The sequence below is a fragment of the Ostrinia nubilalis genome, chromosome 2 (genome assembly GCF_963855985.1).
Source record: "Ostrinia nubilalis chromosome 2, ilOstNubi1.1, whole genome shotgun sequence".
NCBI lineage: Eukaryota > Metazoa > Arthropoda > Insecta > Lepidoptera > Crambidae > Ostrinia > Ostrinia nubilalis.
The window spans coordinates 14,041,888-14,110,909 of record NC_087089.1 but is presented as its reverse complement, the minus strand read 5'-3'; the positions used below and the strand labels follow the sequence as shown (position 1 = coordinate 14,110,909).

Sequence of the window (69,022 nt, the reverse complement as noted above, 5' to 3'; positions counted from 1 at the left end):
CGAGAAAGCTATGACTGCTATGCCTCCAGGATCGAGGACCAACACATTCACAGAATCGCAGATAACCTACGTTGACCCGACGCGGTTGGAACACAAAAATATGTCTCGACCAGTACACTTAACTGACAGCTGTCACAGTATGATGCCCGGTGTAGTTTCAGTACACGTCGAGAGAGACGGGGCATGCAATGGTATGCTATGTTGGTATGTGATCAAAGTAATGGATGGTGCTGCAGAAATATCCACCAAACGAAAGTCCAGTTTCGTGCATAGTTCTGTTTTCTATAAGGATCAACCACTGGAGGTTAACAGAGGTGACTATGTCACTGCTGTCATGTGCGTTGAAGATGATGGAGGTTTTAAGATAGAACTATTTTCAGAAGTGATGTAATTATTTTATGTTTAAGATTATGTATGTAACTGTAAATGTAACTTTTTGAAACGATTTATTCCCTGTGTTGTTTAAGTAATATTTGTCAATACACGTCATGATGTAAAAACATTTATTAGCTAAATTGTCTTCTTTTTATTTAGTTTTAAGCTAAACTGTATGTGCTAGTTACTGACAGAAGTCAATAAAGCAAGATTTGATCGTAATTGTTTTAATATAACAAACTTGTACTTTATAGTTCACATTAACATAATTATCTAGTATATTTTGTGTATTAATCAAATAACCATGTCTGTGTAATATCATTAAATTTTAATAAAATAATTATAGGACTACTACACTTAGGTATCATTATGTCATCATCATCATCATTTCAGCCACAGGACGTCCACTGCTGAACATAGGCCTCCCCCAATGCTTTCCATGTTGATCGATTGGTAGCGGCCTGCGTCCAGCGCTTCCCTGCTACCTTTACGATGTCGTCGGTCCACCTTGTAGGTGGACGTCCCACGCTGCGTTTTCCTTTTATCATTATGTGCTACTACTATAATATGAAAATGTTTTTACCGATATTTTTGAATAATGTGTAATAAAACATGATTTTAACTTTAATTTTGTTTTATTGTTGAATAACCCATTTTATACACTACTACATTTTTATCACCGAAAAAATCTAAACAGGTTATGTAGAAATGTGTAAAAAAATGTTTTTTCATAAAGTAAATTTTTTTATTAAATTTTCTTTAGTCCGCGCTATTATACGCGTCACAGCCGGGGCACTCCGCTGCTCGCTAGAGTAATCGTACGCGCTCGCACATTGCCCCGATCTGTCTGTCTAGCTCACGCCTCGACCACGCTTCCAGTGTTATTATTACTTACTTAGCTAACTTAGACCATTTTAATGCAACATTTCAAGTAATTTTGAGTTCTAATAAGTGTTAGACGAATAACGACTAATGACGCGTGTGTCCATAAATTACCAATTTTGGGATGAAATTTTGAGTAACTTTATTTAACTTTTTTTGCTTAAATAGGATCAGTATCAGTAACTCGCGGTCGCGGTAAGGTCGCGGGAAGTACCTGGATGCAAGCGGCGCAGGACCGGTCTTTGTGGAAATCCTTGGGGGAGGCCTTTGTCCAGCAGTGGACGTCTTTCGGCTGAAACGAACGAACGAACGATCAGTAACTCATTATCCAGATTTTTTTTTTCGGTCATAAAAATGTAGTGGTGTATAAAAATAGTACAATAAAATTTATATCAGACTTGAGTACCATTCTAAAAAAACACGATAATTAGTTAGACAGCTGCTGAGAAAATTCCATAAGCGATGCATAAAAAGTACCACGGCGCGATGTCATAACACGAAGTTTGTATGAAGCGTTTGTGGGAAACTTTGTCAAAGAAACATATTTTGGGGAGTTTTCATGCTATCGAAGTAATTATTTATCTAATTTCTATTATGGAAGGGGCTATTTTGAAAAGCCAAACAAAATTTGGAAATGCCATAAACTAAGTACCTACTCGTAGAATGAAAGGTTACAAAATACCATTTCTGACAGAAGTTATGGTATTTACACTGCCTTTTACTGTTATTTCAGATGAAAACACCAAAACAGCAGAGTTCAATGCGAAACGTGGCGAAACTAGACGTAGAAGCATACCACATAGTCGCACAATACGCTACCAGTGACAAAGTGACGGTAGGTAGTTCCATATAATCGAGTGAGATACTCGTTGAATGTAACTAGAGTAAGTAATAAAAAGTTTAAAAAAATTGGAACACAACCACGGAAAGAAATTTTGGACCTTGGAACCCGATTTTCCTTGAAATATTTTTTTAAGGAAATTAACATACTGACAGTAGCTTCACAGTTCATTTATGAAAACCTTTTATAATTATGTCCGCAAAAATATAGAGAAATTCACGAAAAAGAGCGATTTGCATAACTTTAATACAAGAAACAAAAATAAACTTGCCGTTCCAAATTTCAGATTGCATAAGATTGGTAATTCATATGGGAAAATGTATTAAATTCTTTAATAAATTACCACAAACTGGTACTACTAATTCATAAATTCAAAGCACATATTAAAAGTACCATATATGAAAAAGGGCTACTAATTAAAGTCGATGATTATTTAAAAGATAAAAATGTTTGGGATACGTTACTGCCTAGCTCGCATAAATATTTATAACTTTGTACATTTTAAAGCATGTAAACCTTTGAAAAAGAGGCTGACAATAGTGACTGAGTTTCTTGCGCTGCTTCTTCTCAGCACTGGCCCATTTATTGTCCTGAAGCAGTTAATACTGGGACGTGTAAAAGTGCTTTTTTAAAGCCTACTTACAGAAATAAATGAGTTTTACTGCCTAAAGCCTACTTACAGAAATAAATGAGTCATGTTTCCTAGATTACCATGGTGGGGTGTGGTGTGGATCGCTTAGGGCATCAAGCAGTTTTAGTCCGGCACTGGCGCGAACACGTTAAATGATTTATTTATAAGAAACAAATGATAGTTCACAACAAACCGTTGGATCTAGTCACCAATTTTCAACCGACTTCAAAAAAGGAGGAGGTTCTCAATTCGACCCGTATGTTTTTTTTTTTTTTTTTTTTCTATGTTTGTTACGCGATAACTCCGCCAATTATGAACCGATTTGAACAAATCTTTTTTCGGCGTATAGGTAATACCTCAAGGGTGGTCCCATTTAAATTTAATAATAGAAAAAACAACCCCCAAGGGTGGAAAATTGGGGATGAACTTTTTTATACGCAATATCTCCGCCGATTATAAATCAATTTGAACGAATATTTTTTTGTTGAATAGGTATTATCAAAAGGGTGGTTTCATGCGAATTTGAAGAAAATATTTCACCCCCAAGGGTGGAAAATTGGGGATGAACTTTTTTATACGCAATATTTTTAATTTTTAGTATTTTTTTGTGTTCACGCATTTGAAGTCGGTTTTATTTTTTTTAAAAGTTAATTATTTTCGTTTACTTTGCTTAATGTCAATGCGAACAGCACGCGCCATTAATCAATGAATTCTTTGACCGTGCCCAATTTCTTTCTTGTGGTAACTTGTCTTACATCCGCATCCGCATAAAAATCTGCATTTGATCATTGCGAATGCGGATGCCCAAATCCATGCGGATGCTCCGCATTTGCGGATGCGGATATTCGCAACATCCCTGGTCTCTAGTACCCATGGTGTACCTCTGTGCGGCAGAGGAAATACACCAGGTTTTTAGTGGGTTCAAGCCCCACATAACCTGCCGCCCCCCGGCGGTACGGATTGGCCATTTTATTGAGTCACAAAAAAATGAATTTTAGCCACACACACACACACGCTACTATCGGCGATTTAGCCGCTTTTAAGAAGCTGAATGCCGCGACCACACATTCCACACCGCACACTTAAAAACGCCAAACTGGCGGTTGAGTTGCTTTTCGTAAAACGCGCGGTTCCGATACTGCGTCCGAAATGCGAACGCAATGAAGTCACGAAATCGCGATGCTGCTGCATCGATACAGTCGCCAAATCGACGATAGCTGATGCTAAAAGTAGCATGTCCAAAATGTGATTCAGCATCGATACCAACATTTTTTGTTAAATGTTTATATTACAGGAATGGCGCGTAAAACAACTAGGCAGGATAAACACAAAGATAATGCAGGAACAAAACAAATTCGAGCAAGTGTCTCTATACCAAAGAGCACTCTCTGGCGACTACTAGATCCGTCCGTTATGAGCATGGCCCTAGATAACAGCATAATTGAGGACATAAGATTTACTGATAACGGAATTATTTTATGTGGTAAGTCCTACTAATATTATAAATGCGAAAGTTTATAATTAAGGATGTTTGTTACTTTTTATGCAAAAACTACTGAACAGACTGATGCAACTTACGCCGCGGACAAAAGCTTAGTACATAATAATATTATAAAGTGAGGTCGTCGGTCCACTTTGATGTTTGTTGTTGAAATAGATACCTAACAGGGTGACAAAAATCACGATAAACTTAAAATAATTAAAACGCCTGCGATAAAGCAATAGCAAACAATTACATGTACTAGAAATTACGATTTAGATAAGAAAAGAAGGTAATGAATTATTTCGTTATAATTAATGCAATTAAATGATAGAAAGCTTGATGTACTCTGGTCCGTGAGTACGTAGAATTTTGTCCAATGACCCCTAGCTACCCATCCTTATCGCTCACGCGACACGTATTACATATTGATGTCACGACTGTGCGACTGGCACCCGCAGTGAGTGTGCGAGCGCGATAGCAACATAATAACGCGCGAGCGATAAGGATGGGTAGCTAGGGGTCATTGGAAAAAATTCTACGTGCTCACGGACCGGGCTTTAGACGGATTGAGCCGCAACATCTTCCCGCCTCGTTGAAAGGAACATTCAACGTGTAGAATCCTCGGCTGGTAGTGGACATAGACGAGTGAGCGGTCTTCTTACGCATCCTTACCCGGTGTTGACATCTGCTACCCGGGAGATCCCATCAGTCCCAGGAAATAGTCTGGCGACCCTGCCTAGTCTCCAGTTCAGAGGTGGTACGTGTTCCTCGTGTATCAGTACCATGTCGCCAATTTTGAGTTTTGTGATATTGTCCTTCCATTTGGCCCTCTTGTAGTTCTTCAATATATTCCTTCTGCCAGCTATTCCAAAAGTGCTGTCACAGCTTCTCAAGACGTTCGTATCGACAGGTTTCTTTAGAATTGTGTAGATCTGGCGCTGGCAACGATGTCATCGGTCTGCCGATGATGAAATATCCTGGGGAGAGAGGAAGGAAGTCATTTCGTGAGGAACATAAGTAAGGTGGGTATTTCCCATTACACGTTTATTAAGATGTTTAGTTGATTTTATTCCAGACTAGCGGCCGCCCGCGACTTCGTACGCGTGGATCCCGTTTTACCCCCTATCTATCTATCTTACGCGGTTTAGATTTTTTCATACAAATGTTTTTTCCCGCTAACTCCCGTTCCTAAGCTACGTCCCTTCCAAATTTCAAGTGCTTACGTTTAGCCGTTTAGGTTGTACGTTGATATGTCAGTCAGTCAGTCAGTCAGTTTCTCCTTTTATATATTTAGATGGACATAATTATGCTGTTGCGGGATATTTTTTAGACAATTTTATGTAGAATATATTTCCGTCATACATGATTTTTATGTAACTTTAACCATTATGGCTGCACACGCGACGGAAGCTTACAAAATGGAGTAACTTCTCCCGTTTTCCCAAAATTTCCCTTCACTACTCTGCTCCTAAGTATACTATAACCTGCCCAGGAGTATGAAGAATAATTTTACCAAGTTTCGTTAAAATTAGTCGAGTAGTTTTTGTTTCTATAAGGAACATACAGACAGACAGACAATAATTTTACTAATTGCATTTTTGGCATAAGTATCGATCACTAATCACCCCCTGATAGTTATTTTGAAAATAATTATATTTCATGTACAGAATAATTGACCTCTCTACAGATTTATTATAATAAGTATAGATTTAAAAATACCTCCGAAGTAAGGAGCGTACGCTGGAGAGCAAAAATACTTGATACCCTCGCGATTTGCAAAATCACAAAGAGTAGATTCATTTTCCTTTAAAAGCTGACCAATTTCTTTGTAGGAAGCCACCAAATTACGACCATTGTCGGAAAATACTTTCACTGGTTTTCCTCTGCGAGCAATAAATCTTCGTAATGTCATTAGAAAACCGCCCTTGGGCAGGTCACTGACCGCTTCTAAGTGTATGCATTTGTATCGCATACAAATAAACAAACATAAATAGCAAAAATGACACGACTGCCTCGTCCTTTTCGATTTAAAATATAAATTGGTCCTGCATAGTCCAAACCCACAGACATAAATGGATAACAAGGTGTTATTCTTTGGGGTGGAAGGTTGGAACCATCTTTGGGCATAACGTTTTACCTATTACGCGCCTACAACGCACGCAGTTATTTACAACTGGCAAGACGCCTGCCGTTCACTGGCCATACGGTTTCACGGAAGTAGCTAACAGTAATGAGTCTAATGAGGGACCTGCATGTATATTTCGTATGTGTTCACGCTCAAAATATAATTTTGTTAAACGATGGGAGGCACGAAGTAATATAGGGTGTTTTTAGGGTTCCGTAGCCAAATGGCAAAAAACGGAACCCTTATAGATTCGTCATGTCTGTCTGTCTGTCCGTCCGGCCGTCCGTCTGTCCGTCCGTATGTCACAGCCATTTTTTTCCGAAACTATAAGATCTATACTGTTGAAACTTGGTAAGTAGATGTATTCTGTGAACAGCATTAAGATTTTGATGAAAAATAAAAAAATAATAATAAATATTGGGGGCTCCCCATACTTAGAACTGAAACTCAAACATTTTTTTTTCGTCAAACATACGTGTGGGGTATCTATGGATAGGTCTTCAAAAATGATATCGAGGTTTCTAAAACATTTTTTTTCTAAACCGAATAGTTTGCGTGACAGACGCTTCCAAAGTGGAAAAAGTTGCCCTCCCCCCCCAACTTCTAAAATAAGAAAATGAAAAATCTAAAAAAAACATATGATGTACATTACTATAAAAACTACCAACGAAAATTGTTTTGAACGAGATCTAGTAAGTAGTTTTTTTTAATACCTCGTAAATCGTAAACCGCTTATTACCGCGTAATCTTTCATACAAATAACTTAAATTAAAAAAAAAAATTCATAAATCAATGGTATGGAACCCTTTGTGCGTTAGTCCGACACGCACTTGGCCGGTTTTTTTCTCATAAGTGTATGCCGAGGCATCAATCCTCCCGCCCACCAATATGAGCTGCTTACCTGTGTAAAAAAATGGCGATAATTAAAGTATTTTAGATTTTGACTTCAATCATTTGTTATTTATTAAATTATCATTATTCTACGGGAAACGATTGACGTTGTGCCATGGAACATAAACAATGAAATGCATTATTTAGTTCTTCAGTGGTTAAATAATTTAATTGTTTGTTTTTTGGATTTTTTGTTATTGAATTGTTGAATGGATGAATGGATTTTTTATGTTATTGAATTTGTTGAAATTGGAATAATTATCAAAATTAATTAGAGACTCGAAAATGGTAACTGCATTAGATTTAATTTCTGTTGATTATTTTGTTTTTAAATCGGCCAATCTGATGAATCATTGGTTAAAAATTCTGGGCCTTGCCACCATAAATTCATAGATAGATTTATTGATTCGTGTTTACACCACGAGTGATTAGTATACTCCTGGGCAGGTTATAGTATACTTAGGAATTTCCACGGGGACGGGAATTAGCGAAAAAATCCTTTTGTATGAAAAATCTAAACCGCTTAAGATAGACGCTTGGGCATGCAGGTACCTTAGTAAGCTTAGTTAGAACAGGATATTGCAAAATTCCCACGGGAACGAGAGATAGCGGAAAAAACATTTTTATGAAAAAATCTAAACCGCGTAAGATAGATGAAGGGGGTGAAACGGGATTCACGCGTACAAAGTCGCGGGCGGCCGCTACTTAATTATAAAATCATTCTCGATGCTCTCCCTTTCGTCTATTTCCCTGTCTAGATTATCTGAATTTAACACCTCAATGTGATTTTGCAATTTGTCAAACCTCAATGATAAAGACTCAAATTTTTCAAGTTTGAGCGTAAGTTCAGTCAAATCAACACTAGTTAATTCTTCTTTTTAGGGTTCCGTAGCCAAATGGCAAAAAACGGAACCCTTATAGATTCGTCATGTCTGTCTGTCCGTCCGTCCGTCTGTCCGTCCGTATGTCACAGCCATTTTTTTCCGAAACTATAAGAGCTATACTGTTAAAACTTGGTAAGTAGATGTATTCTGTGAACCGCATTAAGATACCTCTGGGCTCAAATGTCGTAAAGGACAAAGTACGACTTTTCAGGAGAAGCAAAAAACGTTTTTTTATTTTTTTATTCGACGATAACTTTTTGGTTTTTTGAGCTATTAAATTATGACTTATGAAGAAAGTGCTTAGAATTCACAACATTTTCCGAAGAGGTATTGAAAAACTGGACTAGACCTGTATTTACTGAGATAGATATCCTTTACGCCCTCAAAATTACAATAAAAAGACCTTTACGCCCCTCAAATATTCGTCCTAGGCAAGTTACTCAGGACGTAAGTCTATTTTTATTTCACAAAACTAAGGTAATAAATGACAATTTACATAGTTTTGTAGGTTTTCATATGTCGTAACGGGACACCCAGGTAAGGTATTATGAAAGGGTAAATTGATGATTTAGCTTAAATATTTAATATTTTATGGTATTTCATATGTCATATACCATTTCTTCACATATTTTAATGAATTATGGTCTTTTAAATGAAATAAAATGATTTTCCGTAGCTTCATAATTTAATGCACACAATTTATGAAACTATTTAAGTAGAAGTTTTGATATCTTCGAACTAGAAGAAACTATTTCCGATATAAAAACGAAATTAGAAAATAAATATTATGACGCTTTTAAATAAAACTTCATAAATGCCTACTTTATAGGAAAAACCGAAACCAATTTAATTTTATTTATTTATTTAATCATTATTATTGTTTCGAAAAACTACAAATAGTGGACTTAATTCCATAGGGCAGTCTGTCCACCAGTTGACAAACGAAAAACTATAATTATTTTAAATTCTAAATAGATTAAACATTATTAATTCATAGTAGTTTAAAATTATGTCATTGTACTTGGTATAAAAGTAGAAAAGTTAGGTAAGTAAGATTACAAGTAGGCAGGTTTTCATTCCATTAAAGTACATCCACTTACTTTACTCCCACATAATACCGTTTTCAAAAGCCAATTATTTTAAATAAAAAACTGCATTCACGCTTTTCAGTAGATTAAGTCTCAACATAATAATATATTTTCCCATGTTGTGTAAATATTTTTCCTACTAGTTATACTTTATTAGCTGATCCAAATAACTTTAGAAACTATACTAATTTATTATAATTGTAACAGTCAAAACTCAAAAGTGGTTTTGACCAAGGGCGTTAGTCAAAATTACTAGGAAATCTAATCGAATATATTGGGGGCTCCCCATACTTAGAACTGAAACTCAAAAATTTTTTTTCATCAAACACGTGTGGGGTATCTATACAGGGTGTTAGGTAAATGGGTATATGAGCCGACACTAGCCCATGTTAACATGGTCATATAAATGGTATGGTGAAGTCAGAAAATTGATATCTTCATTTTAATTATTTTAATTTTCAAACAAATCGGATTTTATAAAATTTATTTTGTATGAAAATTAAAAAAATAAAATGATGATATCAAAATTCTGACTTCACCACACCATTTATATGCCCATGTTAACATGGGCTAGTGTCGGCTCATATACCCATTTACCTAACACCCTGTAGATAGGTCTTCAAAAATGATATCGAGGTTTTTAAAATATTTTTTTTCTAAACCGAATAGTTTGCGTGACAGACGCTTCCAAAGTGGAAAAAAAGTTGGTCCCCCCCCTCTAACTTCTAAAATAAGAAAATGAAAAATCTAAAAAAAACGTATGATGTACATTACTATAAAACCTCGTAAATCGTAAACCGCTTATTACCGCGTACAAATCTTTCATACAAATAAATTATTTTTTTTTTTTTTTAATTTCATAAATCAATGGTACGGAACCCTTTGTGCGTGAGTCCAACACGCACTTGGCCGGTTTTTTTTGTATATATACTAATATTATAAATGGGAAAGTAACTCTGTCTGTCGGTCTCTCTTTCACTCTTTCGGTGCTGTGAAAGGGTGTCAAATACATCAGAAAAACTAAAAAAAAAAGTACTACAATTCGACGCGTATTTTGCTTGAATTTGGCTTTCAAAAATTAAATACGGGAATGATACCAGTAACAAGAAAAATTATTTCCCAATTGTTCGCTGTACAAATACCTACACTTCCTTTTTTATGAAATCGGGACTTTTAAGTCGATTTATCTTATTGTAATTAGGTAGGTACTTTGAATTCAATAAATAAGTAAGTACATGATGCGTTTTGTTTTTGTTAATTATAAAATAATTAAAAACGTATTAAAAATTTCCCTACTTTCGGGAAAATCGCCTTCACTGTCTACACTCCCCAACAAAATTGACACTAATGACATAAGATTTTTGCCTCACTCTTGACGAAGCGTTTGTATGAAGACTATCCATCTAGGCTTTATTAATCTAAGGGTATCAACAGCTTATGTAAAGAAAAAAACTCACGCTTCTCCCTCGGTGGTAGTCTTGATAGCTGGAACTACGCACTCGTTGGTGATGCAGCGTAAGGTTGAGTGTAGGCCGGAGCCGGAACAGCTGGAATATTCGGCAAACATTTTAGCCGACACGAAATAATTGGCACGGTGAACTCCGTTGAAGTGCAAGTAAATTGATCAGATGGGCCACCAACTTGGCGTTAATTAATTACGTATGAATTTGTGCAAAAGTAACTTAATTACCAAGTAAATTATTGTATTGAATGAATTGAAGATGATTTTAAATTGAAACTGTGAAAATATACAAATTTTATTTTTATAATTGATTTGAAGGTAGAAAAATATAACGGTCTGATGCAAACTAAAACCTTGTATTTGGTAATTACGAATAAAATTGAGGATTTCACTATTTGCAGCAAGCTTTAATCTATAAATAGAATTGGATAATGGACGTTTAATGGAATGCGATAGGTTGTAAAAATGATAGAAGGAAAGGATTTTGGAAAGGACACTTACCTATCTCATGAACTGCAGCCGGTGTGAAGCTTTAGATCGACTCCTGTACCAGTATCAGCAGCTCAATCGATATTCCCTTGTCCTCGATGATGGATTTCGTCTTCCTGAAGTATTGGTCAGCACGATGACGCGGCGAACTTTTGCAGGATATCGGCGAATTCTTCTTGGTTTCGTGGCTAGATTCCCCTCATGGGCCCCCAATTTATGTCTTCGCTAACATTCGGAGCCAATAAAACTCAGGTTTGATGAATATTTCGTATTATTCGAAAATGTATTACAAAAGTGCGTATCGCGCGGCGACTGGAAGGTAAGTGATTTTGACAGTACAAAATAGTATGAAGTTTTAAAACGCCTGCAATAAAGCAATAGCAAACAATTACATGTACCTACTAGAAATTACGATTTAGATAAGAAAGGAAGTTAATTAATTATTTAGTTATTATAATTTATGCAATTAAATACTAGAAAGCTTGATAGACGGATTGAGCCGCAACACAGGGTGACAAAAAACACGATAAACCAAACTATTTTTTTTTCAGGCGAGATGAGAGGAATCAACACCACCTAACTTCAATTTTGATTTTTGATTTTGATGATTCGAAAAACGTTAAAAATTAATTCAACTGGTAAAGATAGTATACTGATCTTACTAAATAAAAGGCTATGGTACACATTGGAAATAAATAGGTACCCAAGTAACCAACATACACGTTAATAATTTCGATAGCCCAATTGTGTCGGATTGACCGAGGAACACGGGTTCGAACTCCGCCGTAAAAATAAATAAAATTATTATTATTTTAAATTACGAATAATACATAATGACAATGAATGAAACCTAATTTCGCTTACTTCTTTTTCCCGAAGATTAACTGGCACAAAAAGCCATATTAATAAGGCATTATACTCGTCCAATATTTTATGAATTTTATTATGTACTCTTTTTATATACACTTTCAAACGTATGCATCCCCACTTCCCACCAATATTGGCACCATTTAAAAGCGTAGTTCTAAACTTCATTTCATTAAGGAAAGGTTTTTACCCCAAAAATGTGTGAATTTTGTCGTAGTTACCGTAGCCGAAAGCAGCTGAGGGAAAGTACTCTTAATACTGCAGATATAAAATTTTACTGAAAGAAAACATTCCTTTATTTTTGAAAAGAAAGAGAACTGCATTCATAGATTTTCGATTTTTTTTTCGAAAATTCACTATCATAGTTACCATACAATTTTCTGTACGTAATTAAAATAATTTAAGATTTTATGGATTTCATTTCATTTGATTTATCAAGTTTGTTAGAGAGATTTCATCCTTATACTTGACCCTAACGATTGATGCAATAAAAATACAGGCTGTAATTTTTAATAGATTTTAGTTGGTTCGATTCCCGGGTGTGGCAAGAAAATTTATGGAAATCTTTGAATGTAGTTCTATTTCTTTTCAAAAACAAAGGAATGTTTTCCTTGAGAATTTTTTTCTATCTACAATATTAAGGGTACTTTCCCTCCAGGTGGCATTACAAAATTCCACCCTGTAATATGTCGCAGTAAGATAGTTATAGCCGTAATATAGTTATATCCCTAGAGATATAATTATATACCGTAACATAGTTATACGAAAGCGATTCATTACTATCTCACTAGGAATATAGTTATAAAACGGCCCAAGTTTAGTGATATACCTATATTACTAGATTAAGTTCAGTGTTATAAATAAAGCTGTTGTTTCATCGTCATCGTCCACGGCTGAACATAGGTCTCCCCCAATGCTTTCCATGTTGCCCGGTTGGTAGTGACCTGCGTCCAGCGCCTTCCTGCTACCTTTACGATGTCGTTGGTCCACCTTGTGGATAGACGTTCTGTTGTTTCATGATACGATAAAATAGAGTTGGTCGCTTTTGTCTATTTCTGGGTTCAATTAGCCTCACAAGAGCGCACATAGCTATAGCTTTTTTAAAAGAATCCCTAAACTGAAACCCAATAACACCCCACCCCCCCTTATCTTTCACGTTTAGTGATATACCGGGGTAGTTGAAACTTGATTTGATCCATCCGCCCCGTTAAACGATATACCGGGGTGGTTGACACTTGATGTGTTCCATCCACCCCGTTGAACGCTAAGACTATGACTACCGGGGTCGTTGAAACACTTTTTCCCATCCGCCCCGTTGACGGGGCAGATCCACCGGGGCCGTTGGGACTAACCAGAATTATGCTTGTTTGTTACGTAACCTTTCATTCTACGAGTAGGTATTTAGTTTAAGGCATGTTTCCAAATTTTATTTTGGCTTTTTAAAATAGCCTCTTCCATCATAGAAATTATGAATAAATTAATTACTTCAATAGCATGAAAACTTCCCAAAATATATTTCTTTGACAATAACATTTATGTACTTTCCCACAAACTTCGTGTTATGACATCATTCCGTGGTACTTTTTATGCATCACTATTGGATTTTTTAGCAGCTATCTATCTTATTATCGTGTTTTTCAAAATGGTTCCCAAGGCTGATATAAATTTTATTTTACTATTTTTATATAAATTGGGTTATTCAAAAATAAAACAAAATAATAGTTAAATCATCATGTTTTATTACAAATTATTCAAAACTATCAGTAAATCATTTTCATATTATAGTAGTAGCATAGCACATAATAAAAAGTGTAGTAGTCCTATAAATAATTTATTAATATTAAATAATATGACACAAAAACATTATTTGATCAATACACAAAATATACTAGGTATGTTAATATGAACTTAAGTACAAGTTTGTTATATTTCTAAAACAATTATTATCAAATCTTGCTTTATTGACTTCTGTCAGTAATTAGCACTTAATACAGTTAAACTTTTATAAACTAAATAAAAAGAAGCCAGTTTAGCTGATAAATGTTTTCAAATCATTACATTTGACAAAATACATAAACAACACAGGGAATAATTCGTTTCACAAAAGTTACATTGGGTATACCTATTCTTAAACATAAACTACATCACTTCTGAAAATAGTTCTATCTTAAAACCTCCATCATCTTCAACGCACATGACAGCGGTGACATTGTCACCTCTGTTAACCTCCAGTGGTTAGTCCTTATAGAAAACAGAACTATGCACGAAACTGGACTTTCGTTTGGTGGATATTTCTGCAGCACCATCCATTACTTTGATCACATACCAACATAGCATACCATTGCATGCCCCGTCTCTCTCGACGTGTACTGAAACTACACCGGGTAACATACTGTGACAGCTGTCAATTAAGTGTACTGGTCGAGACGGCATGTTTTTGTGTTCCAACCGCGTCGGGTCAACGTAGGTTATCTGCGATTCTGTGAATGTGTTGGTCCTCGATCCTGGAGGCATAGCAGTCATAGCTTTCTCGGTTAATTTATTGTGTTTATCGAACAATTCACTGCTGATGAGTTGGACCGTCATAGACACATTTGGCATAAATAATCCCCCTTCTTGTAATCGCACATGCTTCAGTAGTTTAGCCAGGCTACAAAGTGATCTGTCGATGTTGCCACTCATATCTAATACGTCACAATAAATTGCGTGGAATCTTTTGTCGTCAAACGGCTCAAGGGACAAGTTTTCGTAAAGCAATATTTCCACTCTGGACAGGCAAATATTGTGCCTACGGAAAACCTTTTTAAAAAACTTTTTATCTTGACGATCACGGGCCATACAAATGAGAGATTGCGCTCCTCGCTTCATCATCATCATCCCGAAGACAGGAAACGGACACAAATCTACAACGTCGACTTCTTCTATCTCCACCATTTGTGTTAAATGAACTGTTAGTATTTGTGCATTTTTAATAATCTCATTAATATAGACGTCATCGTTCAGGAACGTTGTTAGTTGCTTTGACACTCTCGTTATTAGTTTTCTACAATCTGGCAGAAATCTTAGTCTCCCGCCAAATGTTGAGAACTGAGCAATGAAAGATTCACCTTCTGTGTATTGCATTGGTATAAAATCATGAAACACAGCTTGTTTCCACGCATCTGATCTCTCTTCTGATCTAGGATCGGTTGTCATAACGATGTCCTCGGTTATAAAAAGTTTGAAAAATCCTACCAGTGCATTGACTTCACCGCTACTTGTAACCGTCAATTTTGCATTGTCTGGAAAAACTCTGGCTATTTTTTTGTTAATATCGGCATACGAATTAAAGTTTATTTCAAAGACTAACTCTTCTTGTGTCACGAACTCTAAGTCTTTGTATGTGAAGATGTCTTCACCAAAGTATGGATCACGGTCATGTGTTTCTGTGTGTAAAAACAAATCTTAAACACCAAGGAGTGTTTTAGCATCCGCAGAAATTTGGTATTTTTTTGGAATCTGCTCACAGCGGACGCCAATAACATAAAATTCAGCCCGGCCAGGAATAACCCGCGCTGAAGGTGTAAGAATCCTCTTCCAAGCCGATAGAATAGTAAATAATAGCTCACTACCTAAAAGGCCGGCGTCAAATCTATTTGTTATCACAAGCAGGTTACTTCTTTAGGTGCCAACTTCAATGTCTTCAATATCTTCTATCTTGGTTCCTTTTTCGATTAAAAAGAAGTCTTGTTTCGGGTCTTCGAATGAATGTTGTATCGATTGTTCTGCTGATTCTTTACATTCATTTTCTTCTTCTTTCCTCAGGATAGAGGTTTGAATTATACCTCGTAAATATTTACCAAGTCTTTGATCGTCATTCAGCAATCTGTATTCGTCCCGGGAGTACAGCAACCTCTTTGTTAAATTCAGGTATTTTTGTGCTTTTACTAGGTTTTTGTCGATTAGAACCGCCTTTTCAAAATGAAGGTGGGCAATATAAATCTCTTGCTGGCGTAGAAAATATTCACCAGCACTATATAGGAAATGAATGTTACCCGGAAATTCTTCTAGGCGACCTTATAATTCCTAATTATTTGTGCGTTGTCGTTTTGTTCTGCCAACACGTCGTTGTATTGGTCCAAGGTCGCCCGAAATTGCCATTCCATATCCTTTTTTAGGTGAAGAGGGTAGTCTCGGATGGATGTCAAATAGAGCTCAAACGCTTCTCGGTGAAAATCTAATTCCGCCGAAAGCTGCGCTTCTCCAGGGCTGTAGATTGGGTCTGGTACTGGGTCGTCCATTCCGTTTTATCTTCTTGTCTCACTAAGTTCACTTGCCGAATGCTTGAATTAACACCCACTTATCACTTGAAGTGTTCACAAAGTTCGCTTGTATGATTTGTAGATAGCACTTCACTTTCTTTAGAGATGGCTTGAATTTACACCCACTTGTCACTTGAAGTTTACTAATTGTTCACAAAGTTCGCTTGTATGAGTTGTCTAAATCACAGCACTATTATCACAATTTTAGAGATGACTTGAATTAACACCCACTTGTCACTTGAAGTATAGGTACTTTGAAGTTAACTTGAATCTTTTGAGATTCACACAAGCCTGGTCGGTCATCAGTTCTTGAACTGACGACCGACCAGGCTTGTGTCCAAAGGCAGACTGACTTCATACCCAGCTAGCTCCTACCTCGTTTGGGCACTCATAATGCAAAACGGTAGGTATATTACGAATCAAACAATATATTTTAATGAGTCAGGTAGTTTTACGGACAAAGGGTTTGTGATAAGTAAAATGTACTCTAATGGCAATTAAAGCGTAACTATTGTGATCTAGTATTGAATGGCAGGTTTTTACCTTATCATGAAAACGTTGTCTGTAAGATGGGCATGGCGTGGTATTTTGTAAACAATGAAAGCTCTATTGTTTAAGTTCAAACATTTCCGTTTAATACAGAAAATAGCAAAAGGTTAACCTACGTTCTGTGTGGTATTTTCAACTTTAACTTTTGCACACTTTGTGAACTAGTTTTTAATTTAAAATGCGTTTTCATGTAAGTATGCTGTTACAAAGAATTTAGAGTGACATTTAAATTAAATCTCGAATGAATGATCAGCAGTACCATCCTTTTCTCGAAGCAATTCAGCCCATAATGGGATATCATTTCTTTTTTTATTTTGTAAACAGTTCTACTTTTTTTCTTTTCGGTACCTTCTACTTGTTGTATTTATTTATGTATATCTACCAGCAACGAATTTTCTTAGTCCTCTCTCTGACTTATGAAATTTTCTTTTTTTTGTAGGTAGCTTTCCGTTTTCTCTTTTCCGGTACTACTTCTTGAGCTGAAAACTGGACCGAAATTGAAAAATTTTACTCGACTTGGCGGGGACACTACCGTGCGCCTTTATATTTATATGGTATTACAAAGTTATTTAAGTAAGTAGTTAAATATTTATAAAACTGGACCGAAATTGAAAAATTTTGCTAGACTTAGCGGTTGCACTACCGTGCCCCCAAATATTTTAGTATTTCCTTGATTCATACACCAAACACTACTTATATTCCAAATGGCAATGCCAGATTTTGTATGGAAGGTGGCGTCTTTGTTTTATTTAACAAAATATTGCGCTATTTTTTTATTACGCTGATTCTGCTCCATACTGATGTCTGGAGCCTTTAATGGATGGTATTGTTTGTTTACACATACAATGTCACTATTTTGTTGCAATTTCTTACAAAACTTGCGCGCAAAAAGCAAATCTAGTATGTAAAATCATCAAACTTCTAATGCTCGTAACTCAATTCAGACTGAGTTTAGAGGTATACATGTCATAGTAAGTTTGGTTTATTACACGATTTTGTAATCAAAAAACAAGGTTTGGTCGATGGCCGCGCGGAAAAAAAAGACGACAATTTCCGGCATTGTCTTTTGAAGCTTCTAGGTCTGCTAGAAGTGCCTTAGAATTTTGATGATCGGTGAGTCAGTGAGTGACAAAATTAGGAAACTTTGACCCGTTATAATTGTTAAACTACTGGTTCAAATTGAATTAAATTTGAAATGTACCGTGTCTTTACAATGCCTACATGGTAATTGAAAATTCAGTCTTCTAGTTTTATCCACAACGTAGTTACAGGGGGTCGAAAATGGCCTGAATTGCTTCGAGAAAAGGATGGTACGGCCGTGCCGCTTTTTTGCTCGACATGGTGGGGGCACTACCGTGCCCCCAGATCATTCATTCGAGATTTAATTTAAATGTCACTCTAAATTCTTTGTAACAGCATACTTACATGGAAACGCATTTTAAATTAAAAACTAGTTCACAAAGTGTGCAAAAGTTAAAGTTGAAAATACCACACAGAACGTAGGTTAACCTTTTGCTATTTTCTGTATTAAACGGAAATGTTTGAACTTAAACAATAGAGCTTTCATTGTTTACAAAATACCACGCCATGCCCATCTTACAGACAACGTTTTCATGATAAGGTAAAAACCTGCCATTCAATACTAGATCACAATAGTTACGCTTTAATTGCCATTAGAGTACATTTTACTTATCACAAACCCTTTGTCCGTAAAACTACCTGACTCATTAAAATATATTGTTTGATTCGTAATATACCTACCGTTTTGCATTATGAGTGCCCAAACGAGGTAGGAGCTAGCTGGGTATGAAGTCAGTCTGCCTTTGGACACAAGCCTGGTCGGTCGTCAGTTCAAGAACTGATGACCGACCAGGCTTGTGTGAATCTCAAAAGATTCAAGTTAACTTCAAAGTACCTATACTTCAAGTGACAAGTGGGTGTTAATTCAAGTCATCTCTAAAATTGTGATAATAGTGCTGTGATTTAGACAACTCATACAAGCGAACTTTGTGAACAATTAGTAAACTTCAAGTGACAAGTGGGTGTAAATTCAAGCCATCTCTAAAGAAAGTGAAGTGCTATCTACAAATCATACAAGCGAACTTTGTGAACACTTCAAGTGATAAGTGGGTGTTAATTCAAGCATTCGGCAAGTGAACTTAGTGAGACAAGAAGATAAAACGGAATGGACGACCCAGTACCAGACCCAATCTACAGCCCTGGAGAAGCGCAGCTTTCGGCGGAATTAGATTTTCACCGAGAAGCGTTTGAGCTCTATTTGACATCCATCCGAGACTACCCTCTTCACCTAAAAAAGGATATGGAATGGCAATTTCGGGCGACCTTGGACCAATACAACGACGTGTTGGCAGAACAAAACGACAACGCACAAATAATTAGGAATTATAAGGTCGCCTAGAAGAATTTCCGGGTAACATTCATTTCCTATATAGTGCTGGTGAATATTTTCTACGCCAGCAAGAGATTTATATTGCCCACCTTCATTTTGAAAAGGCGGTTCTAATCGACAAAAACCTAGTAAAAGCACAAAAATACCTGAATTTAACAAAGAGGTTGCTGTACTCCCGGGACGAATACAGATTGCTGAATGACGATCAAAGACTTGGTAAATATTTACGAGGTATAATTCAAACCTCTATCCTGAGGAAAGAAGAAGAAAATGAAAGTAAAGAATCAGCAGAACAATCGATACAACATTCATTCGAAGACCCGAAACAAGACTTCTTTTTAATCGAAAAAGGAACCAAGATAGAAGATATTGAAGACATTGAAGTTGGCACCTAAAGAAGTAACCTGCTTGTGATAACAAATAGATTTGACGCCGGCCTTTTAGGTAGTGAGCTATTATTTACTATTCTATCGGCTTGGAAGAGGATTCTTACACCTTCAGCGCGGGTTATTCCTGGCCGGGCTGAATTTTATGTTATTGGCGTGGGTGCGCCAAAGTTCACCTAAATTTTCAACTCCGAAAATTGGAAGTCCGAAAATGTTCTTCCTAAAATTTTTCATCCTAACAATCACAATTCCTAACTACTCTGTCTCTAATGTTCATAATTCCGAATCATTCAACTTCATAATGTCATTAGCAATAAACATCTATTATACTTTTATTTGTTCTCCTAGATTTTCTCAATATAACCATATTTTACACTATTATTCAAAGTCCTATCTTTTTTGTTTAGATTTCTTTCTTTGACGATATATTAAAGTTACAGAAACGAATCGGTCCTATTCATAATTATTGGTTTAGGTTAGGTTAAAACTGTGACCACAACGCACGAGCCGAGCGAGCGAAGCCAGACTCCCGCTCCAGTCATTCAGTCAAGTTCCAGAAACGAATCGGTCCTATTCATAATTATTGGTTTAGGTTAGGTTAGAACTGAGACCACAACGCACGAGCCGAGCGAGCGAAGACAGAGTCCCGCTCCAGTCATTCAGTCAAGTTCCAGAATCGAATCGGTCCTATTCATAATTATTGGTTTAGGTTAGGTTAGAACTGTGACCACAACGCACGAGCCGAGCGAGCGAAGCCAGAGTCCCGCTCCAGTCATTCAGTCAAGTTCCAGAATCGAATCGGTCCTATTCATAATTATTATTGGTTTAGGTTAGGTTAGAACTGTGACCACAACCCACGAGCCGAGAGCGAGCGAAGCCAGAGTCCCGCTCCAGTCATTCAGTCAAGTTCCAGAAACGAATCGGTCCTATTCATAATTATTGGTTTAGGTTAGGTTAGAACTGTGACCACAACGCACGAGTCGAGCGAGCGAAGCCAGAGTCCCGCTCCAGTCATTCAGTCAAGTTCCAGAAACGAATCGGTCCTATTCATTATTATTGGTTTAGGTTAGGTTAGAACTGTGGCCTTACGTTTGATTCGCGAAGAACGTACTTCTGCACGTAGTATTTATTAATATTCTATGGTATGAGTGAAAATATTATGGTAATGTTTAGGGATAAAAGTGTTATGATAAAAAACAGTAGGAGTTTAAATATATTTACATAAATGATATTATTAATTACAATTTTCGGAAACATGAGTGTTATGAACATCGCCGATCATAGCAAATGTTGTGATAGGGATAGAGACTTGCGATTTTTGGTTTTACAAAGATAATACGGTAGAGAACAATAAAAAATAATAAAAACCACCGGTTATAGGGGCATTTTTTGGAGAAATTTATCAAATAACCAAAAAAACACGAATTTTTAAGCAGTTTTTTTTCAAAAAGTATCATTTTTTATTATTTTTTGGCCTTTTTTGTGTATTTTATGTATTTTTTTAGTATCGCCTGTTATTTAGCATTATTACTGTTTTTATTTTATCAAGATCTACCGCTTAGTTTAAAAGTTATTACGTTTTCTTTACAATAAGTAATTGGAAGAAAAAAAATTCTATAAAAAATTAAAAAAAAATCTCAAAAAATTTTTGACCTCTTTTTTGTCGATAAAAACAGGTCTAGTTTCATCTATTTTCATATGTACACTTTAACGTGACTCACACTGTATTGTATGCCCATGCGGCGGAACACAGCTGATCTATTACAAACATTTTATGACCTGACTTATGTATTTACCTGTGGTTTCACAATAAAAACAATTTGAATTTGAATATAGAAAAAATGCATTCAAAATCACTAATAATTAATAACAGCATGGAAATAAAAAATATAGATAATCTTACTAATTGGTATTCAAAATATTTAGGTATCACACTTAATAATTATAAACATACATTTATATTTTAGTTTATTTCATTTTTTTAAATTTCAATAGTATGGCTCAATTTGCAATATGGTCTCCTCTCTAGGCGCAGTTTGCTTTTTAATATTATTTACAACGTCTGTATTTAAAAAATTGTCGTGATAATGTGGACGCAAATTGGCTATCACAAGGGTAAGCTACATTTGGAGCGTGTATTAGCGTCGAGGAAAAGGCCTGAGTACTGAAAAAAATCTTTGTGTTCGATAAGTCATGTAAATAACGTTTTAAATAATATACAACATGCATTGTTTTGTATATTTTAATATCTTAGACCCAGTTAGACCAGACCGCGATCACTTCTGACGCAAAGTGGAAATTTCATTGTAGTAAATTCGCATCCACCTTATTTTAAGTGTCATTTAATAAAGTACAATCACCGATATCATTATCCGTATTGTATGGTTCATGGTTAAGGCTTAGAGACTGCGGTAAATCCCAAACTAGACCTAAATATATTAAAAACTTACCTTGAAACGCGCACCTGCTCACGTGGGATTTATTTTTGGCAAAAACGGTAGCATGCTATAAGATTTTTTTAATGTGGGTTTACCTGTCATACATTCAGGGAATCATAGCAATAGCTTACGTTCTAGAGTGATCCATCATTTGGACGTGAACTGGACGGTGGACGCGAAAGGGCGTGTCGACCTTACGCAAAAATATATCCAGTTAATTTTAATTATTTTAAGCCTAATGGTAAGCCTAAAATAATTAAAATGAATTGTGCTTGTTATGAAGCATGGCTTTTGTTCTTTTATTTGTCTTTTTTTTAATTTTAAGTAAACGTACAATTATCTGATCAAAAGCAATCATAATCTGCGATTATATTTGATTTTTCTAATAAATTTGTTACTATTTCATTGCAAAAGTGATAAAAATATGTTCTATTTTTATGTTTTGTTTTTTTACTTAAACTTAATTCAAAATAATTAACTTAAATCCAATTTTTACACCTTAAATGTTTGTTTTTCTTTGGTGAATAACTTGACAAGTCGTCGGTACACAACTTGACAAGTCTTTTTTTTAATAGATTAAGAAGATAATTTAATCAAATGCTTACGCCAATCGAAAGATACGCATCAAATTAGCTTATTTCAATCATAAAAATATCAATTATCATTAATTCCGATTTACCAGAGAACTCTAAACTTTAAAATCGCTCCCCTGAAAAGTACGCAAAAATGACATGTCAAGTTATTCCCGCGCGGTACGGAAATAATGTTTTTGTGTCATATTATTTAATATTAATAAATTATTTATAGGACTACTACACTTTTTATTATGTGCTATGCTACTACTATAATATGAAAATGATTTACTGATAGTTTTGAATAATTTGTAATAAAACATGATGATTTAACTATAATTTTGTTTTATTTTTGAATAACCCAATTTATTTAAAAATAGTACAATAAAATTTATATCAGCCTTGGGAACCATTTTGAAAAACACGATAATAAGATAGATAGCTGCTAAAAAAAATCCAATAGTGATGCATAAAAAGTACCACGGAATGATGTCATAACACGAAGTTTGTGGGAAAGTACATAAATGTTATTGTCAAAGAAATATATTTTGGGGAGTTTTCATGCTATCGAAGTAATTAATTTATTCATAATTTATATGATGGAAGGGGCTATTTTAAAAAGCCAAAATAAAATTTGGAATCATGCCTTAAACTAAGTACCTACTCGTAGAATGAAAGGTTACGTAACAAACAAGCATAATTCGGTTTAGGGTTTTTTTTAATCTATAGCTATGTGCGCTCTTGTGAGGCTAATTAATTGAACCAAGAAAAAGACAAAAGCGACCAACTGTATTTTATCGTATCATGAAACAAAAGAACGTCTACCCACAAGGTGGACCAACGACATCTTAAAGATAGCAGGAAGGCGCTAGACGCAGGCCGCTACCAACCGGGCAACATGGAAAGCATTGGGGGAGACCTATTTACCTATATTGTAGTGTGTACCTATATTGTATGTCATAATGATTTTTTTTCCTTTAAATTTTTGTCTTTCCATACCATGTAATATTGTCCTGAGGGTACTATTTTATCCTACTTTTGGTACTTTCTGTTTGTAATGTGTGTTTCTGTTATGCAAATAAACGTTTTATCTTCTATCTATCTATCTATTTTCAGCCGTGGACGATGACGATGAAACAACAGAAATTAGAATAATAATCTATACTATTTATACTAGTCTATACTTCAATACTAATATTATAAATGCCAAGGTACCTCTGTCTGTCTGTCTTGCTTTCACGCCTAAACCAATGAACTGATTTTGATGAAAGGCATAGAGATAGTTTGGGGCCCGGGAAAGGACATAGGATAGTTTTTATTGCAGTTTTTGAAACAGGGACGCGGGCTATAAAGTTTTTCTGTGACAGACAAAATTCCACGCGGGCGAAGCCGCGGGCGGAAAGCTAGTAGGTAAATAATATTTTTTGAAATACGAATAATAGATAATGTCCATGAAACCTAATTTCGCTTGCTTATTATAAGTAAATAATTACAAACCAAGCGTAACACTTGAAACAGCTGTTCCTTCAGAGTCCCCTTTTGACGGGTTATTCCGTATTCAACCCATGACAACTCAACCCATTTCTTCACTCATCCCAAATTAGTATTCCTAGCTCAACCCATTACATAATTTCGTTATTCTACCCAAATGCATTCCTTACTCAACCCAAAGTAAATATACCAAAAATAAGTATGGATAGCAAAACAACGTTTACTGTTTTTTCAGAAATTTAATAATGATACCTAAATACATACTACATAGTATGTACATTGGGGTGTATAAGGAACATAAAATTAAAAATTTGCTGTGGGTAGAGTAAGGAACAAAATTGGGTTGAGTAAGGAAAAAATAATGAGTGGGTTGAGTTGTCGTGGGTCGAATACGGAATAACCCCTTTTGACATTAGATAAATTAATTTAAATAAACACGTCTACTGATTACGATTTATGTTATTTCCCTAATAAATCTCAGTTTATGATAACGTGTGCCTGCATCAATACGCGTCTTGTTTCTGCATTTACTGAGAGATGTACCAGCGAACAGTGCTATTATGTTTCATTTTTTGTGGTTCTTTTCAAACGTGTTTAAGCACAGATAGGTATTGATTTTGTTTTCATTTTTTTTTCAATCAAAAAGTTTTAAGATCACAAGTTTTATTATTCGTACTAAAAGTTTACTGAAACCTTTTTAGCATAAAAAATGAAGGACTAAAATTGGTTATAGACAACGATGCAGGCGGCGACGATGCTATTGCGATTTTTGAAGCTATTTTATACGAAAAATATTTCAATGGGTAAGTAAAACTTATACTTTTGACTTATAAGTAAGTATTTCCCGTCCCTAATGAGATGATAAAATGAATAAACATAATATCTGATAAAGAAATATTTTCTATTGGAAGAATTTGTGATAAAATTATTGCTTAACCCATTATAGACTGAGTTTTCTTAAAGTGTCAGATTTTTGTTTTTTTGAAATAATTATGTTCATAGTTATGGTCTACATAATGCTATACAAGCATTAAAAAAATGATCCGACCTGTAATCTAGAAAAAAAATGCTGGTACCATATGGTACCGCTAGCCTCTTACCGTGTCAGTCGATTAAAACATAACTTTATCATGGACTTTATAAAAATAGGGTAAATTATATATTTTATTATTATTATAATATGTATTAATATACAAGCAAATAACAGGAGTAACATTAAATGTAAAAAATAACTGTATATTGGGTAAGAAATATTCATTTTTATCTTTGAATATTCAAAAATTTGGAATGGAGCTTGGCATTGCACGCTGCACATAGCCCCACGTTACATTTTCTATACTCTAATATTGTTCGAGAGTTGCAATTACCTTGAGTTCGTTCTATAAATATATGCTTCGTCTTGGGACCTTCATCGTCCTCCAAAACTGCCAAAGTTTCGTGTAAGTTACATCTAAAGTAAATAAAAACCCATGGTTTTGTAAAGTATAGGAAACTATTTTACTTTATCTTCCTGTATACCTTATATACCATTAAATATATCACATACTTCCCAATAAATACAGTAAAAACTAAAAATCATAAAATAATTAAAAAGACACCGTAAGCGGCTAGCGGTACCGTACGGTACCAGTAATTTTGACATACAATATTTCCCAATAAATTACCTATCGACGTAATTTTACACCATTTCACAATAAGAGCACTTATGGAGAATACAAGATTGTAACAAAATCAGTATTTCACTATCTCACAAAAAAAATATGATCACTTACTTGAATGGCGCGTCAATTTTTAAGAGAAAATTTTGATGCACTCATTTCAATCATCAATTACACACAACTGAAAAGAATAACTGTCAATTTTTATTCCTAGTAGCATAGACCATAATATATCTATTGGCTACGACTTGCATCAATCAGAGCACTGCATCTTTTCACGTGTTAATGTATAGAGCCAAATTAAAACACACAAAAAAGTGGTACCATATGGGACCGCTAGTCTATAATGGGTTAATCCAGGGATAGATTTATGATTAAAAGATTGATGACTTAAAAATTGAGATTGATGGTGAAACCATTTTCACCATCAATCTCAATTTTTAAGTGACCCCTATGGTAACACTTAACAGGAATTTTGTTTTCATAGGGATCACTTAAAAATTAGAGATTGATAGTGAAAACGGGCATGACATTACTAATGTAAGTTTGTAACTTTTTTATGTTCGTTACATGATGAATATTAAATACACTGGGCGTTAAAGAAAATTAAGATCAAATTATTGCTATTGTCAAGACATTTCAATTACTTACTTAACGATTATTAGAAATGGTTAGTATGTAGAAGTAAGAAGTATGTATGTAAAGAAGAGAAAATTATCTTTTCAGACCGAAACTGGTAGCTCTCACCACTGGTAATGGTAACACATTCGAAGACAATGTGGTGGTTAATAACCAAAAGGTTTTGAAAGTCGCTGGTCGGCAAGATGTAAGTTCACATCTCCTTTACCGTTTACTATTAAATAAATAAATAATAAATAAATAAATAAATCTTTGGACAATTTCACACAGCGCCAGCTAGCCCCAAAGTAAGCAACTTAATGCTTGTGTTATGGGTGCTAGCTTAACGGATATACTACTTATATACTTTTTTTTTTTAAATACATAAATATTATACATAGTCACACCCAGACCCGTCACAGAAATTAAAATTCATCATTTCAATTTCTGCCCGGCCGGGAATCGAACCCGGGACCTCTCGGCATAGTAGTCCGTTCTGAACCACTACACCAAACGGCCGACATACGACATATTGTAGTGAGATACTTAGGCTGAGTTGCACCACGTAACTTTAACCGTAACTACAACGATAACCAGTGGTTCTTGTATGGAGTTTGACAGATTTTTGACGTTTGTCAAAGTTAAAGTAAGATGGTGCAACCCAGCCTTAGTCTCTAATTTCTTATTAAGAGTAGGCGCACTCCGTTGATTTTTCGTCGGCCGATAGTTTAGTCGGGCAGTTGATCAGTATGGGCTTGTATGGGAGTGCGCACACTACGCCGATTCGATTTGGCCGATTCTTCATACAAATTAAAATCGGGCACAACTATGGGCCAACTAAAAATCAACGATGTGCGCATACTCTAATAGTATTGAATTCAGCCAGATACTATTTGATGAAATCTTCGTACAGTGTAGTGATTACTGAAAAGCTATCCCCCAGAACAACAACATGTAATTTTTGAACTAAATTGATGTTTTGTCCAGTTATGGTGCCTGACAGATTTATTTTGGAGCATTGAGGATTCTAAAGATTCGGCTAATCTGATGCGTGCTGCCTGCGTGCGCGTTGGCGATGGCGATCAGTAGGATCGCACTTTAAATGCATTACTAACTGCTGATAAGATTTGAATACAAATCCTGATTACTCCCCAGATCCCAATCTACAGAGGTGCTAGATCCTCGTTGGTCCACACACCCTCCACTAACGCGTACTATGGAGTAGATGGTCTTGGGGACACGGGAGAGAATGTCACAGATTTGGGACCAGTCCAGGAAGAAAATGCTGTCATGCGTCTCATAGAACTGTCTAAGATGCATGAAGGTATAATAAACAATAACCCAGATAATGTTTGTTAGTGTAAATAAAACATTTTGTAAAGTAAGGCTGAGTTTTATCACCTTAACTTTAACCGTAACTATAATTTTAACCGGTGTTTCTGTATTAATTTAATTTGACTTTGACGTTTGTCAAAGTTAAGGTAAGATGCGATGGTGCAACCAAGCAACAACATTTTTCAAAAACATGGTTTTGTCCGCGAGATAATCCGTTTGTCACAGAAAAACCGAGTTATTTCATAGTTGTGATTTTCATCCCAACTAATATTATAAATGCGAAAGTAACTCTGTCTGTCTGTCTGTCTGTCTGTCTGTCTGTTACGCTTTCCCGCTTAAACCTCGCAACCGATTTTGATGAAATTTGGCACAGAGATAGTTTGAGTCCCGGGAAAGAACATAGGATAGTTTTTATCCCGGTTTTTGAAACAGGGACGCGCGCGATAAAGTTTTTCTGTGACAGACAAAATTCCACGCGGGCGAAGCCGCGGGCGGAAAGCTAGTAGTAAATAAATGGTTGAATGAACGGAATGCATGATCAATGTATGTATTTTCCCTTCCTACAAAAAAAAAGAAAAAAAAAGAAATCCGCCTATTGGAAACCGTTACATAAATCTACGTGAAATATTTTTTCAGAACATGGAAATTTGTGCTTAAACTAACATAATAATAAGTATTAATATTGTTTCTCTTTATTTTAGGTCGTCTCTTCATAGTTACTATTGGGACGTTAACTAATATTGCTTTGGCAATAAAAATTGATCCTCAATTTTTGAATCGACTGTCCCAACTCTATGTTGCAGCTGGACATATTCATAGTAAGTTAACATGACAAGGAGGTAAATTGAAGAGTTGGAGGCGGAGGTGAGGTGTAAGAAAGAGTGGAGATGGGGGAGAAATGGGGCAAAATAGGATGATTGGAGAAAGTGGGGGGAACTGGAGAAGCGAGAGTGGAAGCACGTTATAACTACTATCTGTAATAGACCGAAATTGAAGCGGACATCTAGTTACCTATATTTCTAATAAAAAATACACAAAATATTTTCCTAATTAGATAGATAGATGATAGATACACATTGACACACAAGAAGCAAAAAGTAAGATTAATAAACACAGGAGTAGCAGAAAAGATATAGCACATTACAAAGAGTAAAAAAGAAAATCCTGCGCCAAGGTATAAGTGTGCCGTTAGCGATGCAAAAAAGCAGAGAGCTCAGTGTAGACACTGCTCTAAAATGAGCAGAACACTGATTTTCAGCTCTTGCTTGAAAAAATAATTCTGTTTTGGGCGTTCCTTATTCAGTTATTAAAATAATAATTGTTGAAATTCCTTCTTGCAGGTGATATGCACCCACAACCAGAATTCAACGCTTTAATGGATGCAGAAGCATACCATATCGTTGTAAAGAATGCAACTCCAGACAAAGTTACTGTCGTACCTTTCTCGCAGATTCAAATATTTCTGAATTACACAAGAGTAAGTCTCATGACCTGATCTTATCACTCAAAAATTTGCCATAATAAGACACTAATGAGACTTCAAAAAGAAGAAAGTACTGCAGTAGACTACCAATGGCTTATATTACGATAGAGGTATTCAGAGGGAAATAATCTGTAAAATTCTCGTGTCACAGTGTTTGTAACAAAAGTCCTCCGAAACAGCTTGACCAATTCTTTGAAAATGTGTGTGTATAGTAGGCCTAAGCATAGCACGTAAAATATTTTTCATACCCTGTGATAAGAGTTTTTTATTATTAGATAATATTATTTTGTATTCTGTGACAAATAGAGATCCACACGACAAAAGTAATTTAAATATTCTATTTCAGACTTGGAGACAGGAAACTCTAGGTGCTATTGACAGTGAGGTCGTTAGAGCTATGAACAAGTACGAACAGGTGTCTCTTCGGAGACCTGGAAGCAGATGGCAATCTTTGGACCCGTCGGCTGTCGCTGCTGCCATCAAGACAGAACTGGTTAATGAGTATAAGTACTCCCAGAACGATATCATACTTTGCGGTGAGTATACAGTTTACTTTCCCCCGGGACAAACTTGACTTTCACTGGTTGGGTATTTATTGGCGGTCAAGCTGTAGAGCCTGGCTATACAGGAGTTGCAGCGCTCTAGAGGAAGAGGTATCTACCAGGAAGAAAATAATTAATTTTACTGTTTCTTTTTGTTTTTTTCAGGAGATAAAAGAGGCTTAAATACTAACAAGATTGTGGACAAAGAACATGCAAACGTTAGAATGATTTATTCAATGAAAGACGCCGAATATCAACAATTTTTACTTGACCTATTTAGACGAAAGTAAAATAAAATGTCATTAAACAAAAAAAAAAAATCTTATTTTGTACCCTAATCAAACATAAATACCACAAACATGCAAATCATACATTTTCATTATTATTATTTACATTCTGCAACTACCTCAACTTTTATTATTTTATCTCTACTTTTAGTTTTTCTAACACGAACTAAATACCACGTGAGTGATACATTTATACAAAATGCCATTATCAAGGCGAGAGGCGAAATCTGTCTCTTTCTAACGCATTATGTAAGAAAAGGACAAGGATACTATGTCAAACGTAAACAGTATTATTCACCAGTTAAACAGAGACCTATATGAATGCAAATTTTAGACACGAATTGAGCTTTGTTACAAAGAGATAAGATCTAACAATTTAACAGCTGATAATTCACAAATAACACGGACTGTTGTTGAGTCATTGCACTCTTCATTTTGAGGTTATTTGTCAGAAATGTTAGAAATACGAAATTAAAGAGACGTTTTATGAATTGAGCTTTATGTTAGAGACAGTGTATAAGTGAATGTTTTGTAAGAACATCTTGCTCAAAGTGATAAACATCTATTCTTAACTCCAATGGATGCTGCGACAAAGTAAGTATTTTTATTTTTATCTGCAAGTTTTGTTGTCTCTACATCAACAATGACTATGTTGTAATGTATATTATTTAATTACTTGTGCATATCAAACTATAAAGAGTGTTATTTATAACAGTTATCGGTCTAATACTCTGATCGATCGGAATTTACAAGCATTGAGTTATAATGTACTACGTACTTTACAAGTGTAAGAGCTCTTTCAAATTAGACGTTTTTTGGTGGTGAAAACGGGCAAAAGTTTCTTGTAAATAACTTGAAAATATCGAACTGCCTAAGGTGGGAATCGAACCCACGACCTTTCGCTGGCCGAGCTCGACTAAGTTTCTTGCTGCTTCTTTTCAAATATTATATTCCATTTATTGTTCCGAAGTAGTGATAGGGTTAGAGTAGGTAGTACTGATTTATTTTCTGTGCTTTTACCTTTTTAAAAATAAATTACTAATGAATAATTTAAAAAAGGCTTACACCCCTTTGGTCGGCATGACTGTGCAATACTCACTCAATCCCTTACGATTATGATAAGTTAAGAAAAAAATATGATAACGTTACATTTTTTATCAAAATACGTTCTTATTGAGTTTTTATGTTCTTATTGAGAACAGCCAGCACATTCATTTTATAGACGTTAAATCGCTAGTGGCCGCTACAATTTGTGGAAGATATCTTACACAAATAGCCTGACGGATAAGATAGCTGGAATGGCTATAAGCAGGGCACATAGTACACAGATCTGACGACTGATGTGGCAGCAAGGTTTTGGAGTGAAGGCCAGGTACTTGAGACGTCCACTCACAAGGTGGACCGACTACCTCATGATCATAGGAAGGCACTGGATGCAGGCCGCCACTAATCGAGCGATATGGAAATTATTGGAGGAAACCTATGTTTAGCAGTGGACATCCTATGGCTAAAATGATGATGATGATGCATATATTTTGTATTATTCATCGAGCACCTTCATCATTCATCAACACCTCCAACCTCCAAATATGCAGTTATAACGTGAGCTCCCGCTATCTTTCCTTGTAGGCAGACTGTGTTGGTTTTTCTGAGTTCTTATTTTTATGGGGTGTTTGTTCTCGTTTGGCTATAGAACTGTCAAGTTCACAAATCACGGGGCAACTGTGCGGGGCAGAGATTACTGATACAGTGTAGTTTATCTTGAGATACGTAACAAAACACGCGTGTGTAAATTTGTAATATGCTGAGAGTAATATTATTGGTTTGTTTGTGTGTTACTACGGCTGATTTGTAAGTCATGGTTTTAATTTTCTTCTGGCAATTTTAAATAACAAAATTAAAAGAATAAAAAGTTACGTTTCCTAATTATAATTTGTAGATAATGACGTGTAATTCCTTAAAAACAACTTTAATGAAACGAATTTAAAAAAATATTGGTTAATTCCTACATTTGATAAATAATAAACTAAAAATCTCATTCTTATTTCTAATAATATTTAAATTTCAATTTTTATTGAATATTCCGTGAGAATGAAAATGATAAAAAAAATTCAAGCAAGTAACTGATGTATTCTTACTTTAAGGTCCCGAAAGACTGAAGAGTAGGTATAAGTAAAGGAAGTAAAAAAGTTTCTTTCTCTACATTGGGTTATTATTACCAAAAAAATATATACCTAGGTACCGACCGAATTTAGAACATCCTCCTTTTATCGAAGTTGGTTAACAAGCTAGATCCTTTCAAGTAAGAACAGACGACAGTACCTACATCAAGTTAAATACTGTAGGAACTTATGTAGTTAGTAATAGGTGTTATTTTGCAACAAAAAAGTTTAGTCAGTTATGTTTGTATACTGTATTACTTTTTATTGTTGATTTTCAGTTCTGAAGTGAGGAAAAGTAAATTAGTCATTGACAATGACGCAGGGGGTGATGACGCAATGGCTATATTCCTCACCTTGTTATATGAGAAACACTTCGACGGGTAAGTCCCAAGTTTGATTACCAGTAAAGTCAACTTTCTTCTTAACCCTTAATTTGGCAGACTCATTATTTATCAAGAAATAAAAATACATCGTCGGATTTATGTTCTTAGGGTTATTTATAGGTCAGAAAAAAATATATAAAAAATCGGAACTTCACCAAATAGAAAAAAAATAATGTTCATCCCAATGAACACTGCCAAATATATGGAGAATTTTAACTGTTCATTGGGGTGAACATTGCCAATTTAAGGTAGAGGCATTAAATTAAAACAATTATTCATATAAAAAGTAAAATTTATAGTATTAAACGCTTTTTGGTGCACAAAATAGTAAGAAATGAACTATTACCATACAATTTTGTGTGATCGTTGAGGTAAAACAATGTTTAAAGTTATAAATAACTTGAAAAAATCGAACTGCCTAAGGCGGGAATTGAACCCACGACCTTCCGCTTGCCGGGCGACTGCTCTTCCAACTGAGCTACTTAGACACTGGATGAACCCGTTTGAGATGCGACTCTTAACGCTAAAAATTAAATAACAATGTTTAAAGTTTTTAAAGATAAAAAAATATTTTTTGTTCATGTAACTTAAAAGTGGACAAGTCGCACAAAATAATAAAAATACAGCTCCCACATTTATAAAATATATTCTTCAGGGTTTAAATAAAAAAGTAAAAATTATTTTAATCAAAAATATTCTTTGGAACTACAAACTTTGAATCTACAAACAACCGCTAAATTAAAATATGTAATTATTTTGCATGAAAATTTAGAAAACAATTATGTCCACTTTTACAAGCAACAAAACATTATTCTGATATTACATTTCATGCAATATACAGTATCAAGCTGCCAACAACTCAAACAAAATAAAAATTAACTCTAAATAAAGAAATTGGTCCACTGAAATAAAATTAAGCAAAAATAAACGTTTGATAGCCTATTTGACAACGTTCACTGGGATGAACAATCAAACATTGCTGGTAATTTGGCAATGTTCACTGGGATGAACACTCGACTTTGACCTGGTATAGCATGGCTTATTTATTAAATGAGCATTGTAAATCAATCAAGCTATTGAGCATGAACACTATGCAATACGTTAAAACCACTGTCATTACTCAATTATAATAAAAAACATGTAAAGCTTGAATAGAAACCTTGACACTAAAGCCTGGTCTTCGCTATGTCGGCATTTTGGCTAAAATTAACACTTTCAGACTGTAGCTAGCACATAAAAATATTTTTCTACCAAAATTTAAGTATATTTTCTAGTGAAAAAAAAAACTTAACAGTAATTAAGACGTATGCACTCGGCATATTATTTTTTTCAATTCAATGTTCATACCAGTGAACAAAATCAAATGAAGGGTTAAGAAACCTTTGAAAAGACCTTGAGAAGAGTATTCTTTGAAAATGTTTGCAAATGGATTTTTTTTATCACTGTAAATACATTTCATTCGTTATTTTGAAATTCTACAACTTATCAAAATACCTACAACATGATATAAAAGTTGAATCAACTCTATATTTAAGTAATCGCAAGGTCAAGGCTGTAAGTAATTTATCTGAAACAAATAACTAAAGACGATAAGAAATAATGGCACATTATTTTTTATACAATCAGCATTTCATAAGATATTGATACCTATGGCAACTGCAGTCCATATAACTGAACACTTTAAGGCTCATTTTCCACAAGCATAAAGCCTTTTCCAAAAGCTAAACTTCAAAGAGCTAACTGTCAGACATGATTTCAGGCCAAAGCTGGTGGGATTAACCACTGCAAACGGGAATACACCAGAACATAAAGTATATTTCAATAACCAAAGAATACTTAGAATAGCTAACAGACAAGATGTAAGTAACTTTATATTAGCTTGGTTTGGTACTGCATTAAGAAACATCATCATCATCATCATGTCAGCCATAGGACGTCCACTGCTGAACATTGGCCTCCCCTAATGCTTTCCACGTTGATCGATTGGTAGCGGCCTGCGTCCAGCGCTTCCCTGCTACCTTTACGATGTCGTCGGTCCACCTTGTAGGTGGACGTCCCACGCTGCGCCTTCCGGTACACCGCCTCCATTCCAGAATCTTGCTGTCCCATCGGCCGTCAGTTCTGTAACTAATAAAAAAACAAGCATGGTAATATTTACTAATTAATAAACAAGCATGGTAATATTTAAGTACCACATGAATGGTAGGCAGAAGATCCGTTCGTTCATTTCAGCCAAATGACGCCAATTTGTCCAGGAGTGGGACAAAGATTTCCACCTCCTCCAAGGATTTCAACAGCGACTGATCCTACGCTGCCCGCATCCAGGTATTCTAATGATCTGGTGAAGGTTGCTGGAAGTACTTGGAGGCAGAATATAGAAACGTATAATTAAATCAAGAGTTTCATCAATAATATAATTATTGTCCTTTAGTACTAAGGATCTGTATTCCAGATACCAATCTTCAGAGGGTCTAAATCCTCACTGGTGACGACCCCGGATGCTGGCGCGTGGTTTGGAAATGATGGTCTCGGAGATTCAGGTCTCAACTTTGATGACCTGGTGCCAGCACAGGAGAAGAATGCTGTAACAGCACTTATAGATCTGTCTAAAACTTATAAAGGTAAGTCACAGGTTCTTATAAGAAAGGATTTAATTAATGCTGCTGACAACGCCACTCTTGTAGCGGAGTTTTGGGCTGATACTTTGTAGGTTTTTTAAAGATAGAAAACTTAAATAGGTAGGTATAATATTATACATTAACAGTGTTAATGTAAGAAAAATTTCTGTTGCAGGAGACTTGATTGTTCTAACTATCGGAACACTAACGAATGTAGCGTTAGCTATAAAAACAGATCCGGAATTTCTAGATCGATTGGACCATTTATACGTGGCTGCAGGTCATATTCATGGTAAGTGCAATTCTTTTCTTCTACCTATAGTTTAGTAGTTTTGACAACCGTAGTCATTATTCTCAATTTACCCCTTTTGTCAGACTTTAGAAGCAGCTATAGGTTTGGCCCAACCATGGATATGCCCACAGAGTCACGAAATCAAAGAATTAATTTAATCGATTGTAAAATTATTACCAGTAACTTAAAACCTTTTTCGATACTTTGCAGATGATGAAAACCCAGATGCAGAGTTCAATGCACACATGGATGTGGAAGCTTATCACATAGTGGCCAAGAATGCCAATCCCGAAAAAGTCACTTTCTTACCGTTCTCTCAAGTTATGACGCATTTGAATATTACCAGGGTATGGATATTTCTTTATTATAGTTACAGTCGATAGCAGAGCAGACAATACTTCCGCGCTAGTGATATATTTTGCTGTTAAAAAAGCTCCTGTCAGCTCATCTGAAATAGAGTTCATTATAGTTTGACGAAAAAATGGAGTTGTTGCTGATATTGTTAGCACGGCAAAATAGCACATATTTCATAAGATAGGTATCGCAGTGATTAGCTTATTGTGCTGTCGTCAGTAGGTCTGCCTTCAAACATCTTTTATAGCTGCACTGTTCTTCTAATACTTTATGTTTTGGTCTACTAAAGGTCATAGCAGACTTATCAACTCGGAAAAGAGATTATTGTGTAAACTTCTCTTCACAGTCATTTCGATTGATGTCTCCTTTAGAAGAGTTTCCAAGTTTTTGAATATTTAAAGCATTTTCCAGGCATGGAGAGAAGAAGTCTTTGGAGCAATAGACACAGATATAATCAGGGCTATGAATCAATTCGAAAGCGTGTCGCTACCAAAAAGTGACAGGTGGCATGCTTTAGACCCGGCAGCCGTGGCTGTAGTGGTCAAACCTAGTCTAGTCAGCGAATGTCAGTATTCTAAGCATGATATACATTTATGTGGTAAGTAGCATTTATTTATACAAGTAGAATTTAAAATATGACTACAATCACACCTTAAAGAATTTGTCACACTAGATGCGTTCTTTGGTCAGGTCAAAATGAAGGCAGCCCGCACCTGTCAGTTTGCGTTCTTTGCTTGTGGCAGAATTACGAAATGTACAGAGACCGACAATGCGGTCAATTTGACCTGAACGCATAACGTGTTAACAGTGTCGCAAATTATTTAAAGTAGCATCTAATGCAGTGATGCAAAGTTGTCTGGGCTACGACTCATCTAATACAAGTTTCCAAGCTCGGGACCCACCTATAGGAAAAACCGTTACCAATATGCCTGGATCTGTAGGATGGTGTATCTTTTTACAGGCAGGGCCCACACAAAGTTCGTTCGCGTCACACCCACCTACTCGCATAATCAATACGATTTATAATTATCGTGGAATTTTATCAAGTTCAGAAGATATTATGCCCGTGCATATCATCTAAAATCTAAATAATCGATAAGATTAACATTAATTAATTTATGTACAGTCACTTCTTTAGAATATTTTTTGTAAAGAAGTGACTTCGATATTTTTTTTTAAGTTTAGGGCCCTCGCCCACGGCGACTTTTTCGGCGATAGCATCGCTACTAACGCGCGTTAGTCGCATTTGCAACGCACTACAGAAGTGATGCCAACGCGCTACTAACGCGCTACAGCAGAGCGACTGCATCGCTTAAAAAGTTGCCGTGGGCGAGGGCCCTTAGAAAAGTTTTTGGCAATGATAACAACAAAAACAATTTTTGTTTCAGGTCAAAAAAGAGGATTGACGACAAACACGTTCGTGGACAAGGCAGAAGCAAACGCAAGGATCGTGTATTCATACAAAGAAGAAGAATATAAGAAATTCTTGTTGGATGTGTTTTCTAGAAAATGAAGACAAAATCTGATCTTATACTTGTGTTTTAATTAAATGATTTTCTGAGACGATAAATGTTACTAAAATGTTAGTAATTATTGCACCCGAGCAAAAAAAGGTAGAGCTAACATCGAATATTTTTTACAACTATACATGGAAAAACGTTGTGTTATATTAATGTTATTAGATCAGAATTATAGAATTATGAGCACATAAGGTAGATTATAATAATTTATTTATGCTACTCTACTCTGTACAGAAATCTACAAAACAAAGTCGCGCCAAAAGCTATAAAAAGAAAATTATCTGAAAGCGACATCTACAAGTAATGTTTGAAACTACGTCATATTCCTCAACTTATTCAGTTTCATCATTTCCCGCACACTCATAACACATAGTTTGGAAAACTGAACACAGATGGCGTTAGAAGTTAGAGATTTTTTTTCGTAAATTCCATGCTGAAATAAAAGTAAAGTGACCTCACCATAAATGTGTCTTAGCAAATAATATTTTTATGGCCGCTATAAAATCATAGCCGACTCTATGCAATGAGAATAGAATGGCTTTTCATGGCCTACTTTATGCAATAAAAACTCTGTAAAGTGGAAATTTGTCACAGCAAGATTTTGTCGAAAATATTTATGGGTAGGTACCTACTTACATTAAAAATAAAGTTTTGCTTACTGCAAATAATACAGTCTACTGATTATAGAGCAAATAGCACAGTAAACAATACCTTACCTCCTCAGATCAGTCGTCAGGTAGCAGTTATAAATTATAATACGTCCATTACTAGATTTAAAAAAAACTATTAAAAATAAAAGAGTCAGTAACTAACAAAGTTGATCGCTTTTTGTCTTATTTTTGATCATATTTTCAGTCAACAACATACTAAAATATTTTTGTTAATTTTTCAGTCGACAACACATCTAAAATTTTAATAGCCCATAATTAATTACAACATACATAGCATTAATTTTTGTTTAGCTTAATTTGTTAAAAGCGCTTGTTTAACTTTAGAACTGAAGGGTTTTCATTGCAAACCATCACGAAGTTAAAATATCAAAATTAAATGTTGCTCACTTAGGAAACCAAATTGGAATGGGAAATCTCAGTTGGTGAACACTCATTGGAGTTTATGCTTTAGCCTGAGTAAAGTAAATAGGTTAGAAGTAGTCTTCATATAAAAGGTAAGTAAAAATTACCAAAATAAATACAAAATAAGGACTGCTACTTATTTAAAAGAGTTACGAATCAAGCCTTAAAAATTATTAATTTAAAAGAATTTGAACACACGTCATGTTTGTTGGCCCAATTTTTTAACAAATGGCTCAATACATTCCCGTTCAAAAGTTGTAATAAAACGAACATTCTGAAAACTAACATTGAACTTCTTGGGATCAAGGTAAAGTAGGGTAAAAACTCATTTAGATTCAACTCTACTTTTTATCTCTACAAATAATTAAGTGAACAATACCACCTTTTTCAGATTTTCTTTCTACATTTCACCATGCCAAATGCCCCTTGGCAGTGTCCGTACCAATTGACGGTTTTTATTTGTCCCCTTATCCGGGCACCCTTTGTACCTTTATCCTGCCCGAAACCTGATTCTATTCTTCTATGCTTTTTCCGTTACCTGTCTTATAGAACTTAATTGACTGTCGACCGCCTTAAGCGGGCTCAAATGATCTGTACCACTCTTTGTTGGCGATCAAAAGGTGTCAAAGGAATGATTAATACATTAAGGACTATTTTACCTATACCTTCCTATATTTTGTTTAACGATGGATGATTTGTATTCTTGATTTGAGTTTTATTTGATAATTTTGGGTTTTGTGATCATAATCATGGAATATTCGGACTAAATACTGGTTACGTTTTTCTAGTAAATATTAAGTAATCTGTATTTTGTATTTTATCTGTAATAGTGACTGAGTTTCTTGCGCTTCTTCTTCTCAGCACTGGCCGATTTATTGTCCCGACGCAGGGTTAATACTGGGACGTGCAAAAGTGCTTTTTAAAAGCCTATTTGCCAAAATAAATGAGTTTTTTAGTTTTTATTGCATAAATTAATTTTAACAGTACCGGTAACCGCTTTAGCTGATCTGAATATTTGCTTCTGTTTGTTGCTTGTAGTTACTTCAGCACTATTAGTCCAGCGGCGGATGGGTTCGAACCGAACTACCAACCCTCGGTACATCCAAAGTTGGTACGATATCGACACAATTGGGCTATTGTCGCCTCTACAATCAAGTTTTTGAGATCTAAATTAACTGGTTTAAGGTCCCTATAAAAAAATAATTAAAACTCGTCTCAATATCAGTCAGAGAGTCGTTCCTGTGATAGGTCTAAATAAAAAAAGTAAAATCCTAAAAATTTAATTGTGCTTTGAGCTTAATTCTAATAAACCAAAAATGCTTTGTATCATATATGTGTTACATAAACGAGTACACAGAAGATACTGATCTCATTGGAATGCAGACTATTACTGTCGTAAAAACGCTTTCATCATCTAAGAACTACAAAGTGCAGGTGCGTACGACCACAGAGTAGAGAAGTGCAGCTAATTTGCTTTTATATTTATAGTTTAAAACTGATGAAGAGGAAATTAATCTCGTTTGAGGTTCAAAAAAATGTTGCGGCTTATAAAGCTAACAGTACCTAAGTATTTCAGAATAAAAAATAAAATTGCAACATAGAGCCAGTTACAACTTACATTAATTACACAGAATTGTAATTGTCATTGTAAATTATTAGACAAATCGATGTGTTTACTTAAATAGTTGTCGAAAGGAGAACACATTTTGGCTAATATACGCCTAGCTAAACGGACCGACACGACCTCAAGAAAGTGAACGTATGAATAAAGTGGGATTGAAATAGAGTAGTCTGTAATGTCAATGATGATGATTACTCTAGCTAGTAAGATTCGCAACTACTTATTCAAATTATCAGACCAGTTACAAACAGAGTAATGTCATTCTTTCTACTGCACATTCTACACTGTGACACAATGCACTAGGTAAAATAGAGCAATTTGCTAAAAGACACCGACGGGTTCCAAGAAACGGGGGCTTTGCGAAAGCTTAGTCGGATACTCGTATATCAGAGCGTCGGGACAAGTTGCAGCATTTTCATTTCTTCCATCTTCATCGGGCAGTTTGTTTTATTGCAAACTTTATGTTTATTTAAGACACTTAATTGAATTGTGTAGTAGGTAAAGCATTTTTTTTACAACCGATTAAAATTAAGGCAGAATTCATAAAATTATAAAAGTGATTAATTATGGTTTTTATTGGTTAATTAACAGCATAGTTAATAGTACCTAGGTAGGTCCTGTATAATAAAAATAGTACATAAAATTCACTTTTATTACGCGCAGTACAAAAAAAAATGGGATAAAACTAATTTTCTAAATAATACTTTTTCCTTGTTAGATTGAATCTGAAGAAGACCTTCATAATTTGTAATTTTGGACAAGTCAAACTCTTCATTGCAAGTCACATTGTTTATCACGTTATAGTGGTAATACAATTCTTCTTCTTTTCGTGTCGACAGCAAACCTACACAGTGTCAGCCCAAAACTCCGCCACAAGAGTGGCGTTGTCAGCAGCACTCATCAAATACTCCTGAGTGCAGTTGCTTGGGTAATAGTATTGTATTACCCAAGCATCTCTATTGAGATGCAGGTATTTTGACGCCCTGCAAGGGCACAGCAAAACATCAGAGAGAGGGTTAATTCAAAATTTTAAAGTCCCTATCTTAAACTAATCACCTCCAAAGAACTCTTGCCATATGCGTGGTATTATTAGACCCCAGAAGTTAGCAAATGACATGACCACAGTGTCACAATCAGAGCTTGATTATGCGAACTTCTGTCGGTAAGTACAGTCACACCCGGCTTAATGTGATAATCATAACTTGCGCCATTCAAATCTCAAAACTTTGAAGGAATGTGCTTGAAAATGCGATGATACACACAGCTGTTAAGATATTTATTTGCTCTTCATCTTAGACGAAGAAATCATTTTCATCTTACCTTTATGTGATTCAAGTTTACTGTGTGCTACGGAGTGGACTATTATGAATGTATAAGAATATTGAAGCTAATGAAAACTAGAAGCCTTGATACCAGAAAATAATTGTATAAATATAATTGTATCGAAATGGTTTTCAGTTAGGAAACGCGCGGAAAACGCAGCAACGGAGGTCGCCACAAGGTGTACCGAAGACCTCATAAAGTTAGCAGGAAGACACTGGATGCAGGTCGCTACCAACTGGTCAATATGGAAATCATTGGGGGAGGCCTATGTTCAGCAGTGGACGTCTTGTGGTTGTATGAAATGATGATACACCAAAAGTGATAAGTAAACCGAAATTGTGTGAAAATATCTTACTCCTTAAAGAGCATATCCGTGTGTCCTACCACGTTGCCAGAAGTTTTCAAGCTCGTAATGAACGCCATCCAGATCTTATTTCAGTTGACAGACTGATCGATAGACGGCGGCTCAAATGATATATCGAATTGAAACTTGACTCTTGTTTTCAGACAGTTTTCGCTTTGTTTGGGTTTAGAGTTATTGACAGTTAAAATTTTCCTCCGAATTTGTCTTAGTTTAATTGTTGGGGGACTAGACTGCAAATTGAGCTTTAGAACGTCATTTGTTTTAAGTAACATGATCGCAAAATTAATCCCTAAGATCATCTGAAATTATTAGGGTTGAATTACAAGATAATTTTCAAGTTATAACAAGCAATTTTCCTGCAATTTCAGTTTTGTTTTCTGGATCGAAATTAGGGGAATTTCAAAATATTGTTTCAAAAGAAAGTTTGAAAAGTTTGTTACAGTTAATAGGCTGACCGATTGTGTCATTTTTATGACGCAAAGTTCTGGGTAACTAGGTTAAGAACTTTGTTTAAAGATATAAGAATAACAAAACAATATTAAAAGTAAATTTGCGTACATAAAATTATAGAAAATATCACGTTTATTTTTATATAGGAACTTCAAGACAAAATGTTAAGTAACTAACACAAAAACAGTTTTGTTTTCCATCGCCAGACAAAATGAGGTCATGGACAATAAAGATTGCTGCAAAAAGTTGTCTCTGCCTCTTGATCAACGACTAAAACATAGAGCAATGGAAGTAAACAATGAAAGAAAATCTGATCATAATCTGCTTGATGTCGAAACCATGATGTCGAAATGGTTAGTATTACAGGGAGCTAGGTCACCATCATCATCATTTTTATACTGCCTTTTTGTGACAAACACGAGGTGGAAATTATGCTTACGCCGGGAGCAGCAAACACTGCGATACCGGATATTTCGGATGTGAGATCTTGGCGATAAGCTAAGTCCGGCTATTTGTGGGCGGCTCTGTGTTTCGTCTCTATGGGTCTTATTTTTGTACTGCAGGGGTAAGACCGTCTCTAATTTACCAGAGGGTAAAGGAGGATTTAACCTACAACTAAATGCTGGCCAGACATCAGTGTCTACTCACTTTGTGCTATAAATCATGCAGGTCAGATATAATCTATAACACAAAAGACTTACGAGGATAATACCACAAAGATTTATGTGGCTAAGGCTTGAAAAATATATTTCTATGCATTTTTCTTTCATTTCTACTGGCCGCCCGTTACTGTAGGAAGTTGCACTTCCGCCACCGTCTTTGTGCTTTTGTTAACAGTGACCTTTAAAAGCTTTAATCTCTATGATGATATAGATAAGTATATGCATAGGTACTTTACTTCCTTCTTCTTAATATTAACCTTACTTGCTTCGTATTTGCAAAAAGACTTACAAAAATGATGAAATTGTATTCAGAAAGACCAACTAAAGAGGGTATAATATATAGTTTTGACAGAAAATTGAAAGCAAGTTCAGTACTAATTTTGATGGCTATAAGAAGCAGAGGTCGTGGGTTCGATCTTTGCACAATACAAACATTTGCGAGCGTAAACATACTCGTAATCTGACAGCTGGTAGGTCGTGTTTTCTACTATAGGTTTTTAAATAAGATAAATCAGTTTTTATATGTATAAGATACTTTATACTTATTCATGTCTAAAAGTACACAAGGTTTCCTTAGTAACAGACTCAATTGGGGAAAATGTTCAAGAGTTGATTTACTTAAAAATACACGAGATTCGAATTAACTGAATTAACGCCTCTGAGATAAGTATTTACTCCTGGTTTAAATGGTATAAGAAAATTGCTTAAAAGCTTATGCGATGAAAATAAGCTGCTATTAAATACGTATTGAGAGGCTCCCCAAACATTGTCAGATTGATACGTTGCCGACGAAGAGAACATTATTTAGCACCAATGGAGAGACTTCCAAATAAACGATTAGACTAGACATGCTGTTTAGAATATTCTGATTTAAAAAAAATCAAAACAAAATGCGATCGTAAAATTTAGGATATTATATTCGTATTTAAATCAGTGAAAAACCCAACGGGGAGCAAGGATTTCTACAACGACCGACCTTCACCAGATCGTCGGTCTACCTAGTGGGGAAGGCCCCCCACACTACGTCTTGCGGCCCGTGGTCGCCACTCGAGAACTTTTCTGCCCCAACGGCCATCAGCTCTACGATATTTAGATACTACCAGGCCTGTTCACCTCCGCGAGTTTACATCGAAAACAAAACACGCACGATGGCATCCTACAGGATTACTATTCGACAAGGCCTCACATACGAGCGAGCATTGACTCACGCACGCGTATTTTGTGTACCTATGATGGAAGAAAATAAAGAAAATGGTGTACTAAATACTGTGCAGTATTTAACTGCCTAAATAATAATAAAAACACAGAATATACTTTTTAACTTGCCTGAAGACATTGAGAGGTGAATAAGTAGTTAATATTATTCATGATAATTCATGCTAAATCATGTATTTCCTCCGCCATTTTCTGCAGTTTGGCACCTCACGTCACATCAGTACCGATCACTGACGTATGTCAACAAAATGGTGCTTGACCCTTGAGACAAGCTAAATTACACCATATTGTTAATGACATTCAGCATAATTTTTTTTAAAAACCTTCGTGAAGTAAACTTCTGTACGTAGTACTTATTATTATTCTGTGATACTACCAGGAAAGTAGTATCCAATATACTCGTATTTAATAATTTAGCATAATCCTGTCTAGTAGAACACAGACGCGTTTGACCGGCAACTGCGCCCTAAAGATAACCTGGGCAATTTAAAATTCCGGAGTCGAACGAAATAAATTACTTGGGCGAAGGCAATCTAAGAAAGAATTTTCGTTTAAGAACTCAACACGCAGTGGAGTATACTCACCTATTGTGGGATGGGCTGGTTTACAAATTAATAAAAAATAGAAATTCTGTTGGTTAGTGAACTGCTTATCATTATCATTACAAAATTACATAGTAGGTACATATTAAACAAAGTCGCTTTCCTGTCTGTCTGTCCCTATGTATGCTTAGATCTTTAAAACTGCGCAACGGATTTTGATGCGTTTTTTTATTAGATAGAGTGATTCAAGAGGAAGGTTTTTTTAAGTACATAAGTATTACATTGTACTTAGGCGAAGTAGGGGCGGGTCACTAATTTTTAAATAATTATTGAAATTGACACTGAAATGGATCTTCTTTTAGGAATAAATTTGCTTCATAAATGGATCGTCTTTTAGGAATATTATATTTCAGGACTTCAAAGCACAGACTATGTATTATTTTTACTTCCCTATTAAAATTCTATATTTTCCACATTGTAAGTAAAATTCATACGAAACATCTTATAAGCCTTCCTGGAAGTTACAGCTAGATATCAAGTATAATATAATTATTCAGCTTTAGGTAATTACAGGTGAAATTATATAATTTCTATGTGCTTTAGCTACACAGGTTAATTATTCAAACAGCGTAGGTAGGTACTTAAAAAGCCGAACATCATTTTGGCTTTAATTATATCTACCAAAGTTATTAATATACTCATGTTATTCTTATCTCGAAAAAGCTTTTTCGGAAGTTGTTTTTCATAAGTTAATTACGCCGAAAACTCAATTTAGCAAAGTTTAAAAATACTAGGCTATGAAATGGCTGATATTTATAATTAACAAATTAATATCATGAAACTGCTCAAAGTACTCTTCCTGAGTTTAATTATACTTCGTATCTCTCCCGAAGATGATTATGTTTTACATGCAGCAGTACCTGGGATGATGCCGTCCTTATCACACTTTTAGAGAATATTTATTTAAAAATATAAGTTTTAAATATAATAAAGTACGTGTTTTGACTCCTCAGCACCGTAGTACATTCCGCGGTCCGCCATATTTCTTGTCATTACTTGTGTTGGTGTTCGTCCGACTCACACGTACTTTTTCAATAAAAATAACTTAGCGTAAAAATGGGTAAAAGGAAACGATCAAGTAATGGTGATAATAGTGATATGGTGAAAAGTTTGTTAAGAAACCTCGTATGTACATAGACAACGACATATTATAGTTTTATCTGATGATGATGAACCAGAAAAAACATCGTTGTCTCCATCGTGCAGTCACTGCAGATTTGCAGACATACATACATATATATTTAAAACATTCTGGTAAGTTGTGAATCGTGTATTTTGAAATTGTTATGAAATAATGTGAATAATTTCTATTTTTTGTATTAAAAATGAATATTTTCAACTACCCTCCGTGGTAATACTTTGTGTCCCGACTTAATCGTGTGTGGATACTAAACTACACGTACAAAAATCGTGTTATACAAAATACATGAACATCCCGACGTAAATCGTGTGTGGATGATTTATTGCTTATCCCGGCGTATATCGTGTGTGGATACTAAACTACACGTACAAAAATCGTGTTATACAAAATACATAAACATCCCGACGTAAATCGTGTGTGGATGATTTATTGCTTATCCCGGCGTATATCGTGTGTGGATACTAAACTACACGTACAAAAATCGTGTTATACAAAATACATAAACATCCCGACGTATATCGTGTGTGGATGCTTTATTGCCTTTGAGCGTATTAATTATCCCGGCATATATCGTGTGTGGATAAGACATTTTTAAACTGATTGCATTTTGCTTTGATTATTTTCCTAACGTATTATCATATAACGTGGGTAGACGTATCAACACGTCGTAAAATAGTATAACATAATTATAAATATAATAATATACAATATACATGGGGTATTTATAATTTGTTACCCTATCAAATACAAAAATCTTTATTGTGAAGTATTACTAAAATAGCATACAATAATTACCTACATCAGACGAAAATACCGGGTATTTTTCAAGACAAAGCCTTTCAAAGACTTTCACAAGGATCTAGCAACAGGTTGGAATATAATTGATTAATGGATTACCTACCTACAAATAAAAAATACTTGATGAAACATTATTTACTTGCTAAAAATTGCGCATAATAATTACTTCAACAAAGGCAGCAATACAACTGAACATCTGATTCTGCTTCTGTTTGCTGTACGCATCCTTATTGCAACTGATTTCACCGAGCCTTCAATATGATTTGATGACCTAGCTATGTCACAAATGGAATAATATTCCGTAAGGAATTATGAAAACCTTGAGCGATGCTGGCGGTTACTTTGTGACACTCATTAGAGAATCACTGTCAAGAAGATACGCTATCACAAATTCCATTAGCAAGCAAAAAAAGAGATATCATAAAAGATTTATCAAAACGAATCTCTTGTTTGGTTCAGATTTATTAGACCACTCGAAATCATCTATGACTAATATAATTCAGTAATACCAGCCCAGCACGTCTACAACTCATCAGACTTTAAACGCAAGGGGGGCATTGTGAGCGGCAGCCGCTGAGCAGTGAGTGAACCCCGGCCAGCCCAGCAGCCGCCGGCTCCGCCGCCGCCGCCTGTGCCGCGGGGCCGTCTCCGGTTAACCCGAGACCCAACTATCATCAACCGAATCGGAGATGATAATTTTATTCAGCAGATAGGCACCAAGGTGCTAGTAACTGGTAGACTTAAATACTACTAAAATAAATGGCTTACCTAACATAACAAAATTAAATGATACTACTATTTTGTCCTGGATCAGGGTTATAAAATTCCATTTTAAACTTAACCATGCCAAGTTGGAGTACCCCAATGTAGGTCACATACTACACCTGAGGGGAGTAGTAGGTATATTCGACAACTGTACAAAAGCCAAATTGTAGACATAGATTTATTCTAAATTTAAAGGAATTAAATAAATTCATTAATATGAACTATTTTAAAATGCAATACTACCACTGACTTTACATAATTAATTATATAACAATACATTTTATTATGTGAAAACCTTAGATTTGAAAGACTCCTATCTGTTATTACCAATTGCTGAAAATGGATGAATTTGGCTTCGTTTGTCATGGAACTCCAAGCACTTTAATATTCAGTTGTTTGAATTTCTTCGTGATCGATCGTTTTTGTCTTACATCCGCATGGTGCCTTTTGTATTTACAAAATTATTAAAAGCAGTTTTACACTTTTTGCAATCACTCGGCCATCTATCTGTACCAATACCTGTACCAATTTTTATGTATTGGAACGGTCAGAATGCTGGAATAATATTCAAACAACGGGAGATTTATAAGAGCAACTAGGGTAGGAGGACAAAAGATTTTTTATCTAATCAAAATAATAATGTTACCTACATTTCTAAAATTTACATTTAATACGATAGAAATTAATTTAACTTAACAAAAGTGCAAGACACTAGTAATGCTAAAAACTACGAAAAATATCATTCCAGTAATTTGCTTCATTCTTGGGGTTATTGACCTCAGCGTGCCCCGCCGTTAAAATTACGGCTGGATGTACACGAAGTTACCGGGAAAAACATCTTGGCACTCAATTACTCAAATCTACAATAAACATTATAATGCATCTGCCAAGTATTTAAAACATAATTTAGCATAGTGGAGACTGGAGAGATTACATTGACACAGCACATCATGTACCTACCCTGCAATCAAATGATTTGTTTCGATGCCTCAACCACTGGTCAACCTCAACCGCAATCGCGCATCGTGTAACAGCCATCGGAAATTGGTCCCAGTTACAGTTACTTTTACATTTAAATACCCTGGAATTGCTCGCTGCACTCTATGATCTTGAAACATTTGCATCTCACCTACTTATTAAGAATAGACAATACAACGGTTATTGCCAAATAAAAAAAGGGGTAGTATACAGCACACTTTAAATAATACTGTTCGAGAGTTATGGAATTGGTGTGGTTGGGTGTGAAAACGCGGTCACAGATTTCGAATCTCGTCAATCAAATATAGACACGTACTATGAATTTAGCAGACTACGCATTTACAGAAATTACATTACATTTTGGTATTCCAGAATTCGTCTTATTTGCAAGTACATTTACTATTCAAAATCACCAATGTTCTACGAATGCATCTTGGGAGTTAGACCCTATTTCCGAAGTTATTGATACTTTCACATTTAATGTAACTTTCTAAAGTTTTATACAAAAAAAAAAAAAAAAAAAAAAGAATGGCGCTAAGGGCATAGTAGTAGTACCATTCTGACCTACTACCGTGGTACCTATTGTGGTCAAAGCTCCTCGTTTCAAAAGTCATACGTTTCGAACCTAACAAAAATCTATTGTGTTCGCCCTTCAGAGTTGATCATCCTCTCCATGCGGATTTAACCCTGATGGTCGGCAACTTATCAGGCAATCGCAGTTGAGGCGAGGCGCACCTACTAATTCTCTGGATATGTTAATGACATCTTTCTCACATAGTACATACTAATATTATACAATATACTTCAGGTCTAAAATCATGGTTATAATTCCAATTCAGCTCATTTATTGGAATACTCAACGGACAAATTAAATTATTCGTGTTAGTTACAGTACAGTACTCTCAATGGTTACCGTTTGACTTTATCTATACTGTTATATCAGGATATTACTACTAATGACTGTATTAAACGTTTTCTCAAAAGCGTGTTTCGCCTCAGACCGCCTAAATATGACACTACTTGGTATTAAATTATCATTTCCCTGAAAAAATTTACAGTTAAGTGTATACCTCTTCTAGTTCTGATTTCTGCACAGATAATGAATACTCCGAGTTTATCTAATAATATTACTAATAATATTTTATTGTGTCCAGACTAAATATAAATTAAAGTAGGTAGATGAAATTGATGAAAACATTAAAACCGGACTCGATTAATTTTATCAACCATTTATTATTGTACCTATATATTACCGTACATTATGGACAACCTTGTACTATGCCCAGCCTCAACACTTAAATCTTACATTGACAGGACTATTGGTATACGCACAGATGATAATCTTTTTGTCAGTTACCAAAAACCACTTAAAAAGTGGTAACTCAGTGGAACTTCAAATTTGATAATATCGATTTTTATAGCGCTCATAATACCCGCCATACGGGCTACGTCTGCGTCCACCGGGCTGGCGTTAATTTATTAATAATAATTTAAAATTTGTAAGTCATTCGTAAGGCTTGCAAGCTGGTGGACCGAATCTTGTCAAGTAGGCATTTCTTAAATATTAGACTAGAAACTTACTTAATTTAACTTTTTGTGTGATTGTGATTTTGTTAACTGTTCGTTTCAAAACCATTATTAATTATTACGAAAGTAAACAATGTTTTGTTTATTTACTAAAATACCTTGAACAAGTTAATAGTTTCTACGGTTGTAATTTTTTCGATGCTCTAAACATCTGCATGTAAAACGTAATCATCTTCGGGAGAGATACGAAGTATAATTAAGAATCAAACGAACTTACCTGTGATGTTTGATATCTAATTATACGAGTGTCTTGACCGAAGATGATTACAGTCCCACCTCACCCGAGAATAATTACCCTTAACCGATCGAAAAAATTTGCTCTAAAATAATGACAAGAAATATGGCGGACCGCGGAATGTACTACGGTGCTGAGGAGTCAAAACACGTACTTTATTATATTTAATACTTATATTTTTAAATAAATATTCTCTAAAAGTGTGATAAGGACGGCAACATCCCAGGTACTGCTGCATGTAAAACGTAATCATCTTCGGTCAAGACACTCGTATAATTAGATATCAAACATCACAGGTAAGTTCGTTTGATTCTTAATTATAAGGCATTAAAGTTTAAATAAATAAGCAGATGATATTATTAGGTATGCAATAAGTATAATCATTCGTTCGAGATTTAATTTGAATGTCACTAAATACTTTGTAACAGCATACACGGAAACGCATTTAAAAAAAACTAGTTTGCAAAATGTGCAAAAATTTAAGTTGAAAATACCACACAGAACGTAAGTTAACCTTTTGCTATTTTCTGTATTAAACAGAAATGTTTGAACTTAAACAATAGAGCTTTCATTGTTTACAAAATACCACGCCATGCCCATCTTACAGATAAGAAACGTTTTCATGATAAGGTAAAAACCTGCCATCCAATACTAGATGACAATAGTTTAGCTTGAACTGTCATTAGAGTACATTTCCTTATCACAAACCCTTTGTCCGTAAAACTACCTGGACTCGTTAAAAGATATTGTTTGATTCGTAATGTACCGTTTTGCATTACGAGTGCCCAAACGGGGTAGGAGCTAGCTGGGTGTGGAGTCAGTCTGCCTTTGGACACAAGCCTGGTCGGTCATCAGTTCTTGAGATCCAAGTTAACTTCAAAGTACCTATACTTCAAGTGACAAGTGGGTGTTAATTCAAGTCATCTCTAAAATTGTGATAATAGTGCTGTGATTTAGACAACTCATACAAGCGAACTTTGTGAACAATTAGTAACTTCAAGTGACAAGTGGGTGTAAATTCAAGCCATCTCTAAAGAAAGTGATATAGTGCTATCTACAAATCATACAAGCAAACTTTGTGAACACTTCAAGTGATAAGTAGGTGTTAATTCAAGCATTCGGCAAGTGAACTTAGTGAGACAAGAAGATAAAACAGAATGGACGACCCAGTACCAGACCCAATCTACAGCACTGGAGAAGCGCAGCTTTCGGCGGAATTAGATCTTCACCGAGAAGCGTTTGAGCTCTATTTGACATCCATCCGAGATAACCCTCCTCACCTAAAAAAGGATATGGAAATGCAATTTCGGACGACCTTGGACCAATACAACGACGTGTTGGCAGAACAAAACGACAACGCACAAATAATCAGGAATTATAAGGTCGCCTTAGAAGAATTTCCAGGTAACACTCATTTCCTATATAGTGCTGGTGAATATTTTCTACGCCAGCAAGAGATTCATATTGCCCACCTTCATTTTGAAAAGGCGGTTCAAATCGACAAAAACCTAGTAAGAGCACACAAATACCTGAATTTAACAAAGAGATTGCTGTACTCCCGGGACGAATACAGCTTGCTGAATGACGATCAAAGACTTGGTAAATATTTACGAGGTATAATTCAAACCTCTATCCTGAGGAAAGAAGAAGAAAATGAAAGTAAGGAATCAGCAGAACAATCGATACAACATTCATTCGAAGACCCGAAACAAGACTTCTTTTTAATCGAAAAAGGAACCAAGATAGAAGATATTGAAGATATTGAAGTTGGCTCCTACAGAAGCAACCTGCTTGTGATAACAAATAGATTTGACGCCGGCCTTTTAGGTAGTGAGCTATTATTTACCATCCTATCGGCTTGGAATAGGGTTCTTACACCTTCAGCGCGGGTAATTCCTGGCCGGGCTGAATTTTATGTTATTGGCGTCCGCTGTGAGCAGATTAAAAAAAAATACCAAATTTCTGCGGATGCTAAAACACTCCTTGGTGTTCAAGACTTGTTTTTACACACAGAAACACATAGCCGTGATCCATACTTTGGTGAAGACATCTTCACATACAAAGACTTAGAGTTCGTGACGCAAGAAGAGTTAGTCTTTGAAATAAACTTTAATTCGTTTGCCGATGTTAACAAAAAAATAGCCAATATCTTTTCAGACAATGCAAAATTGACGGTTACAAGTAGCGGTGAAGTTAATGCACTGGTAGGATTTTTCAAACTTTTTATAACCGAGGACATCGTTATGACAACCGATCCTAGATCAGAAGAGAGATCAGATGCGTGGAAACAAGCTGTGTTTCATGATTTTATACCAATGCAATACACAGAAGGTGAATCTTTCATTGCTCAGTTCTCAACATTTGGCGGGAGACTAAGATTTCTGCCAGATTGTAGAAAACTAATAACGAGAGTGTCAAAGCAATTAACTACGTTCCTGAACGATGACGTCTATATTAATGAGATTATTAAAAGTGCACAAATAGCAACAGTTCATTTAACACAAATGGTGGAGATAGAAGAAGTCGACGTTGTAGATTTGTGTCCGTTTCCTGTCTTCGGGATGATGATGATGAAGCGAGGAGCGCAATCTCTCATTTGTATGGCCCGTGATCGTCAAGATAAAAAGTTTTTTAAAAAGGTTTTCCGTAGGCACAATATTTGCCTGTCCAGAGTGGAAATATTGCTTTACGAAAACTTGTCTCTTGAGCCGTTTGACGGCAAAAGATTCCACGCAGTTTATTGTGACATATTACATATGAGTGGCAACATCGACAGATCACTTTATAGCCTGGCTAAACTACTGAAGCATGCGCGATTACAAGAAGGGGGATTATTTATGCCAAATGTGTCTATGAAGGTCCAACTCATCAGCAGTGAATTGTTGGATAAACACAATAAATTAACCGAGAAAGCTATGTCTGCTATGCCTCCAGGATCGAGGACCGACACATTCACAGAATCGCAGATAACCTACGTTGACCCGACGCGGTTGGAACACAAAAATATGTCTCGACCAGTACACTTAACTGACAGCTGTCACAGTATGATACCCTGTGTAGTTTCAGTACACGTCGAGAGAGACGGGGCATGCAATGGTATGCTATGTTGGTATGTGATCAAAGTAATGGATGGTGCTGCAGAAATATCCACCAAACGAATGTCCAGTTTCGTGCATAGTTCTGTTTTCTATAAGGACCAACCACTGGAGGTTAACAGAGGTGACTATGTCACTGCTGTCATGTGCGTTGAAGATGATGGAGGTTTTAAGATAGAACTATTTTCAGAAGTGATATAATTTATGTTTAAGAATAGGTATGTAACTGTAAATGTAACTTTTTGAAACGATTTATTCCCTGTGTTGTTTAAGTAATATTTGTCAATACACATGATGTAAAAACATTTTATTAGCTAAATTGTCTTCTTTTTATTTAGTTTTAAGCTAAACTGTATGTGGTAGTTACTGACAGAAGTCAATAAAGCAAGATTTGATCATAATTGTTTTAATATAACAAACTTGTACTTAATAGTTTACATTAACATAATTATCTAGTATATTTTGTGTAAGTATCAAATAACCATGTCTGTGTAATATCATTAAATTTTAATAAAATAATTATAGGACTACTACACTTAGGTATCATTATGTGCTACTACTATAATATGAAAATGTTTTTACCGATATTTTTGAATAATGTGTAATAAAACATGATTTTAACTTTAATTTTGTTTTATTTTTGAATAACCCATTTTATACACTACTACATTTTTATCACCGAATAAATCTAAACAGGTTATGTAGAAATGTGTAAAAAAATGTTTTTTCATAAAGTTAAATTTTTTATTAAATTTTCTTTAGTCCGCGCTATTTTACACGTCACAGCCGGGGCACTCCGCTGCTCGCTAGAGTAATCGTAGGTACGCGCTCGCACATTGCTCCGATCTGTCTGTCTCGCTCACGCCTCGACCACGCTTCCAGTGTTATTATTACTTACTTAGCTAACTTAGACCATTTTAATGCAACATTTCAAGTAATTTTGAGTTCTAATAAGTGTTAGACGAATGACGACTAATGACGCGTGTGTCCATAAATTACCAATTTTGGGATGAAATTTTGAGTAACTTTATTTAACTTTTTTTGCTTAAATAGGATCAGTATCAGTAACTCATCATCCAGATTTTTTTTTCGGTCATAAAAATGTAGTGGTGTATAAAAATAGTACAATAAAATTTATATCAGACTTGAGTACCATTTTAAAAAACACGATAATTAGTTAGACAGCTGCTGAGAAAATTCCATAAGCGATGCATAAAAAGTACCACGGCGCGATGTCATAACACGAAGTTTGTATGAAGCGTTTGTGGGAAACTTTGTCAAAGAAACATATTTTGGGGAGTTTTCATGCTATCGAAGTAATTATTTATCTAATTTCTATTATGGAAGGGGCTATTTTGAAAAGCCAAACAAAATTTGGAAATGCCATAAACTAAGTACCTACTCGTAGAATGAAAGGTTACAAAATACCATTTCTGACAGAAGTTATGGTATTTACACTGCCTTTTACTGTTATTTCAGATGAAAACACCAAAACAGCAGAGTTCAATGCGAAACGTGGCGAAACTAGACGTAGAAGCATACCACATAGTCGCACAATACGCTACCAGTGACAAAGTGACGGTAGTTCCATATAATCGAGTGAGATACTCGTTGAATGTGACTAGGGTAAGTAATAAAAAGTTTAAAAAAATTGGAACACAACCACGGAAAGAAATTCGTGCCGTTCTACTGGTTTTCCTCGGATAAGGGTAAGCGTGCTCCTTCATAATGTGGCATGTGTTAGGTCCTGGCAAATCCCATCGGTTCTGCCGTGTAGGGAGGGACGTCCGCGGAAGGCGTCTTGGTCGTCTCTAGTACCCATGGTGTACCTCTGTGCGGCAGAGGGAATACACCAGGTTTTTAGTGGGTTCAAGCCCCACATAACCTGCCGCCCCCCGGCGGTACGGATTGGCCATTTTATTGAGTCACAAAAAAATGAATTTTAGCCACACACACACACGCTACTATCGGCGATTTACCCGCTTTTAAGAAGCTGAATGCCGCGACCACACATTCCACACCGCACACTTAAAAACGCCAAACTGGCAGTTGAGTTGCTTTTTGTAAAACGCGCGATTTCGATACTGCGTCCGAACTGCGAACGCAATGAAGTCACGAAATTGCGATGCTGCATCGATACAGTCGCAAAATCGTCGATATAGCTGATGCTAAAAGTAGCATGTGTGAGGAACTCCAAAATGTGATTCAGCATCGATACCAACATTTTTTGTTAAATGTTTATATTACAGGAATGGCGCGTAAAACAACTAGGCAGGATACACACAAAGATAATGCAGGAACAAAACAAATTCGAGCTAGTGTCTATATACCAAAGAGCAATCTCTGGCGACTACTAGATCCGTCCGTTATGAGCATGGCCCTAGATAACAGCATAATTGAGGACATAAAGACTTACTGATAACGGAATTATTTTATGTGGTATGTCCTACTAATATTATAAATGCGAAAGTTTGTAATTAAGGATGTTTGTTACTTTTTATGCAAAAACTACTGAACAGACTGATGCAACTTAACAAGATTCTTGTTATATCAGAATTGATTGATCTGTGACAAACTTAATTATTGGCGGGTGACGCCGCGGACAAAAGCTTATAGTACATAATAATATTGTAAAGTGAGGTCGTCGGTCCACTTTGATGTTTGTTGTTGAAATAGATACCTAACAGGGTGACAAAAATCACGATAAACTTAAAATAATTAAAAGCAATAGCAAACAATTAAATGTACTAGAAATTACGATTTAGATAAGAAAAGAAGGTAATGAATTATTTAGTTATAATTTATGCAATTAAATGATAGAAAGCTTGATGTACTCCGGTCCGTGAGCACGTAGAATTTTGTCCAATGACCCCTAGCTACCCATCCTTATCGCTCACGCGACAAGTATTACATTTTGATGTCACGACTGTGCGACTGGCACCCGTGAGTGTGCGAGCGCGATAGCAACATAATAACGCGCGAGCGATAAGGATGGGTAGCTAGGGGTCATTGGAAAAAATTCTACGTGCTCACGGACCGGGCTTTAGACGGATTGAGCCGCACCATCTTCCCGCCTCGTTGAAAGGAACATTCAACGTGTAGAATCCTCGGCTGGTAGTGGACATAGACGAGTGAGCGGTCTTCTTACGCATCCTTACCCGGTGTTGACATCTGCTACCCGGGAGATCCCATCAGTCCCAGGAAATAGTCTGGCAACTCTGCCTAGTCTCCAGTTCAGAGGTGGTACGTGTTCCTCGTGTATCAGTACCATGTCGCCAATTTTGAGTTTGTGATATTGTCCTTCCATTTGGTCCTCTTGTAGTTCTGCAATATATTCCTTCTGCCATCTATTCCAAAAGTGCTGTCACAGCTTCTCAAGACGTTCGTATCGACTGGTTTCTTTAGAATTGTGTAGATCTGACGCTGGCAACGATGTCATCGGTCTGCCGATCATGAAATATCCTGGGGAGAGAAGAAGGAAGTCATTTCGTGAGGAAGATATGTAAGGTGGGTATTATTCCCATTACACGTATAAAAAGATGTTTAGTTGATTTTATTCCAGACTAGCGGCCGCCCGCGACTTCGTACGCGTGGATCCCGTTTTAGCCCCTTCATCTATCTTACGCGGTTTAGATTTTTTTATACAAATGTTTTTTCCCGCTAACTCCCGTTCCCGTGGGAATTTTGCAATATCCTGTTGTAACTAAGCTTTAAGTTTACTAAGGTAAACTTAAAGCTTAGTTATGCACAATTTCAAGCGTCTAACTTAAGAGTTTGAAATTTTTCATACAAAAGGATTTTCTCGCTAATTCTCGTTCCCGTGGGAATTTCGGGAATTCCTTTCTTAGTGCACCTCTACTGTACCTTCCTACGTCCTACCTAGCTACGTCCCTTCCAAATTTCAAGTGCTTACGTTTAGCCGTTTAGGTTGTGCGTTGATATGTCAGTCAGTCAGTTTCTCCTTTTATATGTATTAGATAATATAACGCACGTTCATAATCAAACCGTCACTATACGAAATTGGGAGAAATTGAGTTAACAACGCCATCTATCAGAGCTCCGCGAAAAGTGCATGCTGTAAAAATCCCACGCTTAAAACTCAAATAGTTCGGCAGATATCACTAGTGTCGTTATGGAGTTTAATGGGAAAACCGGCATATGTTGTGAGTAACAGTGACACGTTTTTAGTAGTGACGGGAACTGGACGGGCACGCCGTGATAGTTATGTGGACTCTGTGTTGAAAAACGTCATTTTTAGCATAAAGACGCTTTTACTCCAAATCATTAAGATAAGTCACAATAAAGTGATACGAAAAACGCCTTAAAACAAAAAGTGACAATATTTCTCTTACATTCTTTAGAAGATTGTTCCATCACTTCGTAGAATATTGTGTTTATCCAAATTGTGTAATATGAAAACAACAAGAAAGATTTTTAAATGATTAAGTAGGTAGTTATAATTTTTTTTAACAGCTAACAAAAATGCCACCAGTCAATCCAAACACTAGTAAAATCAAAGAAATTATCAATTACTACTTTATCTAGCGTTTGTGGATTATTTATTTATTTATTTATTTATTCGATCACCAACAAGGTTACATTGAGGCTTCACAAAAGTAACTATAAAGAAATGAAAATGCCTTGGATTCGATCGAGATCTGAGCAGTGCTACAGTCTCTCCAACGGTGCCAAATTGACTATAGATACATCGAAGTGTTGAAAGGCTTGTACGAAAACGCCACAATGTCGGTTCGTCTCCAGGATCAGGACTCGAAACTCATCCAGTTGCAGCAAGGGGTGAGACAGGGAGACGTCATAATATCTCCGATACTGTTCAACACCGCCCTGGAAGATGTTTTCAAGCTTCTGGACTGGAGTGGATTCAGCATAAATATCAACGAGTACATCATCCACCTTCGATTTGCTGACGATGTCGTAATCATGGCTGAGACTGTGGAAGATCTAGGCATAATGCTCGATGGCCTAAGTAGAGCCTCTTCAACAAGTGGGCCTGAAAATGAATATGGACAAGACAAAAAACATGTCAAATGTCCATGTAGTATCCACTCATCTGGAGACTCTACACTCGAAAGTTTGTTGACAATTTATGTATACCTGGGACAAACAGTCCAGTTACGTAGGTCCAACTTCGAGAAAAAGGTCAATCGTCAATCCAACTCGGCTGGGCAGCGTTCGGGAAGCTTAGTGATATTCTCACGTCCGAAATACCGTAGTGCCTCAAGACAAAAGTCTTTGATCAGTGTGTGTTGCCAGTGATATTTTATGGATCTGAGAGGTCACCCAAAAGGTGATGGAGCGTGCGATGCTCAGTTAGTTTCCCTACGTGATTGAATCAGAAATGAGGAGATCGACAGGAGAACCAAAGTGACCGACATTGCCCGCAGAATCGCTAAAATCAAGTGGCAGTGGGCGGGGCACATAGCTCGCAGAGGTAATGGCCGCTGGATAATGATCCAGAATTTAAACCTACTTCTCTGAGCCCTTTTCCCATGAAAAATCACTATCTAGTTCGTCAAGTTCATCGAGGTCATCAAGTTCTTGTTGTTTAAAGGCTGCCTGTACAAAAGAGTACCTTATTTTCTAAGAAGTTGATTTATGTGATGTAATTTTATAGTAATTTCATGTGTGTATCCTATTTATTTCTGATCGAGAATTTACATTTATTACTGTTACCATAGGTACCACTTAATCCAAATTATAAAGTTTTAAGTTCATTAAAATTACTGATTTTTCTATGTTAGTTTTATTTAATAATAATCATTTTTTAATCTTTCATCGTCAAATTTATATGAAAATAGTGACATTTCTACCGGAATTAATAATACAACATTAACATGTTTTTAATTGAAAACTGTCACTGTCTCAATTTTAGTGGAAAAGTGACACTATTTTTAGGGAAAAAATTAAATATTAAATAAACCATTAGCTATGATAATTTGAAAGATAATTATATTCTCGTAAAAGCCAAACAAGCCACTACTGGTATTCAACAAAAAACAAAACATTTAAGAACATTTTGCACACTTTGCAAAGGTTTTAAAATTTGAGTATTTCAAATGCTTTTCCTGAAAAATCGACTTTTTTGTATAGTGACAGTTTGATTATGAACGTGCGATAATATTTAGATAGACATAATTATGCTGTTGCGGGATATTTTTTAGACAATTTTATGTAGAATATATTTCCGTCATACATGATTTCTATGTAACTTTAACCATTATGGCTGCACACGCGACGGAAGCTTACAAAATGGAGTAACTTCTCCCGTTTTCCCAAAATTTCCCTTCACTACTCTGCACCTAAGTATACTATAACCTGCCCAGAAGTATGAAGAATAATTTTACCAAGTTTCGTTAAAATTAGTCGAGTAGTTTTTGTTTCTATAAGGAACATACAGACAGACAGACAGACAAAAATTTTACTAATTGCATTTTTGGCATAAGTATCGATCACTAATTACCCCCTGATAGTTATTTTGAAAATAATATATTTCATGTACAGAATTGACCTCTCTACAGACTTATTATAAGTATATAGATTTAAAAATAACTCCGAAGTGAGGAGCGTACGCTGGAGAGCAAAAATACTTGATACCCTTGCGATTTGCAAAATCACAAAGAGTAGATTCATTTTCCTTTAAAAACTGACCAATTTCTTTGTAGGAAGCCACGAAATTACGACCACTGTCGGAAAATACTTTCACTGGTTTTCCTCTGCGAGCAATAAATCTTTGTAATGTCATTAGAAAAGCGCCCTTGGGCAGGTCATTGACCGCTTCTAAGTGTATGCATTTGTATCGCATACAAATAAACTAACATAAATAGCATTTAATGACACGACTGCCTCGTCCTTTTCGATTTAAAATATAAATTGGTCCTGCATAGTCCAAACCCATAGACATAAATGGATAACAAGGTGTTATTCTTTAGGGTGGAAGGTTGGAACCATCTTTGGGCATAACGTTTTACCTATTACGCGCCTACAACGCACGCAGTTATTTACAACTGGCAAGACGCCTGCCGTTCACTGGCCATACGGTTTCACGGACAGTAGCTAACAGTAATGAGGGACCTGCATCCATATTTCGTATGTGTTCACGCTCAAAATATATTTTTGTTAAACGATGGCTAGGCACGAAGTAATATAGGATGTTTTCTCTCATAAGTGTATGCCGAGGCATCAATCCTCCCGCCCACCAGTATGAGCTGCTTACCTGTGTAAAAAAATGGCGATAATTAAAGTATTTTAGATTTTGACTTTAATCATTTGTTATTTATTAAATTATCATATTCTACGGGAAACGATTGACGTTGTCCAATGGAACATAAACAATGAAATGCATTATTTAGTTCTTCAGTGGTTAAAGAATTTAATTATTTGTTTTTTGGATTTTTTATGTTATTGATAAATCTACTATATAAAAATAAGTCGGGTTTTCCTCCCTGACGCTATAACTCCAGAACGCACGAACCGATTTCCACGGTTTTGCATTCGTTGGAAAGGTCTCGGCATAGGAGATAAATCGTGGTCTCGGGCTCCGTGAGGTTAATAGCAAAGAACATTCGGGAAAAGGGGGTAAAACGGAACAAAATTAATTATAGACTCTGAATCTTTAATGCAGTTAGCATTAGATTTAATTTCTGTTGATTATTTTGTTTTAAAATCGGCCAATCTGATGAATCATTGGTTAAAAATTCTGAGCCTTGCCACCATAAATTCATAGATAAATATTTATTGATTCGTGTTTACACCACAAATGATTAGTATACTCCTGGGCAGGTTATAGTATACTAAGGAATTCCCACGGAAACGGGAATTAGCGAAAAAATCCTTTTGTATGAAAAATCTAAACCGCTTAAGATAGACGCTTGGGCATGCAGGTACCTTAGTAAATTTGAAGCTTAGTTAGAACAGGATATTGCAAAATTCCCACGGGAACGAGAGATAGCGGGAAAAAACATTTTTATGAAAAAATCTAAACCGCGTAAGAAATATGAAGAGGGTGAAACGGGATTCACGCGTACAGCTCTCCCTTTCGTCTATTTCCCTGTCTAGATTATCTGCATTTAACACGTACCTCAATGTGATTTTGCAATTTGTCAAACCTCAATGATAAAGACTCAAATTTCCCAAGTTTGAGCGTAAGTTCAGTCAAATCAACACTAGTTAATTCCTCTTTTTTGTATCTATACTAATATTATAAATGGGAAAGTAACTCTGTCTGTCTGTCTCTCTTTCACGCCTAAACCACTGAACCCATTTTGATGAAATTTGGCATAGAGATAGTCAAACTATCTTCCAGGAAAGGACATAGGATAGTTTTTATCCCAGTTTTTGAAACAGGGACGCGCGCCGTACAGTTTTTCTGTGACAGACAAAATTCCACGCGAGCGAAGCCGCGGGCGGAAAGCTAGTATTGCATAAAAAGATTGAGATTTGACCCTTGATCGACTTTCGCTTCACATTTAATTCTTCAAAATTAAAATTGCATTCATTGGAGATAGACATGATGATTAAATTGCAATGAAACGTAAATTCAAATTAAATGTAAAATTCAATATGAATTGAAGTAATTAGGTATCAACTTAGATTAATAAAGCCTAGATAGATAGTCATTGCAGTGCACGAAAAGTGAGGCAGATTTTAGTGAGCCGGAACGCTGTGCTGTGAAAGGGTGTCAAATACATCAGAAAAACTAAAAAAAAAGTACTACAATTCGACGCGTATTTTGCTTGAATTTGGCTTTCAAAAATTAAATACGGGAATGATACCAGTAACAAGAAAATTTATTTCCCAATTGTTCGCTGTACACTACACTTCCTTTTTTATGAAATCGGGACTTTTAAGTCGATTTATCTTATTGTAATTAGGTAGGTACTTTGAATTCAACAAATAAGTAAGTACATGATGCGTTTTGTTTTTGTTAATTATAAAATAATTAAAAACGTATTAAAAATTTCCCTACTTTCGGGAAAATCGCCTTCACTGTCTACACTCCCCAACAAAATTGACACTAATGACATAAGAATTTTGCCTCACTCTTGACGAAGCGTTTGTATGAAGACTATCCATCTAGGCTTTATTAATCTAAGGGTATCAAGTTATGTAAAGAAAAAAAACTCACGCTCCTCCCTCGGCGGTAGTCTTGATAGCTGGAACTGTGGCTGGAACTACGCACTCGTTGGTGATGCAGCGTAAGGCTGAGTGTAGGCTTGAGCCGGAACAGCTGGAATATTCGGCAAATATTTTAGCCGACACGAAATAATTGGCACGGTGAACTCCGTTGAAGTGCAAGTAAATTGATTATATGGGCCACCAACTTGGCGTTAACTTACGTATGAATTTGTGCAAAAGTAACTTAATTACCAAGTAAATTATTGTATTGAATGAATTGAAGATGATTTAAAATTGAAACTGTGAAAATATACAAATTTTATTTTTATAATTGATTTGAAGGTAGAAAAATATAACGGTCTGATGCAAACTAAAACCTTGTATTTGGTAATTACGAATAAAATTGAGGATTTCACTATTTGCAGCAAGCTTTAATCTATAAATAGAATTGGATAATGGACGTTTAATGGAATGCGATATGGTTGTAAATATGATAGGAGGAAAGGATTTTGGAAAGGACACTTACCTATCTCATGAACTGCAGCCGGTGTGAAGCTTTAGATCGACTCCTGTACCAGTATCAGCAGCTCAATCGTTCCCTTGTCCTCGATGATGGATTTCGTCTTCCTGAAGTATTGGTCAGCACGATGACGCGGCGAACTTTTGCAGGATATCGGCGAATTCTTCTTGGTTTCGTGGCTAGATTCCCCTCATGGGCCCCCAATTTATGTCTTCGCTAACATTCGGAGCCAATAAAACTCAGGTTTGATGAATATTTCGTATTATTCGAAAATGTATTACAAAAGTGCGTATCGCGCGGCGACTGGAAGCTAAGTGATTTTGACAGTACAAAATAGTATGAAGTTTTAAAACGCCTGCAATAAAGCAATAGCAAACCAAACAATTACATGTACTAGAAATTACGATTTAGATAAGAAAGGAAGTTAATTAATTATTTAGTTATTATAATTTATGCAATTAAATACTAGAAAGCTTGATAGACGGATTGAGCCGCAACACAGGGTGACAAAAAACACGATAAACCAAACTATTTTTTTTTTCAGGCGAGATGAGAGGAATCAACACCACCTAACTTCAATTTTGATTTTTGATTTTGATGATTCGAAAAACGTTAAAAATGAATTCAACTGGTAAAGATAGTATACTGATCTTACTAAATAAAAGGCTATGGTACACATTGGAAATAAATAGGTACCCAAGTAACCAACATACACGTTATAATTTCGATAGCCCAATTGTGTCGGATTAACCGAGGAACACGGGTTCGAACTCCGCCGTGCGCTAGACTCACTCGTAACAAACATGCATAAAATATTATATTCAGTTCAGGGACTTTAAAAAGAGCCATATATTACATCGTAAAGGTAGCAGGAAGGCGCTGGACGCAGGTCACTACAAACCGGGCAACATGGAAAGCATTGGGGGAGACCTGTGTTCAGCAGTGGACGATGATAATGAAACAACAAAAATAAGAATAATAATAAATAAATAAAATTATTATTATTTTAAATTACGAATAATAGATAATGACAATGAATGAAACCTAATTTCGCTTGCTTCTTTTTCCCGAAGATTAACTGGCACAAAAAGCCATAAGGCATTAAACTCGTCCAATATTTTATGAATTTTATTATGTACTCTTTTTATATACACTTTCAAACGTATGCATCCCCACTTCCCACCAATATTGGCACCATTTAAAAGCGTAGTTCTAAACTTCATTTCATTAAAGGAAAGGTTTTTACCCCAAAAATGTGTGAATTTTGTCGTAGTTACCGTAGCCGAAAGCAGCTGAGGGAAAGTACTCTTAATACTGCAGATATAAAATTTTACTGAAAGAAACATTCCTTTATTTTTGAAAAGAAAGAGAACTGCATTCATAGATTTTCGATTTTTTTTTTCGAAAATTCACTATCATAGTTACCATACAATTTTCTGTACGTAATTAAAATAATTTAAGATTTCATGGATTTCATTTCATTTGATTTATCAAGTTTGTTAGAGAGATTTCATCCTTATACTTGACCCTAACGATTGATGCAATAAAATACAGGGTGTAATTTTTAATAGATTTTAGTTGGTTCGATTCCCGGGTGTGGCAAGAAAATTTATGGAAATCTTTGAATGTAGTTCTATTTCTTTTCAAAAACAAAGGAATGTTTTCCTTGAGATTTTTTTTCTATCTACAATATTAAGGGTACTTTCCCTCCAGGTGGCATTACAAAATTCCACCCTGTAATATTATGTAGCAGTAAGATAGTTATAGCCGTAATATAGTTATATCCCTAGGGATATAATTATATACCGTAACATAGCTATACGAAAGCGATTCATTACTATCTCACTAGGAATATAGTTATAAAACGGCCCAAGTTTAGTGATATACCTATATTACTAGATTAAGTTCAGTGTTATAAATATATTACTTGATAAAGCTGTTGTTTCATCGTCATCGTCCACGGCTGAACATAGGTCTCCCCCAATGCTTTCCATGTTGCCCGGTTGGTTGTGACCTGCGTCCAGCGCCTTCCTGCTACCTTTACGATGTCGTTGGTCCACCTTGTGGATAGACGTTCTGTTGTTTCATGATACGATAAAATAGAGTTGGTCGCTTTTGTCTATTTCTGGGTTCAATTATTAGCCTCACAAGAGCGAACATAGCTATAGCTTTTTTAAAAGAATCCCTAAACTGAAACCCAATAACACCCCACCCCCCTTATCTTTCACGTTTAGTGATATACCGGGGTAGTTGAAACTTGATTTGATCCTTCCGCCCCGTTAAACGATATACCGGGGTGGTTGACACTTGATGTGTTCCATCCACCCCGTTGAACGCTAAGACTATGACTAACGGGGTCGTTGAAACACTTTTTCCCATCCGCCCCGTTGACGGGGTAGATCCACCGGGGCCGTTGGGACTAACCCGAATTATGCTTGTTTGTTACGTAACCTTTCATTCTACGAGTAGGTACTTAGTTTAAGGCATGTTTCCAAATTTTATTTTGGTTTTTTAAAATAGCCCCTTCCATCATAGAAATTATGAATAAATTAATTACTTAAATAGCATGAAAACTCCCCAAAATATATTTCTTTGACAATAACATTTATGTACTTTCCCACAAACTTCGTGTTATGACATCATTCCGTGGTACTTTTTATGCATCACTATTGGATTTTTTAGCAGCTATCTATCTTATTTTACTATTTTTATATAAATTGGGTTATTCAAAAATAAAACAAAATAATAGTTAAATCATCATGTTTTATTACAAATTATTCAAAACTATCAGTAAATCATTTTCATATTATAGTAGTAGTCCTAGGTATAATTATTTTATTAAAATTAAACAATATGACACAAACACATTATTTTGATTAATACACAAAATATACTAGGTATATTAATATGAACTTAAGTACAAGTTTGTTATATTTCTAAAACAATTAATATCAAATCTTGCTTTATTGACTGCTGTCAGTAATTAGCACTTAATACAGTTAAGCTTATAAACTAAATAAAAAGAGGACAGTTTAGCTGATAAATGTTTTCAAATCATTACATTTGACAAAATACATAAACAACACAGGGAATAATTCGTTTCACAAAAGTTACATTGGGTATACCTATTCTTAAACATAAACTACATTACTTCTAAAAATAGTTCTATCTTAAAACCTCCATCATCTTCAACGCACATGACAGCAGTGACATAGTCACCTCTGTTAACCTCCAGTGGTTGGTCCTTATAGAAAACAGAACTATGCACGAAACTGGACTTTCGTTTGGTGGATATTTCTGCAGCACCATTCATTACTTTGATCACATACCAACATAGCATACCATTGCATGCCCCGTCTCTCTCGACGTGTACTGAAACTACACCGGGTATCATACTGTGACAGCTGTCAATTAAGTGTACTGGTCGAGACATGTTTTTGTGTTCCAACCGCGTCGGGTCAACGTAGGTTATCTGCGATTCTGTGAATGTGTTGGTCCTCGATCCTGGAGGCATAGCAGTCATAGCTTTCTCGGTTAATTTATTGTGTTTATCCAACAATTCACTGCTGATGAGTTGGACTGTCATAGACACATTTGGCATAAATAATCCCCCTTTTTGTAATCGCGCATGCTTCAGTAGTTTAGCCAGGCTATAAAGTGATCTGTCGATGTTGCCACTCGTATCTAATACGTCACAATAAATTGCGTGGAATCTTTTGCCGTCAAACGGCTCAAGAGGCAAGTTTTCGTAAAGCAATATTTCCACTCTGGACAGGCAAATATTGTGCCTACGGAAAACCTTTTTAAAAAACTTTTTATCTTGACGATCACGGGCCATACAAATGAGAGATTGCGCTCCTCGCTTCATCATCATCATCCCGAAGACAGGAAACGGACACAAATCTACAACGTCGACTTCTTCTATCTCCACCATTTGTGTTAAATGAACTGTTGCTATTTGTGCACTTTTAATAATCTCATTAAGGCTTGGTATTTCTGCTAAAGTAGGTATTTCGCGCTGTCAAAATCTGCGCGCGCAATACTTCGCCGAAGACAGCGCGCCAAAGAGCTCTCGCGGCTACACAGTATAGAAATACGCAGTTTAGAAATACGCAGTTGGTTAGGATAGGTTGACTTCCTTCCGTTCAAGCGTCACACTCACAGCACTTTCTAATACAAATCATAAAATATCCAAGTGATACAAATTAAAACAACTTTCAAAATTTTTGGGAATATATTTCGATATCGAATAAATATAGAATATAACTGCCAAAGTAAACACGGTTCAAAGAGGCGTGGCGTCACCCGACCTTCCGGAAGTTCCGCGCCGGCTACAAGAATTTCAAGATTACGTCACCCGACCTATCGGTAGATCCTCGGGAGCTTGAGCGATTGGAAAAACATTTTATGATCAGTTACTCGTAGTAGCGATTATTTAGAGCTTGGATAATAAATTATAGTTGTTGCAATTCACAAAGCTTTGCATGTGGTTAATTACATTAATCAGTACACGCATCAATTTTGTTCAGTCTTTTTGTTTATTAATAAATAAAAATATCATAGTAAAATTGCATACATATTTGTTTGTATTGGTCTGGGTGTTTCTTTCCATAATTTATGTATAACGTATGTACGGGGCTCTGTATCGAAAATCACTATTGAAAAATAAGCATCACACACGGTTACCTGGAGTGCATTACCGCAGCAAAAAGCTTGCCATCTTAAATGAACGGTATAATATCGAGGTTTCGTCAGTATAGTTGCGAACAAAGGTGTTTGTGTAGTGTAGTTGAGTTGAGAGGTCAGATTATTTATTGAAGTAATAAAACGAACATTTTATTTTTTAAATACATTTTAAAAATAATTTACATTACAGATAACAATGAGAGGATGACATTGCAAGGTGGTGCCAGTCAAGTCTTAAATCCGTTGATATATGCTGCATCTGCCATGTTTTTGGCTAAAAGATTCTTCTATCTTGCAGTTTAGACTTTTATTACAGAATACAGACCTCAGACAGTATTTTTGGAAAACTTTTACGCATGGTGGAGGAAGGGACGCTCTAGAGACTCAAGTCTACAAGGAGTCAGTGTTATGAACTCCAGTTTTAAATCCGTTGACATCTGCTGCATCTGCCATCTTTTTGGTTAGAAGATTCCTCCATCTTGCAGCGTAGACCTTTAGCTACAGACCTTAGACAGTATTTTTGTGAAAATTCTTACGCATGGTGGAGGAAGGGACGCTCTAGACACTCAAGTCTACAAGGAGTCACATGAACTCCAGTTTTAAATCCGTTGACATCTGCTGCATCTGCCATCTTTTTGGCTAGAAGATTCTTCTATCTTGCAGCTTAGACCTTTAGCTACAGACCTTAGACAGTATTTTTTATTATTTACTAGCTGACCCGGCGAACTTTGTTCCGCCTTAATGGCAATAAATAAGCAGTTTTTTTTTATTTCGAACGGGATAAAAAGTATCCTATGTCCTTCTCCTGGCTCTAAACTACCTCCCTGACAATTTTCAGCTAAATCGGTTCAGCCGTTCTTGAGTTATAAGTGGAGTAACTAACACGACTTTCTTTTATACAGTGTGTCCGGGCATGTAGTGATCAAACTTTAAGGGCGTGATCTATGGATAATTTTATCGATGAAAATACTTCAAATTAAGGGCTCGACCCATTTCTTAAAAAATTACAAGGATTTAAGTTTTTAATTTTTAGTTTTCACCTCTTCCTTCAAAAACAAGTGAAAGCGTGGGTAACTTAACATTAATAAGCAAAAATTTTATATCATGCGATAGCCAATAAAATTATCTATTAGTATAAGTAGAAAACAGACACAAGTTTCATACGTTTCAAGGGAGTAAGAATGGATTTAATCAGAAAAAATCATGACTTTTTTCACTTCTTTTTCAGTTTTTTTCCAACACAAGAAAAACTAGGTCGTTAAGGTACGTTTTATATGCATTGTGTTATTAGTATTTGAGCTATTCTACAAAACGAATGTAAATTTATTAGTCTACGTCTATTAGTTTCGACGTAA

The 69,022-nt window shown here is 35.6% G+C and overlaps 3 protein-coding genes and 1 long non-coding RNA gene across 4 annotated transcripts in view; all 4 read left to right on the top strand.

The window, feature by feature from the left end:
- LOC135078879 (uncharacterized) overlaps positions 1-391 on the top strand; it is a 2,144-nt gene extending 1,753 nt beyond the window's left edge. The window contains exon 2 of the mRNA XM_063973457.1: positions 1-391. This exon is cut by the window's left edge and continues 1,266 nt beyond it. Coding sequence (XP_063829527.1) covers positions 1-391 — 391 coding nt within the window.
- A 25,958-nt stretch (positions 392-26,349) lies between these two features.
- Positions 26,350-30,113, top strand: LOC135078872 (uncharacterized). The gene is made up of 7 exons (XM_063973445.1): positions 26,350-26,363; positions 26,550-26,649; positions 27,597-27,765; positions 28,478-28,594; positions 29,117-29,253; positions 29,606-29,795; positions 29,967-30,113. Exons 1-7 carry the CDS (start codon positions 26,350-26,352, stop codon positions 30,089-30,091), a joined length of 852 nt encoding a protein of 283 aa, XP_063829515.1. The 3' UTR covers positions 30,092-30,113.
- A 1,624-nt stretch (positions 30,114-31,737) lies between these two features.
- Positions 31,738-37,428, top strand: LOC135084929 (uncharacterized). The gene is made up of 8 exons (XM_063979681.1): positions 31,738-31,939; positions 32,529-32,630; positions 34,393-34,492; positions 35,086-35,254; positions 35,427-35,543; positions 35,754-35,890; positions 36,309-36,495; positions 37,286-37,428. The coding sequence occupies exons 1-8, from the start codon at positions 31,890-31,892 to the stop codon at positions 37,408-37,410; spliced, it is 987 nt and encodes a 328-aa protein (XP_063835751.1). The 5' UTR covers positions 31,738-31,889; the 3' UTR covers positions 37,411-37,428.
- A 17,294-nt stretch (positions 37,429-54,722) lies between these two features.
- On the top strand, positions 54,723-63,549 carry LOC135085020 (uncharacterized). Its single transcript, XR_010259991.1, has 3 exons — positions 54,723-54,952; positions 55,576-55,765; positions 63,526-63,549. It is a non-coding gene; the product is annotated as an uncharacterized LOC135085020 (long non-coding RNA).
- Positions 63,550-69,022: the final 5,473 nt, after the last annotated feature.

Excerpts from the sequence above, each read along its gene's own strand:
- LOC135078872 (XM_063973445.1), top strand. Across the intron at positions 28,595-29,116 it reads TGCAGCTGGACATATTCATA|GTGATATGCACCCACAACCA; the intron begins GTAAGTTAACAT and ends TCCTTCTTGCAG. Across the intron at positions 29,254-29,605 it reads TATTTCTGAATTACACAAGA|ACTTGGAGACAGGAAACTCT; the intron begins GTAAGTCTCATG and ends ATTCTATTTCAG.
- LOC135084929 (XM_063979681.1), top strand. The coding sequence starts at position 31,890 with ATGCTGAGAGTAATATTATTGGTTTGTTTGTGTGTTACTACGGCTGAT. Across the intron at positions 32,631-34,392 it reads TATGAGAAACACTTCGACGG|GCCAAAGCTGGTGGGATTAA; the intron begins GTAAGTCCCAAG and ends ACATGATTTCAG. Across the intron at positions 34,493-35,085 it reads GAATAGCTAACAGACAAGAT|ATACCAATCTTCAGAGGGTC; the intron begins GTAAGTAACTTT and ends TCTGTATTCCAG.